Source organism: Rhinolophus hipposideros, assembly GCF_964194185.1.
Source record: "Rhinolophus hipposideros genome assembly, chromosome: 19".
NCBI classification, from domain to species: domain Eukaryota; kingdom Metazoa; phylum Chordata; class Mammalia; order Chiroptera; family Rhinolophidae; genus Rhinolophus; species Rhinolophus hipposideros.
The window spans coordinates 13,012,794-13,084,882 of NC_138065.1; the positions used below are offsets into that span (position 1 = coordinate 13,012,794).

Here is a 72,089-nt window from a genome sequence, read left to right on the forward strand (position 1 = left end):
AAAGTGAAAGTAAAATCTTAGTGACTGATAAGAAATACCTTCAAGAAACACACATTTTGGAGAAAGTATGCTTAGCAACAACCATCTCCCTTCATTGCCGATGAAAGTCTCTGTATCATGAGGTACTAGATTTCATGTTCATCAAATAACATATATTTAATGTGTTTATATCATAGTGCCAGCTTACACTAGGGAAATGATACAAAGGAGATACAAGGACATTTAAGATTTAATTCTTACCTTCTAGAAGCTTTTAATCTCACCGTGAAAAGAAAGCATACCCATTCAGATGTACAATTATAGAGAGTTTGATTCAGGCTGTAAATGGTCAAGAAAGCCAAGGAGGGACTTGTCATACCTGCTTGGGCTGCTCAGGCAAAGCTTCTCAGAGGAAATGGCAGAGCATTTGGGCCTTGAATGACACATGGGAATTAAACAAGGAGAGAGGAAGAGGGAGACTGCCAAGCTGCGAAAACACGGGGGTGTTTATGGGATGATGACAGGATGGCCTGACCAGAGTAAAAAGTGGGTTGTTAGGAGCCAGAACTGTGCCCCTTCAAAATTCATATGTTGAAGCCCTAACCCCCAAGAGCTGTTTATTTAAAGTTAAAAGGAAGCTATTAGTGTGGGCCCTAATCCAATGTGACTGGAGTCCTTCTAAGAAAAGGAAATTTGAACATACGGAGGCATCAGGAGTGTGCGGCACAGAGGAAAGGCCAGGGGAGGACACGGGGAGAAGGCGTCTGTCTGCAAGCCAAGGAAAAAGGCCTCAGGAGAATCCAGACCTGCTGACATCCTGATTTTGGTCTTCCAGCCTCCAGAGCTGACAAAATACTCTTCTGCTGTGGAAGCCACCCAGTCTGTGGTGTTTTGTTATGACAGCTGGAACAAACTAATACTTGCACGTAAGGAGGCAGAGGGGGAAGAAGCTGCCCATGTGAGCGAGGCTGAGGGCCATCCTCACCCCCACTAGATAGAGGTCCCACCCATGCATGCTGCTGGTCACCAGAGGGCAAACGGAGAGGTGAGAGTGGATCAGCTGAACAATAAAATGGCAATTATTCAACTGACTGCCCAAACTCCAACAGGTGGGAGTTGCTCTAGAAATGTTTATTGAAATAATGAATAAATCCATGAAGTAGACTCTAGTCCAAAGTTTAGATGGCAAGTGATATTTCACAGGGGCAGCCAGGGGACACGTTAACTCCCTATTTCTCTAGATTCACTCTCTTATCCCCTGACCCTCCTTTAATTTCCTTCATTCCCTCTATTATCTTAACTGTAGTGAATGTGTTTTTTCAGGGTTTATTTTCCACAGCTAGAATAAAAGCTTCATGAGAGTGGACCTGGACTGTTTTGTTGTTGTTGTTGTTTTTCCACTCAACACTTATAACAGCAAATATTGGTTGATGGAATGAGTGAAGGTACCATTTAAATGGATCATCTCATTCATCCCTCACAACAATGTTGCCAGGTAGACAGAGAAGGACATTGTATAGAACCCATCTTATAGAGGTTGAAACTAACATTGGAAAAGGTTAAGTGTGCTGAAGTTCAGACAGTACAGGGGGACTCAGGCTCTGCTCCTTTAAGAACTTATCTAATCCCCTTTTCACTACACCATGCTGTCTCCCTAATGGCTTCACTGAGTTATCACTTAATAATTCTATCGTGAGTCAATAAAGAAACAGCCCAACAAACAATGTCTCTGCATTACCTACTGAATTGCTGTTGAGGACATTATATACTAATAATCAGAGTCCTTTATATTAAGAATCCATGGGAATTGCATGCCAAGAACAATTCTAGATCTCCCGAAAATTGCTGTTTCCTTTTATCAGACAGAACCTTATAAAATACGGGATTTCATTTCTCGTCTTGGCGGTCAGGACGCAGCAAACTTGAATTAGTGCTTAATTACAGTAATAATCTGATTTCTGGCCCAATTACAATCCTTTTCCTCTTATGCATGAGTTCTGATTTATTTTCATTTTAGCCAATTACGTATGTGGATGCACAGTTTTGGTTATTAGCTGTAGCAAATGCTTTTAGAAATAGCTATATAGCAAATATAAAAATAAGCAATAACCGGCACTCATCAAACTCTTGCCATATGCCAGGGGCTATTTTCACACTTCAGTTGCATCAACTTATTTCATCATCAAAACACCGAACTTTTACGTTGTCAGAGAAGCCAAATGTTATACTATGGTCTAATGAAAATACTATTGGGAATTACGACAGAATATGACATGTGCCTTCTCACCTCTTTCTCTGCTAGCCTCTATCACCTCCCACCTCAATTATTTCAACACTCCTCTAATTAGACTCCCTGCTTCTACCCTTGCCCTCTGCAGTCTATTCTCCAACGAACAGCGAAAATTATCCTGTTAAAACAAGTCATATCATGGCAATCTCTGCTCAAAACCTGCAATGCCTTCCCCTCTCACTCCGAGTAAATGCCAGTGTCCTTTGTGGAATCCACAAGGCCCTGTAAGGTTTGGCGCCCTGTGTGCGTCTGGCCTTAGCTCCCAGTGCTCTCCCTCTCTCTGCTCTCCATGGCCACGCTGACTTCTTGGGTTTTCATGAATATTCCAGACCCCTTGTCACCTTGGGGTCTTCGCATTGGCTGTTCTGGAAGCCTGGAATTTTCTCTTTCAGATATTGGCGTGGCTTGCCTCTTGTTATTTTCTGGGATCAAATGTCACCTTCTCGGGGACCTTCCCTGATCACCTGCCAGTTTCCCACCCTCAACATTCCCTACGCCTCTTCTCATTCTCTTTTCCTCCTGAGCACGTTTAACTAGCATAGGTACTACCTATTTTCATTTCTTTATAGTTTATATTAACTGTGATGTAGATGATCTGAAGGCAGGCGTTTTTGTCCATCTCATGCTTTGCTACATCCCAATCGACTAGACCTATTTTCTGAATGGTGCCCAGGAAATATTTTCTGAATTAATGAGTCAGCGTGGGAGAAGGAGGCATATTTTGCTACAAGCCTACCATATTTTGCAAATATACAGAAATGTACAAAACTAGAATATTCACTGTAATTATTAAACTGAAACACCTTCCTTCCGACCACATACTGACACTATTAGGTAAGTTGAGTTAACATTGACCAGTTCCATAGAATGTGATCGTCTATGAGGTCGGACAATTAATTTCGCGAACCTTCCACTGTGCGCTTAACAGGGTGTGTGGATTTTTCGGATGGACAGCGCATCTTGGCTGGCCACTCTGAAGATCCAACACTACTACGATGGCAGCTCCTTTGTCCTCCACGCCTCCTTCTTCTTCTACTATTTATCAATATCCATGGGAATGTGTGTTTTGCAGCTAAAAAAGGTAAGGTAATTGGTGTCGGAGAGATGGAGCGAGGGGCAGAGGAGGGGAAAGAGGACAATCATAAAGGCAGGGACCAAGTCTCTACATTCATTACTGTATGCCCAGTTTGTGCAAAAGTGCCAGGCACATTACAGACAATAAAGATTGGTTCATTGCATTGGTCACGTGGCCCCTTGGTCTGAGTCTGAATATGTAGAACTGGAAAGATAAAGATCTCACGTCAGCATTTTTCCTTGGAAGCCTTTTAAGATTCTGAGCAACAAATTCTCCTAACTTTTGCCTAAAGGCCTGGCAGCTGCAGAAGCTTAGAGAGGTGGCACCTGGATGGACGCCGACATCTAAGAATGAGCAGCACAGCAGTGGTGCTTTTTCAAGGGGCTCTTGAGCAAGTAGGAGGCACCGCACAGTGGCTGTAGCTGACAGACTGGCTTGGGGGCACAGGTCAGACAACCGTTGGGGAATGCCCAGAAATAACGGGGACACTTTGAGGGAGATGCAGTGCATAGCTCCATCCGCATCATGGGGCGGTGAGGCTAGGTTTGAGTTTCATGTGACATCATGGAATTTAGATTCAAGGCACTTCAGAATCATCTCAATTAACTCGTCATTCCATCCAGAAGTTTCTCTCATCTTTATGGAAGAACAAAAACACATGAATACAGCATAATTGACTCTCTCCTTTCTCTCATATATGTGTCTTGGAGATGATCTAGACGGTTGTAAATCCCACCCCACACCTATCAAAGTTGAGAATTGCCTTTCTCAAACTTTCTGGCGCTTTGTGGAGGTGAGAGCTTTTGTTCCTCTCCACTTGGTGTGCGCCTCGCTGTTGACACTCCTGCCGAGTAGCTTCCTGCAATTTTAATTGCTAGTCTTGGTATGGGGCGGCTTTCCTTCCCCTTTAGAAAGAAAAAGCATTCATTTAATTTCTAACCCAATTAAACTGTGAGCTCATGCTCTATGGGCCAGAGCGATGGGCTCCGGAGACTTGAACAGAATAGAAATTGACCGAATTAACATGATTCTCTCTTCCCCACCCAGGAATGACTAACGTGGGGTGAGATTGTTTGTGCTCCAGTAGCTTTTCTCAATGAATTAATCAGCAGGTACAAATCTAAAACACCAAGCTTCTGAAAAATGGTGAGGACTTGTTGGTGTTCTCCAAACGGCAGCGCAATAACGCAAGAGGTTCAAAGGGACGCTCTAAGCAATGCCTAGTGATTCTGATGTGGACCCTTCCAATACTCTACCTTTGGGGGGATTTTCATTCATTATCAAAGAGTTACACTGATGATAAACTGGCCTCAAAGTCAGGAGATCAGAGTAGAAAGTTAGGTCTGCTCTACTCCTGGTGGAAATAGGAGAACCCTCATTAAGTCTCAGGTTTGGGCAGCAAAATGGCAAATGGCTAGAAAGGCAGCTCTGGTTGGCAGGAGTCAAGAGATGGGGGCTGCTTAGCTGTTTGCTAGCTGTAAGGACTTGAGTCCATCTTTCAATTCCGTGGACTTCTGTTATCTTTTCTGTGAAATAAAATGGCTATGCCAGAGAATCATAAAGATACCAGTGACCTTGATTCTCTCTGGATGTGAAGATCAGAGAATGATACTTAGACACTGTCGTGCAGGGTCTCAGCTCCCACTCCCCGCCCAAGAACGCAGGACACGGTAAGGCCAAACAGGAACACCCACGGAGCCATAGATAGGGGAGTCAAATCAATATATTCTCGCTGGCGGCTGGGCTGGAGACACAGGAAGCAGGATCTACATAATCTGCCTAACAGCAGTCCACGCTTGCCAGCCACCATCTTCTTGCTAGCCCCCATTCCTCCTCTGCTAGCGTAGCCCCAGCCATTATATTAGTGGCCAATGGCTTACGGGTTACAGCTGATGGCCAACTAGCCACAGCTGCTGGCATCTGATCACAGTTGATGGCCATTTACTACCCGAGCCAGCACCTTTCTATGTGAGGCCGAGAGCCTGGAAACTGTTTTTTGGGGTTTTGTCCCCACACTATGCTCCTCATTTCCATGTAGAGACCCAAAAAAGGAAGAAACTAAGAAAACTCAATAATCCAACCTTCACTAGGAGGGACGGGGTGCCAAAATTTCCCCAGCTATAGGAATCAAGGCCCAGAAGATGGGCCAATGGTCTAAAGAAAGGGAATGGCCCCTGAGAGGAACTGCCTAATGCTATAAGCATGTGACCTATTGTTGGGTGATATAAAGGCTCCTTTGCAACTTCCCATAACTGATTGTAGGAGTTTCTTGAAAACCTTTCTTTCTCCCACCCTGTCCTTCTCTCTCACATGCACACATCCACACACTCACACAGCAGGAATTAGCTATGTCCTTGAACCCACTGCATGCACAGTTTTACATGTATGGGTAGTATGAGGAGGGTATACAGACAGGAGTATATAGTGTTTAATAGTGAAATCTCCCCACTTTTTCCTGTAGGACATTAGGAATAAAAAGCAAAGCAGTGGCAGAACAACACATTATAGAAATTCAATATCTACTTGAATAATGAAGGAGGGAATTCATGAGCTAATTAATTAAATTAATAAGGGAATTAAAAACTCATCTATTTATGGGGATTGGTTCCATCCTGTGGTGGGGCAGGTGCCCTGTTCTCTCACAACATATTTCACTATTTTTCTTCCTGGGACATCTCTGTGAATTCATTTCTCTGTGAATAAATCAAATAAGAGCATCTGAAACATTGATACCTTCCACCGAGGGCCTCATAAGGAAGAGGAAAGCTTGGGAAAGTACTCTCTAAAAGCCATTTCACTCTGTATCGCCACCAGCCAGCCTGAAATGCTGAGAAATAAATGTTCTCAATCATTTTGTATAGTTTAGTAGGCTCATTTTCTCACAGCTGTGTGAGATAAAAGCAAGTAGCTGATTTTTTCCTGAGTAAACCAATTTCCAATTGCAGAGCCTATACCGGAAAAGAATCCACTTAAATGCATATATTCTTGTTGAGGATTCTTTGACACACACAAATGAAAGACAATATTCTGTTATCTTGTCTTGCCTTCTCTCCCAGGAACCAAAACAGAAAGCCCCCCCACCCTCTCAATGACTCCCATATAAAAGTACGACAATGTATTGCTGAGTAGGGTTCAAGAAATGCAAAAGTCAAGAAATGCAAAAATCAAAGTTCTCCTAGCTACATTAACTTCTCTTTTTGCATAACCATTTCCTACTCTGAGCCTCATCACTGCAGGTTGCTGTATTTCATTTCCCAGATATTTAGGAATGACTGACTGAGAACAGAGTGTCTTGAAGCATTACAGAAATGGCAGTTGTGCCCTCTTGAGCATGCAGAGATTACAAGGTCAGGAGGAAATAGATCAAGGCCAAAGCTGACTCTCTCTGTAGATCATACACACCAGGGTAGAGGGATTGGACGTAGATGTCCCACTGGAAGAAGGCAATGGGTGCTCACTCCCAGATCATTACGTGTACACTAAAGCTTCTGGCCATGCTAAGCTAGTCTCTAGAGAGAGCATGCTTAGAGCAGCAAACAATAATGGATTCCAAAGCATCCTTAGGAAGACAGCAAGATGGAGAAACTTCTGTTTCCAGAATTATAATGCTGTGTAAAGTTCCTTGGGGTTGAGAGAGTGAGTCTTGACGGTTGTGCTCAAGTTTGCTAACTGCTTTCTAAGGGGCGGATCCATTTAACTGTAAGGTGTTTGTTCTGCAAGACCAAAGAGTCCATTTGGGCCTGAGATGAATTGTTTGGGACATTTGAGAATGTGGGCTGTCTGTCACCAGCTGCCCTTTTTCTACGCCTTTGTCCATGGAGCATTCATCCTCACTTCTAAATAAATGATGAGCAAATATTTAACAAACGTAGGTTTGAGGAATAACCAAATCATTAGCCTGCAGTCTGGTTAACCCTGGCCGTCCTTCAAGGCAGGGAGTTTTCTACGTTGATTCTCCCTCCTCGCTTCCCACTTAGCACCTTCCTTCTCAATCTGTGAAGGATCCTGTGTCTCTGGGTGTTCATGATTGCTCACATACGTCCCCTCTTCTCAGTCTGGTAACCTTGATCCAGTCAGTCTACAACAAGACACATTTGAAAACTCCAGAAGGTGCCACAGCACGGCCCGCCCCTAGGCTCTGTGCTCAAACCTTTGGCTCCAAGGTCCCCAGCCCCCAATACTCTGGGTTGATGCCTAAACACCATATTCTCAACTAAAAAGATTATATCATTTTTAAAGGTGCCATACTACAAACTACAGGCGTGTTGAGTCAGCGGGAGAATATGGTTGAATATTTTGGGTCTGACATTTTCTTAAAAACCAACACTGGGAACTGTGTTTTCATCTCCTCCCCGCATCTTCAGGGACCACAGAAACACATGTGAGTTGGGGGTGGTTTTGTTTTGTACATTGCAGCCGTTACTCATTATGGGGGAAACACTCAATGCAAACTGGATTTGGATCCACGGGGCTTTGTCAAGCACAGGTGCTTATACACCGATTCAAGTTTGGGTTGGCAGAGTAATGTTCAATATGGAGGTTTACATCTCGAAATGCATGGAAAATACACAATGGGGAACAGAGTAATTTTCTCCCTCCTGACTAGAGGCCTCTCCAATCAAGCCTTTCGCCTGCATTCCCAGGGCCACTGACTGATCCGGGACCCTCATCATCCCTCGTCTTGAATACTGCAATAACTTCTCAACTATCCCCTGTCACCAGCTGCCCTTTTTCTACCCTTTTCCCTCTCCCCCAGCTTTGTCCATTTCCCACATACTCACCAGAGTCTTGTCCTTAAAAATTGATCTATGATGTCACTTTCCTGTTTACAAACCTCTGTCAATTTCCAGTTCCCATAAGATCAAAGTAAAATTCTGTACCAGGGCACACGAGACTCTGCTATCGAGTATTAATTTGTTGCTCCCGTCCCATTTCCCTTTCTTTCTCTCTAAAACCCTGAGCACTGAATCTGTCAATGTTCCCCATTGTGCCTTTTCATAACCCTGTGCTTCTGTAAAAGCTGCTTGCTCTTCCCTTCCTTCCTCACCTGGAAAACTCATACTTATCCTTTCAGAGTTAGCATAAAGGTTGCCTTTTCTATTAAACCTTTCCTAACTTTCCCCATCAAAATTAGATTTTCCCTCCTTTGGGCTCTCATAGTCTCAGCTCTATTAAGACACTTGTAATTTCTTTCTTTAGGGCAGTGACTATATATTATTCAAGTAAATATTCTCAAAGTCTGGCACAGAGAAAGTCCTCAATAACTGTTTATTCAATGGCTGTTTCCACCACAGTGGCTAAACTGTATACACAATACCAGCAGCTGACAGTTAGGAAGACCAAAACTGAAATTAGGATTACCTCCTGTGAATGGAGTGAGCGCAGCTCAACAGTAATGAGTGAGAGCCCCCGTTAATACAAATAATACAAACCCCCAAAACTATATTTGAAAACCACCCAAAATATAGTGGTGGTGTCTCAGCTATAAACTCAGAGGCACTCACCTGCATTGTGACTTTCATAATATGCTTATTTGATTTTTTTCCTAATAAAACTAATATATGTTCTCATGATAAAATTTATATATATATATATTTAAATTTTGGGGGGAATATTGGGGAACAGTGTGTTTCTCCAGGGCCCATCACCTCCAAGTCGTTGTCCTTCAATCTAGTTGTGGAGGGCACAGCTCAGCTCCCAGACTAGTCGCTGTTTCCAATCTTTAGTTGCAGGGGATGCAGTCCACCATCCCATATGGGAATTGAACCCGCAACCTTGTTGTTGAGAGCTCACACTCTAACCAACTGAGCCATCCGGCTGCCCCTTTATGATAAGAATGTTTTAAAATATGTAGCTAGATAAGTAAAAAAGAAGCAAATCAAATCACGCATAATCCAATTATCCAGAGACAATTACATTGACATTTTTGGTGTATCTTCTTTCATACACATAAGTATCTGTACATGTTTTTTGAGGCATGTTTTCTCACTTAACAATATATTTTAAATATTTTTTGTGTCATTAAATTTTATTCTAAACCATGACTACATATCACCGCATTATTCTGACTTACAGTAATGAATTGACTTCCTTCTATTGGACATCAAGGTTGCTTCCAGTTTTTCAGTATCATTATTAGTGTCAAGTAACATCTTTGCAGCTATTGACACTTTGTGCTAAAACGTCCTTTAGAAAGATTGTGCCAATTTCCCAGTAATAAACCAAATACAAGAATGTCTGTTTCTCTAAAAGTTTTGTTAACTATGTACATCTGTATTGAACTTTAAGTAGAAACGGGCTTTGCTAATCAACTATATTGTACTTTTGTGTAAAAAAAAATGTGGTTTTTTTTTAAGGAATGGGGTAGAGTTAAGGCACCAGTAAAGGGGTGTCAGAGATCAAATCTGGCTGTGCCTCTGGGCTCATGGACAGGAGTGTTCTGTGTGTACAGCAGGTACCTTCTTGGGATGGATATGAATGACTCAGGTTCATGACGTTTAATGGTCCGGACTCTCGGGATCATCCAATTGCCTCCCTTGCCTCTGGGTCCCTGCTCCGCTGGCCATATTCAGCCTGCAGGGAAAGCATGGTCTTTGATGAACAAGAATCCGACACTCAGTTATAGTTCTCACGGTCAATTGTCACTGTGATCCGTACATCAGTCACTTGTGAGAAATGTGTTCAATGTGAGATCACCTCAGGAAACTCACCACCCCTAAAACATTTCTAATACCCCAAAATAGAGGTCAGCCCCCAGACTGTGGTCCCCAAACTTGCTGGCCAACAGTATCATCTGACTCGGCAGTTTTGTTTTGTTTTATTTTAATGTGAGTTTCGAAGACCCATCTTTGGAGACTTTGGTTCAGGGAGGCTAGGATAGGTCCTCGTAATCTCTAGTTCTTAAGGCCCTGTAGCTGATTCTGACGGAAGCCAGAGGTTGAGAACCATGGGTCTAGACTGTGATGACCCAACCAGAGTCCTTCCCCTTCCAGAACTGGCTGAGAGACCAGCTGGCCCTTTCCAAATGATGGCTTTTGTTTCCCTCGGTGTCATTCTCAAATATCAATAGGTAACGCCAAGAATAATAACAACAATACCTCACATATCAAGTTCTTGCTGTGCCCCAAGCACTTTTCAGACATTATCTCATCCTATCCTCACATTTCCATGAGTCCTAAGGCTGTTTCCTCATCTCTAAAATGGGGAGAACAACATACATGCCAAACACAAAAATAACTGTTATGAGTAATAATATTATCAGAGCTTTAATCTTTGTCACAGCTCTAGGCCTCGCTGTTATAGGAAACATAATAAACAGAATGCAGGGGTAAATGACTCTGGCAGACATTTTTCCAAGTGGGCCAGAATCTGATGTGGCGCCTTAAAGCGGCTGCATGAGGTGCAGCAACATTGGGAAAATACGGGCTCAATGATGAAACCCCTTGTTTCCAAAGAAGAAAGTTCCACTTCTTTAGGACCTTTTTGTTCTCTCTGTTTTGCCCCCTCAGTCTCATGTGGAGAGACCTTATGAGAAATCTGCTATTACTGTAGCTCCCGACTGCTTCTCGAATGGCTGAAGCCATGGTCCCATCTCTGAAGGTAAAATTGGTTGAAGAATCTTGAAGCCCAGCTAAGCCAGCTGCACTCTTCTGAGAATGGGAAGAGCCCAGCCAAACCCCAAGGGCAAGCACAACTCCAACTCCAAACCAAGATGCTCAGAGCAACTACATAAAGAGAGAAAATTCAGAATAAATCCCTAGATTGTGTCCTGCTCAGGAAAGAGGTCCCTGACCCTTCCAAAGATGAAGATTTGAGAGAGAAAAAGAGATGTTAGGCAGCAGTTCAGTGAGTGGAGAGAAGCCATGTGCATCACTTTAGGTCCAGCGAGCAGACCTATTTTTAATCTGTTTTGTTACTGTAACTCATAGAGCGATCAAACAGTCTGGGAAAATGCCATCTCAGAAACTCCATCGGCCATCAGTAGGCCAGATGATGGGTCTTGCCCATGAGAGCAAATGTTCCTCGGCGCTAAGACGGATCCTAGGACCACTTTGGACATTCCAATGTGGGCAGGAACCTAACCCAGCTCACACCCATAGGCTGAAGGAACCAAAGGCTTGGGGTGGGGGGAATCAACCTACCATCCTGCACAACCTGCTCATCGTGAGGGCCAGATCAGGACTGGAACTGACCTGGAGTCCCTCAGGCTTACCCTTGCCCTGAGGGTCTCAGGAATCGTAGCAGCAGAGGAGGTTCTGAAAATAAGAGATGAGCACGTGGAAGGTCCAGCACAAGCTCCTACGGGATACTGGCCAAGCTCGCCAAGCTCAAGGGGAGAAGTCATGTCTGCAGGGAACAGAGTTTGCTGGCAACAGAGTTGTGTGGCCCCTCCCTGTCACCCCCCAGCCACCCACCCACCCATTGCCATCCTTCCCACAGATTCACATCAGTGGCTATCAGAAGGCTGCCTCTTGTCAGACTCCTGGATCCTTCCTTTCTCCTTACATTAACCCCCAGGAAGCCTGGGAAGGCAGGGGGATTAGAGCAGAGTTTGAGGAGGGAGAACGGTGGAAAACCAGTGCTGAGCTGCAGAGAGATGAACTTTTGCAAGTGAGCAGAAAAAAGTCCGTGAAATATCTGCTCTCAGCAGACTGAGATGCACAGTGTGGTGAGTTCCGGCGGCGGTGACTAGGACAGCTGTAAACATAAAATCCAGATGATTTTGAGTTTGTTTCTCTGTTTCAAAAAGAAAACAATATATTTGGACTTTTTCTCTCTGTTTCTGGCTGTAGCATTGGCTAGCTTCCTCCTCAATAAGCCCCCAAATAGAATGGCTGCGTGAGAGGTGGTAACGTGGAGGGCAGCCCAAAACCAAAATTAGAACCAAGTCCTGGGAGGCAGCAGAATCCTAGATTTTTCACAAAATCTGCTCTCCAAATCTGTCTTCGAAAGCACTGCTCTTTTGCTAAACTGGCAACAGTTGCCATTAAAAACCTCAACAGTATCTCGCACTTATTAATTATGGGTTCTTTGGCTGTGATTCAGCCTGGTTTGAAACTGGTGTTTGCTGCACTCTTTGATTTCTTATTCACCTCCTCTCTCCTCCAGTTTGTCACCTTTTTAGGAGTCCACAAGCCTTGACTGCAAAGGGAAAGGCAGGCAAGGCAAACATTGCTTTTATTTCCCAGATGTGGATTATGCAAGACACACCATCCTTGGGACAGGTAGGACTAACTAGCTGAAAAGGTGAGGCAATTTGTAGGGAAAAACCCTGGGCCGGCAGGGATGGATCTGAGCCCAGTGAGCTCAGATCTTATTTCTGTGCTCAGTGATTTTCTTCATCTGGTTTGCTGATGAATTTGTGAATCTCATCTCTCAAGATAGGCCCTCAATGTCAAATCATTGTTCTTGTTCTTTTCCTGATGGGGTACTTCCTAGCAGCCAGCATCATTTGAGTGAAGGTGACCTCAGATGGGATGTGAAGTTCTCCCAATCCGTTTCTGCCCTGTAGGTGGCTCTTCATCCAGGTGGAACTGGCTGTGGATGAGACTGCCTAGCTCAGCAAACCCAGGAGACTCAGGCATAAGGGCTGCTGCTAAAGAAGTTGATCCAGGCCATATAAAGTTCTGAGTAATGGACAAAGTGCTGTGTATGCACTTATTATTTAATGACTCAAATTGAATTAAACTGACCCAGGGCCAACGGTTGGTACACAGCTGTCTCTGCCCATGGCCACTTCATCCATTCAAGTTAGAGGTGATGCTGAGCACCAATATTTTACTTCCAGCAAATATGGGCAGAGGCTTTTAGAGCATGTCAGATTAAATACATAACAGACATTGTGCTAGGTACTCCGTGTATCTCATTTCATTTAATCCTCACAATCACCCTGTAAACTGCTTCTCATCCTGTAATATGAGGAAACTGGAGTCTTGGGAAGATTTAGGAACCCAGGGAACTGGGATTTAAGCCTTCGTCTTTGCACTGAAGAGTCCTGATTGTTCCTATAACCCTAGAACTCCTCCAGACGTCTACCTGCACAAACACTAGGCAGGCTTCAGACTGTAAAAAAGCCTGGAATTAGAGGGCAACCTAATGAAATAATCTGCAAATAAGCCAATAGCAACAACATAAGCATTAACTGAGAGATGCATATAGTAGTATCTTATTCAACCCTATTAGGCAAAGTTGTGAATATAAAATTTTGTCTATTTTTTTTGTTGTTTGAAGCAATTTATGTTATTTAGTTAAAATTAGAGTATGTAATGGAAATTAGTGATGAAGGTTTTAGATACTTCTGCTTACACTTTTCAGTATTTTTTTAAAAAAAAAAACCTTTATAAAAGAAGAAGACTGTTTTTAAATTGCCTAGGTAATTTGGAATTACAAAAAAAAATCCAGCACACAATATATAATTGGTAGTGATGATGTTCATATAATTCCCTGTCCCATAATCCCCAGTGCATATTTGAGGATGAACTAATAATGCTATAGCATAAAGATGGGCCTGAGCACACTCTCGAACTTAGCGATAAGGAAACGTGCTGGAACAGATGCAAATATGTCCACCAGTCCAGACTCTCTGCCACTTCATAAAAAATAATGAAATGGAGTTTCCATCCCCAGAGTAGAAATGTCACAAACATATGCAGAAACAGAAGTGTGGTGCTCTGTCAGGGGGTGTTGAGCAAACGTGAAAACTGAGGAACAACAGAGGGAAGCCCTTTGTGTCTGAACCTGAGGTGACATGAGATGCCCTGTTTAATGTCTGGGGACTGAGGCTCTGCACCGCTTTGAGATCAGTTTGGAAGATCAGACACTCATCCTGTCATTAGGAAAGGTTCATGCCAAAAATAGAATACTATAAATAGACTTGGCCAACGGGGGCCTTGGATAAAAATGATTTAAGAGCTCCAGAAAAGAATAATTATTGATACGATTAATGCAATTATTAGTAATCATCTTTTTATGAGTATATATTTAAATATAGTATATATAGGCATGCATAAATATTATATATAAGTACAAATGTATATATAAGTACAAATATATATTTATATACTTATATATATATTTATATATTTATGTACTTATATATATAAATACATACATATATATACATATATACATACATACATATATATACTATAGGTAGGTAGGTAAATAGATGAATGTAAGCCAGTATTGTGTGAGGTGCTTTGATGCTTTAGGTATATTATCTCCACTCTTTTACATTTTAAAAAGCTAGTTTAAGAATTTGATTAAAGAACCTTCTTCCAAAGGTGGCTGCAATGTCCAGGTGACTGTCCCTATTCATAGGCTAGAGCCTCAACCTTGTCTCAAAAAGCAAGTATCCACATAAGCCATCATCACAGTTTCTAAATGGGGAAAAAAATGTAAATGCTGAAATGCAGTATTAGTACTTTTTGCTGGCTGACTAATTTCCAGGAGACGTAACAAACATTACATGTGAAACAACCATGAATGTAACTGTTGTCTTGATTTTTTCTTTTGTAACAATATACCTTTTTTTTCCTTTTTTCTTTTTTTTAGTTTCAGGTGTACAAAACAATGTAATAGTTAGACATTTACACCCCTCACAAAGTGATAACCGTCCCCCCAAATCTACTACCCCTCTGTCATCGAATATAGCTTGTAGCAATATACCTTTTATCACATTCTATTTTATGCTGATTTGTTATGCTAAATACTTGGCAGATGTGTAATAGACAGATAAATTGGTCCTCATGTAGCTAGCCAGAATTATTTCTGACATCCTTTTATTCCAGACAGAACTATCCAATAGTCTGTTTGGAGCCAGAGGCAACATTCAGGAAAATAAATCAGATAAATATAGCAATTCACAATGATCCAACATATTCATTGTGGACGTAGCTATTCTTAGCATTTATCATATTAATATTTTTAAGCTAGATGGGTTTATATTAGTAAGAACTGGAAATATTTAATCGGGATTTTTAATCTCTTGAGCATCTTTTAAAACATCATGCAGAAATTTGATGGCCATGAGCTTAAAAACCACTATCAACAATGAGGATTATTATAATATTAATTGAAGTTCCATTCCTTTAGTTGAATGCATTTCTAAGGGGGGGGGGGAATGACTAAAGTCAAACCACAAAAAGAAAAGTAATCACTATTTGGTAATATTATTTCATAAGCCGGATAAAGACAGGCTAAAGGACACATTTGTCTCCTGCCAGAGCCAGCTTCTTTAGACAGCTCACATCCTAATCTAAATTCTGTTCTTAACCGGATATGAAGGTTCCCATTAAGAGCCGGGCGATTTCACATGTGCTGTTTGATGGTGTAGCTGGAAATGAAATTGGCCTCATACTAATGTTTTTGTGCTAGTACTAGTCTCTGTTTGATAAGGTGCAACAGCCAGCTGGAGTTACTGGTCATGCATCACTGTCCTCCGTGCTTTTTCTGTCTTCTTGTCTCGAAAGCAGGAGTGGCAGCTGATGTTGTTTTAGCCGGTGTCAGAGGTCCAGAAACGCCTGAGTAGCACGTCCTCAATGGGCAGTACACCAGGGACAGTATTGCAAATCAATTAGACATATTTCATATTTGAAATTAAGTTACCTGATTTCCAATATGTCTTCTGTCCTCGCAGAATGATGCATTTATCTTCCTGGTGATTTGGCAGAAATCGGGCTGACGGAAATTAGAGGCTGTTTTCTGACTCTAAAGAATTAATCTGTCTTAGCAACTGAAACTGCTTTATATTCTAGCCCCAGAGCAGAAAGGGCCCTGCTTTTCCCTGCCCTCTATTATACAGGAGTGTTACGGATTTTGTTGCATTTATGCAAATTCTATACTCTGTGTAAGGGACATTTAAATTAGTAAATATCTTACTAAAATTGCTGTGAGGCCTCGAAGAAGGGTGGGTGGGGATAAAGCCATAGGGAAAATCATTAAAAACACATATGAATCTGTCTTTATGTTATTGTCATATTGAAATATGCAGCTTGAAATCCATTACTTTATTCTCCCGAGGGTTAAATTTGGGCACAAAAGAAGCATTAATCTTGCACTTCACACTCTGCCTTAGAGATTTTATAGATGGGGGACATAATGCAAAGTATAAATATGTTCAAATGGTAAGTAATTACATAAGTGTTTGCAGACTATGACCAAGGCTGCATTCAGGCATCAAAAAATTATGCCAAAAATTATCAGTGAGCTGGCTTCTTTGGTCAATATAGGAAATGAAAATTCATTAAACATTCTTTTAGTGTCTGTGGAAGCCTACTACACAGAAAGGTACCATGCCAGGCGCCGAGGAAGATGACAAGGATAATGTGGCCCTTGATTCTGTAATCTAAATGGAGAGATTATAAAACCAACCTATTTTGGAGTTTGCTAAACACGTTCCTTTATTGAACCAAGAGGTCATTCACCAGGTGAATTAAGAAAACCCGGCAAACTGAGTGTCCCATGTTTCTTGGTCTTGCCATCAATTTTCTGTTACCATCTTATCTTAGGAGAATAAACTCAGGAGATCCCATTTACAATATATTTTATGTGGCATAGAGTTAAGGTTTTTTGTGGGGTTTTTTGACCCCTCCAAAGTCAATCTGGATTCTGTAACAAATGCCAAAAAAGGAATATTCCAGTATTCTAATCATCCTCAGCTTTTCCTCTGACTTAGGCACACAGCATTCATTATAAAAAGTAAGAGCTGTTCGCTCAATATACAGGATAATGTAGCTGGGCCACTCACGAAGCACTAAAGTTCTCAGATGCACTTAAAACACTCTCCAGTCACATATTTGAATGTGAGCATCCGGAATATTCTCTTTAGTTGGCACCTTTGATTCCATTCTTCTTGCTGAGGTGGGCTCAGATCCTTTGTGCTTCATAATTAGGAGTAATCAAGTTTCATCTCATTTGTTTAGAAATCAACCGTGCAGTAGGGTGTCACGAGTACTTAGCAATGCATTATCTCCCAAAGTGATGCAGCCCGGTTTCCACACAAAAGGGGCACTTATTCCCATTAATAATATATATTAGCACAGCACATTCAGTTCCTACATCTTAGATGTTGACATTTGGGGATTGAATCTCTCCTTGCAGATTTTGCTGTTTTATTCTCTTGGGTGCATAAAAGTGATACACTCTGTGCTCCTCTCTAAAATCTGTCATCCTGCTAGGATCTGACCTAAAGGGGCATCTCTTCAACATGGTAGCAGAAGAAGGGGGATCAGCTACATCCATAGTATGAAGAACCACGCCCAGTCACGTGCACACTGGAGCTGGTGTAACAGTGGAAATCCAGACAGTTTGACATTGGCTAGGCAATGGGGCTGTGGTTTCAGGAGGGGGGCCCTTGGAGAGCAGGATTCAGGTAGTCTTGGTGACACGGGGAGCAGGGCCAGTCTCCCTAGAAGGAACTTGGCAGGTACTGGTAAGGAGGTAGTCCAGTTTTAACAAGAAGAAACTTCGGCAGCACTCAAGTCGTCAGAACTGGGTGAGTAGGACAGGAGATGGGCTGACACCAACTTGGTAGACATGCAGACCCCTCAGGGCTCACATCAGCATATCAGAATTAGGGTTTATGACCTACTCCAGGTCCCATGAAGCTGGTGCGGTTGAGGGTGCTGCCCCAGTTGGAAGGGGCTCAACAATCACGTAGCATTGATCTTGTCAAGTATAGACGGTCCAATGCAGGTTTGAAGGCAGAGGTTGGCATGCTCTCCCCAGCAGGGGGCACCAGTAGAGTCACCAAAAGGGCAGAATCTTAGGCTCTGCCCCAGAATTTAGGGGCCAAAGAAGAGGAGTTCCAGGTAAGACCCCCTGCTTTATAAGGGGCGGGGGGTCTGGTAAGTCAGGAAGCTGCGGAAAGTTTGTAGGACTGAAAAAGGCTGAAAGGAAAGGGAAAGTAACCAGAGATACAAACAGAGATGTCAGCAAATGAAAAAAAGAGTGTGGCAGACGTAGACACAGGCAGGACTGAGGGTGGGTCCAGAGAAGTCAGGTTAGGCAGGATGTCTCAGGCACTGATAAGAGCAGGCAGGGCACACATCTTGTCTTGTATCACAAGTATGGGTATTGTGGAAAGAAAAGAAAGGAGGAACGGAGGGAAGGGGGTCACTAAATAAATGAGAGAATGAAAAAAAGAAGAAAAGGAGGGATGAAAGTTAATTGAATTTGGATGGAAATTAGTAATGTTAAATTCTATTCTGACTCCATCACTAACTAAATGCTGGACTTTTACATAGAAGTTACTTATGACCATAGTTATTCTGTCTATAAAAGGAATGTGTCAGACTAGATAATCTTTTTCTTAAAAAAGTTTACTTCAACAAATATGTTTTGAGTGCCTACTAAGCTGCCAAGCACTGAGTGTTGAAGAGACTGACATGATCGTATTAGTAACCAGGAAATACCAGAGTTCTGATTCTAAAGGATGCCCTTTGTTGTCTGACTAGTTTGGTAAGCCCTGCTAAGAGTGGGTGCTCTTGGACCATAAGTTAATTAAAACCAGAAGTGAGAGGCCTGTTGAGATACAATATATAAAGGACTCAAATTGCATGTGGCCTTTTGCAATGAAGTATGAAAGTCCTTGTGCATCTTACCCACTCCTTTCTTTCTGCATTTATGTTGCGTGGAAAGTGAACAAACAACAACTGAGCATCTTCTGTATGCAAGGTGAGGAACTGAGTATTTTCACATACATAATCTAACTCTTATAGTACGTGGCTTAGCTATTATTTTCTTCATTTCACAGGGGAGAAACTGAGACAGAGAGGTCAAATGGATTTGTCAAGGTCGCCTTAACTTCAGAGAGTTAGAGTCCAAGCCCAGAACCTTTTCTGCTACACGGCAGCACATCTTAACATTCGCTTGTTTTAAATAACAATGGATAAGCATGCTCAAATAGTAGGCTTTTTCTGAAAGCTAATCTTTGACATAAAAGCATTTGGCATAATGTTCTGTTCACATGCCTGTTGAGACTGGCATCCTACAGGTGGGTTCCTAAATTCAAAGGGAGTCCATTGCACAGGTATGATGAAGTCCCCAAACAATAGCATTCATATTCTTTTGTCATTATAATACTCAGTATTAATTGGATCATTTGGGGCCTTTATACACTTTCATTAACATTATTAATATTGCAATGAAAATTGAATAAAATTGTAATGCTGTTCTACAGACATGTTCTTGAATTGCTTTGTCAACATCATTGCAGAACCTAATGACAAAGTAATAATCCTGTAACACTACATCTGTAGATTAATAAACTATGTTTTGATTTTCACCAGAATAGCAATGCAAAAAACCTCAATCAAATTTTTACCTTTGACCTCATAGTATCTCAATAGATTCCCATAAATGCCTGCTAAAGCTTTACAATTTTATGTCAATTTATGTTCAACACTTCATCATGTGACTAAAATAATCCCTGTTAGCTCTTGATATTAATTTTATTGTGGCACACCCACAGCCTCACAACAAAGCACCTCACAAATGGAACACGAGGAAACAAATAAAAGGAATTGTCTAGATATTTTCCAACATTCTTGGTCAAATCCACTTCGAGGAAAACCATGGTGAGAAGTATTATTTGTAATGCACATCTGGCTAAAAGAAATTGAACATGTTTGGCAGTGTTCTAAAACCATTCAGGTTGTATCTACAAAGGTTAAAGATTCCCATCTGCAAACAAATAATTGGTACATACTAGGGAGCCTTACTGCCTGTCTCATCACTAATTGCATATCCCATCTATGATTAGATGTGTGACGATGCCTGATTTTTCAATAAATTAACCAGAACCAGAAAAAGCCACTCAGGTGTTTCAGGGTCTGATCGCACTCTCTTATACACAGAGACTGAAGAAGAAACATCAGGCTTAGTTAAATGCTTGCCCTCACATAATACTTCTAGCTCTTTGGTTGGCATGCTTGCTGACAGAATTCCAGTCTTCTCTTCCCTGAATAGGTCCCCCCCTCACCACCGAAAATCATCCTGCCATGTGGGATTTAGATGGCTGGGTCATTCTGGGGGACACAGCAATACCAGGGAGCCACCCTCACCCCAGTCAGGACCTGTGTTTGTGTCTAGTTCTGGAATAGCTTCCTCCCTGTAACTAGCATCTTCCTTACTTCTTAAAAAATGGTACAAGTACAGGAGAGCCCATTTATAACCGTTGTATTAAGGAACGGGATTAAAACCTTCATTATGGGCTCTCTATCAGTTTTTTAGTGAATAAGTATTCATGCTTCATAATCATTTCTCTTCTGTTATACTGTTCAGAAAGCATCTCCTATGTCAGCACAATATTGGAGACTGGAAATACAAAGATGAATGAGACAATCCCTCTGATCCTCCAAACAGAGGATCCGTCCAAACAGAGTTGGACGAAGGTTGGGCTTGAGAATGTGGACTTTTGGGTTTGAATCCTGCTTCTCCCATTTCCTAGCTCTATGATCTCACACGAGTGACTTTCCCCCTCCTGCACTCACTTTCTCCGTGTGTGAAATAGCACAGGAGTAATATTGCCTACCTAGCAGGCTGTTGGGGGTTACTGCATGTAAAGTGCTTAGCCTCGTCGACTCCCTGCTCAGTATGTTAGGTATTGGTATTACGGAGTTCACATTCTTGTAGGACTAGAGATCAGGTTATACACACCAAATATAGGTCAGTAAAGCCCTCTAATGGGGCTCTGAACAGAATGCTATAAGAGCGCTGATGAAAAAGTGAATTCACGAATTCATTTGTAATTAGTTGTATTGAATTTCCTTTGAAGTGGTCATCGTTACCAACAGGGAGGATGAAGACAAAAGAGATAAGCTCGAAGCTGGACCCTGAGGATTGAATTCACTAGTGGGGGAGAAACGGTAGAAGGAGCTGGACCATGAGCAGCTAGCATGAACAAAGGCTTGGCAGTGGCAATTGGGTGGCATGTCCAGGGTCCAGCAAGTGGTGTGGAAAGAACACAGAAGATGCTGCCAGAAGGACAGGGCAGGGCTGGGGTTCAACTATCACTAGAGAGCAATGTGATGAAATCTATGTTTTGCAAAAATAACTCGGGTACATCCTAGAGGATAAAATACATAAAAGCGAGACTGAAGGCAGAGAGCCTGTTATGAAATGATCCTGAACTGGGGCAGTGGCAGTGAGAATGGAGGTGAGGATAGAAATGAAAGGGACTTGGAGACTAGAAAGCCCTTTGTGACCAACGAGATATGATGGGCAGAGGAGCCATTCAGGAATGACTTCATATTCTAACACGAAATAAGAAAAACAGGAAGAGAAGCATGTTTGGAGAGAAAGATAATGAGTTCCGTGCTATAAATATTAAGTTCGGGTGTCTGCAGAAAGGCTATCCAAGTTGGCAGTTTAGAATATAATTCTGGAGTCCAGGGTAGACTCATCCAGGATGGTGGGAAGAAGAGAAAGGAGAGAAAAAGGGAGGAAGTGATACTTTAAAAAACGATCCTTGCATATCTACACAGCCCAACTGGTTCTATGAAACAGAACCAGAACTGGACAGACACCTCTCCAAAATACCAGTAAAACGGGTTCACTCATTGTACCTTCATAAGCCTGTGCGTTCACTCTGCAGCTTCTCCTCCCTCTACTGATTACGCATCTATTATGTGCCAGGTACTGTTCTGGATTTTGGTGACACAGAACTGAAAGAGTCAAAACCCTGCCATCGGGGAGTTTATCTTTTAGTGCAGGAGACAGTCAATAAACAAATAAGTGAATAAATATAAAATATAACTTCAAGTAAATAAACCCAATAAGGAAAAATAAAGCAGGGAGGAGGTTAGAAAGTTACCAAGGGAGAAGAGGGAGGGGAACTCTTTGAAATCAGATGGTGATGGTCAGGGAAGTCATCTCTGACGAAGTGGCATTTTAAACGGAGATGTAAAGTGATGGAGAAAACCATGTGAAAATCTGGAGGAAGATTGTTTCAGGCAGGGGGAACAGCAAGTACAAAGATCCTGAGGTAGGAACTAGCTTGGTATGATTGAGACACAGTAAGGCAGCCAACTTGGCTAGAATAGACCAAATAAATCACAGGGTGTCTTGTGACATTTCTGGTACTATTGTCTGGTCTTATTAATACTGGTGTGAAGATTTTCGTGGATTTGTATCCTATCTTCCCAATTCCTTGTAAGCCTATTGAAGGTAAAGTCTATGTTCAAACTTCATATTCCCACAGTACCTAGAACAATGCGTTGCACATGGTAGGTGGTCTTTCTCCATTCATTCATCTGTAATTAATCAGTGGTGATCTCTAGGCCTGCCTTATCCCACTCTCAAACACTTCTGGGTAAATTTCAGAGCTGTTGACCACCTGGGAAACCATTGGTGAGCTATTTCTAGTACTAACTACTGTGGTAAGAAACTCAAGCTATATCCAGAGCAACAGAGAAAGCTCATACACCCAGATTTACCCTTGCTGTTTGCAAACCTGATGGTTCTGCTTAGGCTCTAATACTGAAGAGTGCAAAGGGAGGCAATTCTGCACATGCTTGGAGAAGCTGCTGGCTTTGCCACAGTTCTATGCTTAAACATTACAATAATATTATTATTATCCCACAGGGGTGTCGTGGGGATTAATGAGACGTTTTCAAGTCACTTCGAGATACTCCATTGGGGGTACTAAATAAATGGTATGTGTTCACCCTGACGTGCCAATTTTGACATTGATTTGTTGTGATGGGTTCTGCTGTCCAACAGGGCTGGAATTCTCCCACCAACTCATTTCCTAGAAACAATAGACTAGCCGTCGGAAGGCGGTGATTTTCAGTTAAAATAAATATGAAGTGAAGTGAACTAGTCAGCAATCAGAAGCAAATAGGCTGCTGTTAGAAATCTAGTATTTATTAAGCACTCACAGTGATCAACATTAAAAGCTTCACAGTGTGATACAGTAGAGAGAACACTGGCCTTGGAAATGGTCCAAGATTTCAGGCCCAGCTCTGCCACTAACTAGCTGTGTGAACTTGAAGAAATTGCTAAACTTCTCTGGCCCCTCAAATTTAAAGTAAGGGCTGTCCTAAGGAGCTCATAATCAGTCTTCCAGATAAGGCAAATACATGAAAGGAACGGGAATAGTCATTTCTGAAGGAGAGATACTTCACAGCGGGGGAAAGCTTGTGACCATCCATCACAGGGCCGTCGTCTGTTCTGGCCTTCCTTGCCATTGATTAATATTAATTTCAGTACTAATTCCTGCAAATGGGGAAATAAATCACATTCTAAGTCAGACATAGAAGTGCATGAAACATTGGGTCTTTTAAAAATAGGGTCTTTGCCTTTCTATGGGCCATCCTTGCAGCAAGCCATCTTATTCTTAGATTTAAATATATGAATAATTGATTATACTGCTACCTTAAGCACCAGCTCAAAAACAGTGTCCTGGTTTTGTGAGAACGTTTTACATGGTTCCCTACTTTTACCATCTTACAATATATGTTACTGCCTGCAGAACCCAGCGCTGACCTGGAGGTGAAGTGGAAGATAGAAGGAGAGTAAAGAACACAGGTGCTTGTTGTATCCAGAAGTGGCAAAGGTGGAAACCCTGTGGCATAACCGAGTAATGTCTGTACTGTAAGCCCAGCTTCCCCTCACTCCTCATTCCAGCAACCCCAGTGGTTCTGGGCTCAGAAAGAAATGTTGACATCCCACAGGCAGAGAGACATTCGAAGAATCACTTGTGGAGATCAATTCAACAAACGTACTGAGTTGCTACTGCTCATCAGGCACTTCGGTAGTTGTTAGGAACATAAACCAAGTAAGACCTAGACTCTGCCCTAGTGAATCCGAGGGTTGGGAATGGTGGTGGCAAGCCATGACCACAAATCACTCTTACTTCAAGTCCAATTGCCAGCTAAGGTATAATGGCTGAGGGAGTTGTCTAGACAATAGTTCCTCTTTTGGAAATGATTTCAACCATACAACAGAAAACACATTTTTAAACCTGGGGTTAACTAAATTAGAGTTGCTGAAATGTCTGGAAACAGAAATTGGGCTCAAAGTGACCACAACAATTTGGAGAAATAGTTTAAGTTCAAGGGGAATAAATGTAAGTTATCATCTTCAGGCCCAAATCAAGCAACAGAGATACAAGTTGTGAAATGAATGTTCTCCCAGTTTAACCACTAGAGCATGGCAAATCTACCAGAAGGCTAGTAGTGGAACATTAAGCAGAGGGTCTAGGTACAGTTCTCTCTCTCTCCCTCTTTCTCTCCCTCCATCTCTCCCTTCCCTCTCTCCCTCTCTCTCTCCTCCCAGGAAAGAGATGTGACTTTGCGTTTCCATTTTCCTCTTATTTCCCCACTGACAGGAATTTGCACTGAAAAGACCAGGTTGCCCTTGCCAATCCCAACCAGCAACGCGGTCCTTGGTTCTTCCCAATGGATGGAATCTCAGCTATGGAAGTTAATGTGAACTATTCACTATGGCAGCAAAGTCCCTGAGTGTCTTTAATGACCCATTTTCTTCATTCTTCGGGTGCGAAACTCATCAGCACCCATACTGCCTGCGGCTTCTCATTTAGAGCCCTCCCGGCCTGGCGGTCTTCCACCCTCACGTGGGCTCAAGATGCTGGCCGCAGACTTGCCTCTCCTCCAGGGCGCCCACCTGGACTGCCGCCCTCTCCCTGGACATGGCTGCCGGCCCGGGGCACGTCCCCATCCTCCCTCCTCGCCTGCCTCCACCTGCTGGCCCCTCAGCTGCGCCCAGGCCCGCCCAGGGCGAGAAGGCCCGGCGGTCGCCGGGCTGCGGTGCGGATCCGGGACGGATGGAGAAGCCCCGCGACTGGGACGTGGCCTCGCGGGGAGTGGGGCACTGACACGAAGCTGGCCGAGCCCAGGGACGGGGACTCAGGGCCCGATTCCCGGAGGGCCGGCTGCGCGGGGCGAAGGTTCCCGGGGGGCAGCGAGGTGCACAATGAGGGTGCGCGGGAGGCCTGAGCGGGGCCAGGAGGGGGGCGGGGAAGGGCGTGGCCGGGCGCGCGCCCGCGCGGGGGGCGGGGACCCCGAGGGACCGCGGCGGGCGGGCGGGCGCGCGCGCGGGAGGGAGCGGCGGGAGCGCAGACGCGGGCGGAGGCGGCGCCTCTGCCGAGGAGCCCGCGGGCCGCGCCGCAGACAGACCGAGCCCGCCGGCGGCGGCCGTGGCGGCAGCGGCAGCAACAGGCGGCGGGCCGGGCCCCGGGGCGGAGGCGCGCAGGGGCGGGGAGCGGGCAGCGGGAGGAGGAGCGCCGCGGCCCCGCGCCGCCGCCGGGACCCCCGCATGGACGAGCACCGCAGCCTCCTGAGCTCGCCGCCGCCACCCTCCGCCCGCCACCGCGCCCACCCTGCCCCGCGCCCCGCCGGCGGCGCCCACACCCTGGTGAACCCGGGTTACGCCGAGCCCGCCGCAGGCCCCGAGCCGCCGCCCGACATGACGGTGGTGTCCGGGGACCACCTGCTGGAGCCGGAGGCGGCGGCCGGCGGCGGGGACCCGCCTCAGGGCGGCGGGGAGCGCTACGAGCCGCTGCCGCCCGCGCTGCCGGACGCCGGCGGGCAGGACTGCTGCGGGGAGCGCGTGGTGATCAACATCTCGGGGCTGCGCTTCGAGACGCAGCTCAAGACGCTCTGCCAGTTCCCGGAGACGCTGCTGGGCGACCCCAAGCGGCGCATGCGGTACTTCGACCCGCTCCGCAACGAGTACTTCTTCGACCGCAACCGGCCCAGCTTCGACGCCATCCTCTACTACTACCAGTCCGGGGGGCGCATCCGCCGGCCCGTGAACGTGCCCATCGACATCTTCTCCGAGGAGATCCGCTTCTACCAGCTGGGCGAGGAGGCCATGGAGAAGTTCCGCGAGGACGAGGGCTTCCTGCGGGAGGAGGAGCGGCCGCTGCCCCGCCGCGACTTCCAGCGCCAGGTGTGGCTGCTCTTCGAGTACCCGGAGAGCTCCGGGCCGGCCCGCGGCATCGCCATCGTGTCCGTGCTCGTCATCCTCGTCTCCATCGTCATCTTCTGCCTGGAGACGCTGCCCGAGTTCCGCGACGAGAAGGACTACCCTGCGTCGCCGTCGCAGGAGCTGCCGGAGGCGGCCGGCAACGGCACGTCGGGCGCCCCCGCCGGGGCCTCCAGCTTCTCCGATCCCTTCTTCGTGGTGGAGACGCTGTGCATCATTTGGTTCTCCTTTGAGCTGCTGGTGCGGTTCTTCGCCTGCCCCAGCAAAGCCACCTTCTCGCGAAATATCATGAACCTGATAGACATCGTGGCCATCATCCCTTATTTCATCACCCTGGGCACCGAGCTGGCCGAGCGGCAGGGCAATGGACAGCAAGCCATGTCCCTGGCCATCCTGAGGGTCATCCGGCTGGTGCGGGTCTTCCGCATCTTCAAGCTCTCCCGCCATTCCAAGGGGCTGCAGATCCTGGGGCAGACGCTGAAGGCGTCCATGCGGGAACTGGGGCTGCTCATCTTCTTCCTCTTTATCGGGGTGATCCTTTTCTCCAGCGCCGTCTACTTTGCCGAGGCAGACGACCCCACTTCAGGTTTCAGCAGTATCCCGGATGCCTTCTGGTGGGCAGTGGTAACCATGACGACAGTAGGTTACGGGGATATGCACCCAGTGACCATAGGGGGCAAGATTGTGGGGTCCCTCTGTGCCATCGCTGGTGTCTTGACCATTGCTTTGCCAGTCCCTGTGATTGTCTCCAACTTCAATTACTTCTACCACCGGGAGACAGAGGGGGAAGAGCAAGCCCAGTACATGCACGTGGGAAGCTGCCAGCACCTCTCCTCGTCAGCCGAGGAGCTCCGAAAAGCAAGGAGTAACTCGACTCTGAGTAAGTCGGAGTATATGGTGATCGAAGAGGGGGGTATGAACCATAGCGCGTTCCCCCAGACCCCTTTCAAAACGGGCAATTCCACTGCCACCTGCACCATGAACAATAACCCCAACTCCTGTGTCAACATCAAAAAGATATTTACCGATGTTTAATATATGATACAAGTGACATTCTGTGCTCTGTATTGTGTGACCCGTGCCCCCTTGGTCTGTGTATGCTCTTGTTTTATACTTTTCCAGACCATTCATCAAGGAAAGGACATGAAGAAGTGGAAAGCACACTTCATTCTCCCTCTCCCTACTGCTTCATACTGAAACAGCTGTCTGTTTTGCAAGTGGGCTGCATTCTCTCAGCTCTCCGTTTTCTCCCTCTCAATTTTGCAAACAACAAACTTACTTTAAACTTGATTTCTAGTACACGCCCTATTTAAAAAAACAAAAAAACCTGTACATCCTGGGAGGAAATGAAACTAAAGAACAGTTACAGTAACTGTTTAATTTCAGAATTAAAAGCTAGCTGTTTCTTTACTAAGTAAAGCAGGCACACACTTAAAACGATGCTTCAATTTGATGGACCTTCAACAGTATTGGATATTTACTTGCCTACCTAATGGATATGTGGATGGAAAGTCTAGTCGAGACGATTTATAAATCCACCGTGAGTTTACTTGGTTTTTTACTGGAATTTCTATTTGGAACCCTCCCTTCCAGAAGTTTAAGGATCTCTACAACTTTGAACAAAGGGAAATGCCCTAGATGTCCTGATCTGACTAATTCAGTTAACTCTGGGGCTTGTTAGGCATTTCGAAAGTATTAGACTAACAGATTCCTGTGAAGTTCTGTGTGTGTGTGTGTTCCAGCCAACATCTATCAAAGTCTGGAAACAGATGTTTTCAGTGCTGCTGAGAGAAAAAAAATTTTCCTTAATGCATATGAGAGATAAGCTGCAGTATCACAAGAAGATTAAAGTGGCAGACACTCATTCCAGCGGAAGTTACTAATTCGGACCTGACTGATGCAGTTCCCATAGCAACCCATGTTTCCTGGGAAACCCGTAAAAGGTTGTCATGGCATCTCCTGCGCTAGCCCCACCCCCTAGCCCCTGCCGTTTCCACAGTAACCTTTCCAGATGGTTCCTACTTACACGATTTCATAAGGAAAACCACTGTTTGAATAAACCGCACAAATAAAGTTAATTCTGAGAGTCCAAGATGGTGAAATGAATCACCAAATGCATATATTTACCACACACACAAAAAATCATTGCTATCATCCCATAATGACTGAATCGAGAAGGAAAGTGTCTTCTTTGGAATGTTAGATTATACACCACAATCAGGCATGATTTGAATTAAATGCCAGTAATTGGGCAATAATTTCAAAAGATGCTTCTTCACTGTTTTCTTTTCACCAAAGAGTTTCAAGCCAACAAATGAAATTAAAAAGCAAATATAAAACTGTTCTGTACATAAGCAAATGAGAGATTCAATGTACCTGAAACCTTCTTACAGGGGAGCCTTCAGACTTCCTCTAGATAAAAAAAAAAACAATCCAGATGCCACAACAGCACTGTCATCATTACAGCATTTGAAAAGCTAAATAAACTTGAAAAATATGAAGGACGCATGTTTTTAACTGAGGGGATTGCAGACAATCAATAAAAAGGAGGGACAGGAAGTAACCAAATCTTGGGGAAATACCTGCAAGTTTCAGCCATATGCCAGGGGTTGCCAGAAGACAGAATCAGGTGAGCACGGAGTTACTGAGCACTTCCTTTTTGTACAGGGAAGCAAGGAAATGCCATTTATGTCTAGGTTGGTGATACTTGCAAAACCACTAGTTTTATATGAATTGCCTGCTACTGGTAGGTGCCTTTTGAAGATCATTTAGAACACTTTCTCCGTTTCATGTCCATGTTGCTAACTGTCTTGGTTTCCATTGTTTATTGCAAAAGGATGAAAACAAGTCCTTGCTCTTCAGCATATTTTTTCACCCAAACTGAGCTGAAAATGATTCCATTCCTTTTACTAACCCACTTGGCTTCTGAAAAACCTGTTTCCCCTTAAATAGAAAGGGTAAAATACAGAAGCTACTGCTGTTAGATTATTCCAATTTTAATTTACATTATTATTTGGAAGTATGCAATAGTACAATTCTTTGACACAGAAAATGGTTACAACTGCAATGAGGGTAACGTTTTATTTTAACAATCATTTTGTTTTATGTACATTATATACATTATACATTATACATTTTCCACAATTGCTTTTTGGTCTTGATAGGTTATAACTGTTCTATCCTAGAGTAAATGAGAGTAAACCTGTCTTAAAGCTCAAAAAATATTTTCAGGTAGTCAGAAGTCTTACTTTATTTTTTGTGCATTTGACAGTGAAAAAATGATTAATAATATAAGAGGAAAAAGAGGAAGGGAAAGACAGAGACAGGATATCTATATACCTGGTAATAAGGCCATGTGTCTTCATCTATGTGTATTGAAATAGGACCCCTTTACCTAGTTTTATTTGCTACTTATTTGGTTTGCTTTTAACATTGGTTTACCTTCTGACCAAATTTTGGTATTCTTAATGAGCAGAAATTCTTTTTATAACCCATTTTGGTAGTCATATGTTAGACACACTGTAGTAAGAACATAAGAATAATTTTTGTATCTGTTCTTAAAAGATCTTAACGATGAACAAAGTGCAGTGACAGTTTTATTCACACTTATTCAGAAGATGTAGAGACCCTGATGAGTTCCATAAGTAATATATGGCTGTGCCATACTTTTTGGAATTGTATGGTCATTAAATAAGAGTAATATGAAGGAGACCATTTTTTTTAGTCCATTGACATATGGCTTTGAGTCCTGAGTTTGAGGCAGTACAACTGCTTCTAGTTGCCGTTATTTTAAGCTCCTAAAGGATATCGGTTCTGTGTCTTGACAGAGTTTTGGATATTAGTACCTAGCATAGAACGTAGCGTCTGATATGTATTTAATGCATATCTGATGCGTGAACGGCTATGATCTTACATTAATGTTATTTTCACGCTTTTAGTGAAGTGGTTTAAAGAAGAAGCTAGCTCTTCAGTCATATTGCCAGGTGTATGTATGACCTTGAGCAAATTAACCTCTCTGTGCCTCAGTTTCCTTATTTGTAAAATGAGGATAGTAAATAATACCTTATAGGGTTGTTGTGACTATTAAACGTTAATACAGGTATAACACTTAGGAAAGGTAATTGCATGATATGCAGCAGAGATTTTGCTAAGAGGTTACATTATTGTGATCATTACTCATAAGCATTGATGACTAATACTGAGCTTTGTGAATGATTCGAAATGTACAAATAATCAGTGTCTTCCTATTTATTTTTTAAATAACAATAACAATTACCATTTATTAAGAGTCAATCATGTCCCTGACACGTCTCCACTTTGCAAGGTAAGTGGTATTAACCCCACATTAGGAGGGTAAAAATAGATGGTTAAGGTTAAGTGATTTTCCTAAGACTTCATAGCCAGCCAGAGACCCAGCTATAATTAAAAGCCAAGGCATTCTGGCCTCAAATCCCATGTTCCTTTTATTGGGTGACTTGGAAGAGATCGAGAAAATGAATTTCTTATGCTTTTAGGTGTGACTTTTCAGCCCGTGTTACTAATGAATGAATTCCTGTACAGAACATATCTCCAGAAACCTATTTCATTCTGTATACTGAAGATTAACCCTTTTCTAGTCATCAGATATTTTTAAGCCATAGGGATCAAATACAAGTTATTTAAATCTGATGAAGAGATTCACTTTTCCAGTAATAAAAGATTATTTTCTTATATGATTGATTTATTTGGATTTAATGTTATACTCAGAAACTATAATCAGTCACAATAGTGATACCTGCTAGGATAATGGGTATTTTTCAGTTTTAAGATTAATTTCCTATTTTCATATGTTTTCATCTACAATAGGTGATAACATTATGCACATTGTTATTTTTCCATCTCCTTATACTTTGCTTAGGTTACCAGAAAGCCATGTTAGAAAGTGGTGTAAACATTTTGACTCTCCCTCATCAAGAAGGGGAAAATTACTTAGAACAAAAGGATTGAAAGCAGGAGATTGCCAGTTCATTGAAATTTGTGACATTATTGCCTTATAAAAGCATCTGTCTTCAAAACAACATTAGAATATAATTTTGTCCCCATGTAATAGCTGTAGCTCCTTCTCTAAGGTCCAAAATCATTTAGAAAAATGAAAATGGATAATGATTTGGGCTTAGAGCAAAATGCTAATGAGTCTAAGTTAACATAGGCCAGTTAGCTTTGCCAAACCACAGACTTACTACTACTGAGCTCAATTGCAGGTCTTGGATGTTGAAAGGTATCCTCATACATACATAGCTCTGTGTGTACAAGAGATTCGTGGGAGGAAGTGTGACTGGATCAGTGCACATCCGTCTGCAGCCTGGGGAAAATCTATATACCCTACAGCTGGTAAATCCAGAGATAAAAATAATAACACTGTTATTATTTTATTTATTTTATGGTGCTTTACACTGATATACCAAATTTAGATACCCACTAAACTGTGGTGCCATAATGACAAACAGTTATATATAAGAGGAAGTGTTGTATTATTTATTTCTAAACTTTAAAATTTCGGGATTGAAATTTTAAATGCACAGTATGAAGAAATTGAAAGTTATGGTTTGTTGACATAAAACTTGTTATTTACTCCTTTGGCATGTAACATACTCAAGTAATTGCTTTGCTGATTGTATATTAATTCAATATATATGATATATACCAACAGTCTATTCCTTGGAGAACCATAACTATAATTTACTGACTTCTATACATTTAAAATTTCAACGTTTTCTACAGCATCTTCCAAGCCCTTCTCACCTCTCAGCTGTGAGTAGAAGTTATAAGCCCTCCCACTCAGAAAGGCAAAGAAGCATATGTGCCCCCCAGTCTGAAGACTTATGGAAACTATGAGATAGAGGTGAGGAGCATACAAATGGGTCAGAGGAGATTTAGGGCTTGCATTTTAGGGTGGGGTTTTGTTCTTTCTGTTTTGTATTTGACCTTTTAAACTAAGGAGGGTAAAACCATTGCTTCTGTACTGCTAATGTCCTCTATTTTGTTTGGGCAATTTTAGGTATTTTAATGAAATCACTTGTTTTGTTGTAACTTGCAGGGAGTGGTTGATAACCTTTGAGAGAGGGCAAATCAGAGGAGGCAGGAAGAAGGGAGGGAAAGCCATGCAGAGCCCAAACCTTACAATTATGACTCAGCTCCCTAACCTCCTGCCAGCAAATGGCCACTGTTATAGCATATATGATAATTGTATTATTTCGATGCTCATACTCACCCTGAAACATAATTTATATGATTCAGACAGGTTCACAAGTTTTCAAATATTTGTTTTTGTTTTCGATGGTGCTGTAAACTACTTTTGTCTTTGACAAAAAGAAAAAACATTTTACAAAGAAACATTTTCATGGTTTTTCTCTTTTCTTTTTTGTACTGGATGTGTTTTTCCTTACATTTCAAATTTTGCACCATTAACCATCAAATGCATTAAAGAAGAGATCGGGGCTAAAAGGCTCCACCGTTTTCTTGGGAGTCATTTTATTATTGTTGCAAGCTGAACGGTGCAGAATAGGGAACTCTGGCCTGAAAAGTAAATTTGGGATTCTGGTTGTTAGTAAGATAGCACTTAAATGAACAACAACAAATGTTTCATCATATCTGAAGAATATCGTGCATGCAGGGCCGTTACTTTGCAGACACAGGGTTCATCCCCCCAGTATGATGGTAGGGAGTGGAAGTTAAATAAAACTCGTCCATCTTTCTCATCAATCCAGGGAGCCCCAACCTCACCTTCACCCCCCCCCCCATCAGAGCACAAAGGCTCTTGGGAATCTCTATTGAGATTCGAATGAAAGTTAGCAGTGTACCTATGGGTTTTATGACTGTCAGCCCTGCTATTTCACTTGTTTTTCAATAAGTTTATTTTCAACTCCCGTTCTTTATGGAAATTCTCTCTGACTCCTAAGGTTCTGATTTGTATGCATTTAAACATGTTCCTTAAAAGAAAAAAAATATGATTTAATTTGGAAGAAAAGCCCTGCTTGAGTCTAGTCTTTACACAGCAGGCAGAGTGATCTTTGTAAAACACTTGTCAGATCATGTCACTTCCTTGTGGCAAAACCCCCACTGCGCTCCCCATTTCACACAGAATACAAACTGGAGGACTTACAGTGGCCTGCGAAGCCCTACGGAATATAGCCCCTGTTTACCCTTCTGACCTCACTCCTGACTCCTCCCACGCTGGCCGCCTTGCTTTTTCTCACGTCCACCAGGTGTGTACTTGCTGTCCCCTGTCTGCATGATCTCACTCCATCACTTCTTTAGGTGTCACTATCTCAGGGAAGCTTTCCCCAGACACTCTATTTAAAATTGCAACCCCCACAGAACTCCCTGTATTCTTTCTCGGCTTTATTTTCTCCTCTAACATATTAACTAGTTTACTTACTTTGTTTATTGTTGGTCTTCCTTTCCCTTCCATGAGGATAAGGATTTTTGTCTGTTCGTTGGTTCTGTATCCAAGACCTGGGATATTGCCTGGAATAAGTTGGTGCTTAGTAAGTGTTTATTTGAAAGGGTGAGAGGAAGGAAATAGCATTCCAACTTGAGTGTTTGAAAACTAGACAAAATTGTCATGTTGTGTATCTATGCTTCATTGTACCACTGTGAGGCTCATACTCCTCACCCAGCTCTTTTGGATAAAATTACTTGCAGTAAGTGATTCACCGGAGGAGACTTCCATTGGGTAAAACATGCTTCAGAAGGTTTTCCCCACAAACTACTATCCAAGCTTAGGGGTGGAATTCCTTAATATAAATCATTTAAATATAACATTATATGAGATATCACTCCTAATCTCCGTGGGTCCCCGGAAGTTAGAATACTTCTCAGAGACCATGTTTCCTACCTGATACAGGTAGCTAACAGAATGCTATTTGTTAATGCATTTTGTACGTTTGTTAACATACGTATTGACTGGCTCGTGTAGCCAAGCAAAAATGTACTGTGATATCTCCAGACTTGCCTGTCTAGCAGACATACTAAGAAGCTTCCAAATAAGTTCAGTCTTGGTTTCGGTTAATGGTGAGTCCTTAAATATCCATGGGGTCTTCATTACTACAGAAGCTGATGGAACAAGGCTTTGGAGAGTTCCCCAGTGAATCACCGTGAACAATTACATTACCGTAGATATGGCCTACTGGATAAAAACAATGATTTCTTTTACAAAATACCTAATTTTTAATGTAATTGTCCACTTACAGGATTTCAAAAAATCGGCTATTTTTTGAAGTGCTTTTTTCATATGTGAAAGCAGATGGGGATATTGAATCCATGAAAAATAAGAGCAGATTCTTGGAGTGACTTGTGTAATGGCAAAACTTAGGCCACTTCTACATAAAATAGGTGGGAGGCACCAGGAGCATAAGTAGTTATTGGGAAATTCCACATGGCTTTGAAACACTAGCATGTGTAAGCTGGAATTACTGAGACTAATTAAAGCATTGATATAAATGTGTACTGCAGCTATCGCCATGATTTTCGGCAATATTGTAACAGATGCGCCTTCTTCTACAGTAGGAAATGGGGATTGTCCTGCTACGAAGAGAAATTCCCCTTGTGAATTTTCTCCTTTCCCTGGATTTTCAACCAGCCCAGAGATTGATCTGGCTGTTGCCTCTAAACATCCAAGTGGCACAATTTCCTTACCATATTAAAGAAAATGAATATATGTGCTTGAGATTACATACATAGACCAGTAGAAGTTAGGAACTCTTGCCTTCCATCATTTTATATAATGAAGCCCACGTAGGACAGAGATCATTTCTGTCTTCTGAGGACACATCGTTAGGACACAAAATAGAGAATTGAAATGAATAATGTTTGTTTATTATTTTTCTTCTGGGTTTAGTTGAGGAATTATACCTTTTTCTGATATTTAACTCAATATGGGTTTCACTGTATTTTCTATTATCATCTGGTGTAGAAGATATTAGATATTTAAAAGGGAGCCTCACACTCCATTACATTTTCTATTTGCCTCACGTATGACTATAGGACAAACATATCAGATATTCACTAATACATTACTTCTATAAGAAATTATAATAAAATCATGTTACACCAGGGTGTGACTTTATGTCAGATTTCAGAATGCAACTAAAACCACAGACAGAAATAATTTGTCCAGGTAAGCACTGGGCTTGGCTTGCTTTACACCTAGATTCTGTAAATCTTTTACCTTCAAATATTTGAACTGTTTTCAGAAGATCAATTTATTTTATGAGGTAACTGTGAATTGAGGATATTTATTAGTAATAGATCTAAATACTGCTTAAGGTAGTATTGATTACAGCTCACAGCTCATTTTCCTATGACTGTCCAGGTTTTTTACAAAGCCCACGTCTTAACACATGACCCATTTCAATTACTGAGTGAGTTTAAACTTTTTTTGCTTGCCAAGAGTACATAATTTCCAAGAAGCCAATCAGAACTATACATAATTGAGTAAGAAATCTATCTAGTCCATGGGGCTAATTCATTATGATTTAGTTGGCAGAATTTATAGAACTTATTGGTATGCAGCCAACTCTAAGTTATTTAATAGATGTCAAAATATAAACACATGAAAACGAAGTTCCCATAAAACTACATTATAGAATGATTCCAGCCCTTATCATCAAATACAAGTTAGTGAGGCTAACAGTTAAATAAGATGGGTTTCTGTACCTCTTTCATTTAGGCCTTGGTGGAGGTATTAATTACTTCTTCGCAAACTAAATAATTACAGAAATTTGGCTGTTCTTTTTTTCTTGTTTTATATTTTAGAACATTTATGTGGCCAAATGTCTTCAATTATAGATCACGCTTTTTTATTATACTTCCTTTCTGTCTTCCTGTAGAGTTGATTTTAATACTTAAGGCAATGTCCATCCTTCTAAGCCCGTCAACCCATTTCTTAGCCACTGATAGAAGCATTATGATTACTGTCCAAGCATCACTTTTATTTTTTATTTATATTAAATTGCAACTACACCTACAGCCAAACTATACCGTGTTTATTTAATAATCCCAAGAGCCTTGAGACATGTACTGACACGAGGTTAAAAAAAAAAGGCCAAACCCTTAATATAAAAAGGATGTGACAATAACATGACGAGAATAGCGTAACAGAACCATCTCAAGACACCAAGGCTGCAGTAGCATTGAGCAGAAGCGAGGCACTTCGGAAATAAAATGGATGCTAGGCCCTTCACGTTCCTTGTAATTTCTTGTAATTAGTAGTCGTGAATAGCTATTAGACCATTATAATTTTCAAACTCTCATAATGCAAATTAAACATAGTGTGATGCAAGAATATACTTTTGCTTTTTGATCAAAGATGAGTGTTAAGAAGTTTTATTTTCCATGAAGGCTGATCAAGTGTAATCCTGGTCAATAAGGAAAACTTCAGTCGCTGAATGCCCAGCACACACTAGACATACAACATTTACACAAGTGAGTGAGTGATTCTTCCTTAAAAACCATACTCCAATTTCAGGTCACTGGATTTGAGACATCTGCTAAAACCAGGAGTATATATGGGAACCAGTCTTCTCTAGGTATTTTGATGGATAATATTCGCATATTGAAACCTGGAGCTGGGTTCGAAATAAAAATAGCATTTTCTATTGTTGTCTTTTTAATAGTAAATCTCTAGAGGACATCAATCTAATTCTTACATATCCATTTATTCATTCAACATGTACTTACTGAGTAGCTCTTATGTGATAGGGATTTATTTATTCACTTTAACATATAAAGTGTCTACTATGTGCCAGACATCATTCTAGTTTCTGGCTGTAGCAGTGAACAAGACAGCCATGCTGCTTTATGCTATTCTTAAGAAATACGTCAATGTCAGGTGTGTGTGTGGGGGGGGGGGTCTTTTTTGTTTTTTGTTTTTGTTTTTTTGTAGTCGAGAGAGGAGAGCATTAAACCATGCAATTTTATTTCCTGGTTTTCTACAGACCTTAGTCAAGTGGTATCGTTGTCTTAATTTGTGATTTCTTAAAGTGGTACATAACTTTGCAGAGTTCATGTTTTAAAGGATCAACAGATTTAAAGTTATTTGTAATGACAAGATAAAGTATAGCTTCTCCCCCTCCCTCACCCTCTCCCTTTCTCTCTCCCCCTCTATCTCCCTCTCCCCGTCCCTCTCCCTCTCCCTTTCCCTGTATCTCCCTCTCCCCATCCATCTCCCTTTCCCTCTCCCTCCTCCTTGCTATCCCTCAAGCCCTCTCCATCCCCACTCCCCCATAACACTTATCTGAACATGGGATTTCTATTCACTTCAAAAGAGTTCTCATCTTAGATTACCACAGTAGGATATACAGCCAGAAAAGAAAGAAACCCTTGGAAACGCATTGAGAAAATTAATATTTTTTTCTAAAAAACAGTAGACACTCAGAATCTTTCAGATGATTCTAAAGATGAAGATAGATTTTCCTGTTCAAAAAGCAAACAATCACATTGGTTTAGACTACATTTGGAGGTCGTTATTAGTAAGGGAAAAAAAGTTCATAATTTCAGCATACTCGGACACTTTTCCTAACTTAGAAATGAAAATCAGTTAATGTGTAGTTAATACATTTAGAAAACTAAATGGCTTGACCTTTTCAGGGTAACAGTAAGAAAAATATGCAACGTTTTGAAAAGTATACTGGATTGCCTATTTTATGTTACTGTAAGGTCTATGATTTTTTAAAAAAGTAAATGTACAGTAAATTATTGTGTTTACTCTGTCCAACAGATATCTGAAGAGCCCCACAGAAAGCACTGTCCAACTGCACTAACTGTAAGATGCTCATTCTTTAATTGCCCAGCTCAAGAATGCAGTGTTGGTCCTTTTGCCGATAGGTGTGATCTGTCTGCCAGCACATATTTTTGTTTCAGTTGACATTAAATAACATGTCTCTAACAAATGCTTTATATCAAGAAAACAGCTCTGAAGCTGGAGGAGTCTCTTCAAATTGTATACAGTATAAAAGATGCCAATCAAGAGATATAGAAGAACGTTAAAAAATGTTAGGCTGTTTCGACCTTTTGACATTGTGATGAAATCTAATGATCCAAAAATTAATCAGTATGGCTGATAAAGAAAACCTAAATGTTTGTTTCCAACAAGCCAACTATTACTGTTTTCTCCTTTCAGTTAACTACTGGACTCTATTTATCATGAGATAATGTCATCTTCTGTGTTCTGGGTTATGTGCAACTTTGTGAAGGTGTGTTTTGTACCAAAGGCTCCCATACGTAACATAGATTAGCCCATTTGCACGTGAATAAGTGAAGTCTACACTGTACCCCATGAGTGGTGTTAAAGACAGACTTGCCTAAAAGAAATGTGCCTTGCTTGATTAGCCATTCTTTTATTTTTTGATTCAAAATGATAGATTTGCAACTTAGTCTTGTAGGCAGGTTAGAGCTGAGCTTAACTTTAAAAAGATGTATTAGTACTAACTATATATTTAAGTTGTCTAGTTTAACTAAAATTTAACATTCAGTTATAGTTTTCCACAGTTCATATATGATGTACTCTTTCAATTTAGTTTTCATGCAGTGTTTGGTATGGCGAGACAAAGCATATTCTTAAAGATATATACAGTATTTCATCTAATGTTTCTAGAATGTCCTTCAAAATTGTATGTGTAATTGACTCATTTTATATTTTTATATTATTTTAGAAATGAAACTTTTTTCAATAAAAAAGCAAAGTTTTTGTTGGAAAAGAGATTTAGGAGGTCATGAAGATGATTTCCCATTTGGGGACATTTCACTTCTGTGCCATTATTGATGTATTTACTGTGACATTTCAGCAGAATGGTAGCTATTTGTATATTATTTAATAAGCCTTATGGAAAGTCAAACTGTGAACTTCTAGTATAAAGAAGACTTTTCTCATTTCCGTATTTTATTTTCAAAAATACCTGAGCAAATGCCTAAATCACCAGTCTCCTGTTTTTCAAATGCATAAAAAAGCTAAGTTATAACAAGAGCACTTATTAATTACTATCAAAATATTTTGGTAGCAAAGCCAAGATTGTAATACTGTTTGAGGCCCTATGGAAGGAAATAAGGTGATGAATTTCATTGTTAATATGTAAGAATCAGTAACTGCCACAACCTTATATTTGCTAGCAGCAAAACAGGTGAATAGGAGACGAAATCCATGTAACTTTCTTTGAGGCAGTGTCTTCAGTGAATTTCTGCTGGTAGTTTCTCTGTGGTCAAAACTTTGAGACCGGGGCACTCAAGGAAAAAGTGGAGTTAAAGAGTGACAGTGATCTCAGATTTGAGCTATGTGAACCTCCAATCTGGATGATTTGTAATTAAAGTAAAAATATAGCCACCACTGCGTTTTCCTTCTGTGTTAGCCTGTGTAGTAGAGACAGTGGCCCAGAGAATAGTGCGTCCATCCCAGCCACCTTCATACTCATAACTGATAGTCGCAGCCTGGTCAGCAATAAAGGCATTCACTTGAGCTATTGGGATGATTGACACAAACCAACCAGCTGTCCTGTGGGAGGTCTTAGACAGACAGATGTTCCGGGAAGGATCTGTAGGTGTTACAAAAATAGACAGGAACTACCTTCGTGAAACACCAGGGACACAGCTTAAAGCATTATCATGTATTTAATATTGTATCTGTGTTATTATGACAGGCTACACTTTCAAATAAAGACAAAACCTGGACTTTTGCTATGAAAACACAGCGTGGTAACAGATGAGTAAGCCGTCATATCCCATATAGTGCACTTGAGTGGGTAGTAAAAATAGTATTGTTGTAAATATCAGGCGACCAGAATTCTTACCGACTTTCTACCTGTCGGAGCCTAGATCAGTCACTTACCATTGCTACCGTAGGCTTCAGTTTCCTGAATTGCAAAATTGTTGTGCTGGGTTAAATAACCCCCAAAGCCCTTTTCCAACCCCAATCCTCATTGCACACACGTGAAAAGGCTTTGAAGAATACTGACGTACTCAGATTTTCTTATGTATTTCTGAAGGAAAGAATAAATTAAAATAAGACTGAAGCCTTGAAAGCATTGTAAATAGGTCGTTCTTCAAATTCATTGTGAGAAGAGGAAATACGATTTTTTTTTCTCCTGTAAGAACTGACACTGGTCTATAATGGGATCGTGAAAAGGTAGAAAAATCACTCTGTGGAATGGAAACCGATGAATGAAATAGCTGGAAAAGAGGGAGGTGATTTGCTAAATTTAATTAGAGTTAAGGTGATTTGAAATGGGATACGAAATGCTAAAACAGTCCTAGAGTTTTACTGCACACTCTACAGTATGATCCTGGGAGTAGGGGAAGGTGGGGAAAGGTTGGAGGGATAGGAGTGTTTGCCTCACGATCTTTTGATTCCTTTTGCACAAGAAGCAGTTTGGTAGAGCTAAGCTCGTGTGCATTCGTGCTGGCTCTGCCAACAATTCTCATGGGCCCTAGGAAGGTCCCTTCAACCTCTCTGAGCCCCAGTTTCTTCATCCATACAGTGAAGACTTTGAATTTAGTAATCTGTATATTTCTTTACATCTTTCAAAATTCTCTAACGTTTTCAGATTTGTCGAACTAGATGCGCACAGGTATACATTGCTCTCCTCCAGTCACTGAGATACCACGTATCTCTACTGTGACTGAACAGACTGCAAATTCAAATGTTCCTATTTCTAATATTGCTAATTGACCTCAGCAAGATGTAAAAATGTAAACCTTACTTTTAGTGTTGACCATGTTGCATTTATTATGATTTTGCATTTCATCTTTGAATGTTGACTTAGTTCTCCAAACAACACGTCCATTCAACTGAACTTTCTATTTAAATTTTTGTAGTTTAATAAACACTTACAAAATCAGAATTAAATATATTATGCTTATCAATGAACTGTAACTGATTGTAAGGTGCATTTTTGTCACATTAAAAGATTAATGCCCTTTTTGTCCCAGAAGCAACAATGGCTATAATTTAAAATGACATTCACAAAATTTTGCCAATTTCTGTGAATACAAAACAGGCCTGATAGAGCCATATTGTAATTAATTTCGCTCAGGAGTGAGAAATAAAATTCAGGGATAACCCAAACGCTTCTGTTTGACTTTAGTGGACAGTTGGAAAAAGAAGGGTTATAGGTTTTGCACAACATAGATAAGAGATAATTGTATCCACTGAAAAATAAGAATATATTCTGGTTGCTGGTTTTATGGTAGAAGAAGATTATAATAGAAAGATGTTAAAATACGGACACTAAGGAAATTGTTAAAATGATAGCAGTCCATTTAAATAATACAGAACTATTTTGTCATACTGAGATTATTTGTCCAGTTTAGTCTTATATCCTTCCATTCAGAAAAGGGGACCGTTTTTGAAGGCCTCTATCATAATAGGAAATAGGTATTTTGACTAATGGAGCAATTCATTAAAACATTTAATCTGATCATTTTGGTTTTGTGAATCTGAATTTTCACTTTAGATGTAATTGAATCTCTTGTGTATTAGTGTTAGTGATCTTTGTGAGAAGTAATTTTATCCATTTTTTTAAAGTTGGTCAAATTTGCTAAATGGTGATTCTAGCATATTGTGTTAATAACGTATCTTGCAACTATTTGTGAACTGACCATACTAAGACAAACCATAGTAGGATCTTTTCTGGTAAATTGTTTCCATGATACTATCTCTTAATGCTGGGTTTAGGGGTGGGGGGATTAAGTATTTAGTTTGCTTAAAGCTGTCAAAGTGTTTTTCCTAAATGCCATAAAATTGTATGATTATAAACCAAATAGGAATATCCTCTTTTGTTTTTCAATTTTAAGGGCACTATATAGACCATTTTTGGAACTACCCCATAAAATGGTGTAATTTTTGTTTAAAAGTCCCTACGTATCTATACAAGGGAAAGCAAACAGTGTGTGTAGTATTTCTATGTAATATGCTCAATGTAGTAAGAATCCATATTTGAAATCTTATACAGATAGATAGTAATTATGCAGATGCCAGAATAACAAATACAACACTTCAATTTCTTCATAGAGATGTCTAATATTTGTTTTATTATCTCATACTTTGCAAAGATCATTCACATTTTATTTGATCTTTAAAATACCCATATGAAGTACTAATACCATGTGAAGTTTAGAGATTGAACAAACAAGGTTTAAAAAGATGAAGAGACTTGTCCAAGATCGTATGGCCAGTAAATGGGTCTAAATCTTGTGTTCTTTGCACTATTCACCTTCTGTTGTGTTATTTTCTTTCTTATCACTGCCATTATCTTTAAACACTTTGGCTAAAATTTCATTCTAAATGATACACTGGGACATTTTAGGGTTTGTCTACAAAGCATTGTTGCTGTTATTGTCAGAGCTTTTTAGATATTTCCTAAGTGTAATCCTCCCACAGCGTGACCGACAACCATGTTCCATCGAAAAGATATTAAGTCCACACACCCTGACCCCAGACACTCAATCCATATGTCAAAGTGCTAGACTGAACAAAATGATCTTCACTCATTTTCTTTCTAATTTCGATTTTTTAAAATCCATCTTAATGACTGATTTCGGAACAGTTGAAGGAAGCAATAATCAACCCCAAAAACTGCGGCCATTTTGATTCAGAGAAAACAGATGGTCAAACCCACCAGAAGTAATAATTTTTCAGCCGATGGAAAAATTTTTCAGCCTAGTCACATGGATTCTATGACTAGGGAGGACAGGGAAGAGGGTTGGGTAGAAACACTGTCTTCATTTTAAGATAACTCATTCTTTCCTGTAACTATTCAGAAAGAATTGGTTACAGAGTATTAGGTAACAGTATTATTAACAGTAGTCATCGTTCAAATAATGGTAAAGTTTACCCACATATTTTAAAATCCACTTAAGTAGTTTCCCACATAAAATTAAAATGTGATGACTGCCCAATGTGGGTATGGAGAACATTTGGTTTTAATCCATGACGTAATGCTATATTTTCATTCTTTTTTCAAACAACATATAGACACTGTTACTGCTTTCCCTTGTAAATCAAGTCTGTGATACATTCTGTACTTTTAATGACTAGCAACGCAATGTTACTGTGAATAAGTAAATGGAACATATGCTATATTATATTAAAATTTAAAATTTTCTAACCTTAAATTTAGTTCTCCTCATCAAACAGAGAAGTCGAACAACTATTATTTTGTATGAAATAATCATTCGTAAACAATGACATAATAACAAATACTGGAATTATGAATTAAATGTAACATCAAACATATTTTATATTTGTTTCTATATTGTTTTCTTTTGACATTGAATTATGTTCATGTATCACATATTAATGTAAAGTTAAAATAAACTCGTATGCCACGTTTTCTGATGTTCTTGTCATAATAATTTCAGGTCTTCTGTTAAGCAAATATCAAGTAAATACCTGTGAGTTGATTATGTGATATTTTCATCTGATCCTTTTTTTAAATTTGTCATTGGATTTACAGTGTTTTCATTGCAAATGTTATGCACAGAATTCAATAAAATGCCAAAAAAATTCTGTTACTCATATTAATAATTAGTTCCAAATTCTCTCTCTCTCTCTCTCTCTCTCTCTCTCTCTCTCTCGCTCTCTCGCTCTCTCTCTCGCTCTCACTCTCTCTGTTTTTGCAAAAGAGGAAACATCAAAAGGTGGGCTATTGCCAACATGTCAAGCATCACCTACCGTGAGATCAGCTCCACAGACTGTCACGTGTTATCTCGCATCACTAAGGTGAACACTCCTGTCCATTACACTTAGCAAATCTTTTGGATGCCAACGTTGCCTAGATTTCTTCCATTGCTTCTTATCATACACTGTTGAGGGCCCAGAAATGTCTCAAGGACGAAAAAATCTGATTTGTAATAAGTCTCTGCCTTTATACTTTGTGTCAGTTATACAAGCAAATTATGGCAAAGCAAATATGTTATTTCATCCACAAGTATGTACTGAGCATCACCTGTGTGCTGCCTTGTTCCAAGCACCGTGGGAGTGGGGGGAGGGGGAGGGAGAGGGGACGAAGGTGACTAGGAAGGTGACCCCGCTCTCAGAGAACTTTAAGTCTAATGGGTGATGTACAGATATTCCTGAGCTTGTAGGGTAGGAGGCTCATTATTTAGATTCAGAGCAGTCAAATGTTAACTAAGGACATTTTGTTTTCCTATGTATTCTTTATAGAGCTCCGATATTTTTTTGCTCCATGAGAGACTATAATTTCTTACAATCAGCCTTTACATACCCATGGGTTTTTTTTAGTCTTTAACAAATATTTATTGTCAAGATACTGGGAATACTGGGAATCAGAAGCACAACTGCCTTGCACACAGAATGCATGTATGACCTAGCAGAGGAAACAGACATTCATCAAATAATAGATAAATATAAAATCACCGCAGTGTAATTGTTCTTCATGAAAAGGGCTTCAATAGTGCTGGGAAAGCACATACTATACTAGGAGGGATGTGACTGAAGGAAGGAATGCGTTTTTATCAGTTTCAGGTGTACAAAAACAACGTAGTGATTGGACATTTATTTACACCTGTCTTGCGGGGCGGCCTGCGGGGCCTCTGCTCCCGCTCCCCACATCAGAACACAGGACGTGGTGAGGCCAAAAAGGAACACCCACGGAGCCATAGGTAGGGGAGTCATATCACTATACTCTAGCTGGCAGCTGGGTTGGAGACACAGGAAGCAGTAGACTGCAACCTGCTGTCTACTTCTCTGCAATCCGCAACCCACACTCCACCGTGCTAACCGCAATCTGTGCTTGCTAGCTCAGCCACCATCTTCTTGCTAGCCCCCATTCTCTGCTAGCGTAGTCACACAGTTACATTAGTGGCCAATGGCTCACTGGTTACAGCTGACGGCCAACTGGCCACAGCTGCTGGCCATCTGATCACAGTTGATGGCCATCTACTACCTGAGCCAGCACCTTTCCACGTGAGGCCGAGAGCCTGGAAACTGCACTCCTGGCTCTGTCCCCACAACACCCCTCACAGGCGATAACCCCAAGTCTACACAGTCTGACACTGTACATAGATATTACAACACCATTGAATATATTCCCTATGCTGTACTTTATATCCTGTGACTATATATTTTTTATTATAATTGACATTCAATATTATTTTAGATCAGTTTCAGGTGGACAGCATAGTGGTTAGGCATTTATAGAATTTATAATGTGATCCCCCCAAGAAGTCTAGTATCCATCTGACACTATACGTAGTTTTTACGATATTATTGACTATGTTTCCCATACTGTATTTCACTTCCCTGTGACTATTTTGTAGCTACCAATTTCTGCTTCCTAATCTCTTCATCTTTCTCACCCATTCCCGTAACCACCTTCCCATCAAGCAATCATCAGTTTGTTCTCTGACACACCCATTATTCTTATTTTGTGTTTAGCAATGTTGATCTTAAATTTCTTTTCCTGATAGCAGCTAGTTACTCAAATGTGTCTGTGCTTTTGGAATGTCAACAAATGCGACATCAACAAAACACAGGCCCTGGCGTTTCCATCTGGAATTTTACTCTGTGTGTGTGTGTGTGTGTGTGTGTGTGTGTGTGTGTGTGTATGTGTGTGTTAAGTGCAGAGTTAGGCTGCCTTACACATGTAGTAATTAGCTATTAGAGAAAAGAACAAAACATTTCTCTAAGCCTCCCCTTGATATAAGAAATAACTGTTTTTAAGCTTTCTGGTCGTGCAGCTTTGGTGGTGGACTCCATGGGACATAATTTGTATTTCATTTTAAGGAACCAAATCTGTAAGTCTCTTGTGAACATCTACAGAGTGAATTAAGCAATGCAATTTGTTTCCCAGAGATTACAGACATCATCTTTGAACCACGCCTCCATCAGAGAGAATTCTCACGTTTCTGCTGGACTTCAGCAGAAACAAAAAAGTACATAATGCCGTGTTTCCCTGAAAGTAAGACCTAGCCAGACCATCACCTCTAATGCGTCTTTTGGAGCAAAAATTAATTTAAGACCAGGTCTTATTTTCGGGGAAACACAGTGTTTGCTGCACACCTCTGATGGGTGAGAGCCCAGTCAATCCTCAGTTTACTTTTCTGTACTTTCTTTTGTATTATGTATTACAATCAATAGTGTGCTTTTTTCTGTCTTGGATCCATTTGTCACGTATTTATAACTTCCATTCATCACAGCCAACATAGTTTACATTATTATCTTATGTTAGTCCTTCTTGTTCTCTCTAAAAGATACCGGATAACTTGAGTCATGGTAGAGCCAAAGGAAGAACTAAATCCTCGGGGGACAACACTGTCTTTTAAAATTTAAGGTCAGTGAAGTCATTGTTTAGGAAATGAAGCCACAAGAGGAGGAACAAAGAAAATCACCCAGAAATCTGATTTCAAAATGCACAATTGACAAGAAAACGAGTCAATGTGACACAGTCTCTCACCCGTGTCTGGTCCAATTTGGCATAATGGATGCTTCTGGATGAAGACGAAGGGCGTAAATTGACTCACAGGGACGATCTCATTAACCTTCACAATGTCAGTGAGAAGCAGATGCCAGGTAGTATCAGTTTAATTTATACCCATTATGCCAGCCATGAAAACAGACAGTTATTTCCACATCATCTGAATCTAAACACAATCAAGTATTGCATGATGGAAGTTTGTCAGAGGGCCTGGTAGGAATCGGAAGCTGGGCTAGAAGACGGTAAATATACCTTATGTCTTCGGTTTTCACTTATCTCTATAGAGAAGCTGAGGAACTCTGCAGAAGCAAACACTTGTGTTGTCTTTTGATTTGTGGCAATGGAGATGGAAACAATTAGGAGAGAGGGGGGAAGCAGCGTCGGTCATGTGGATGCGAATTCTTGAGGCAGAGTTAATTGTTGCCTTCTAATTTCTGGAGGCAATTTATAAAGCTGTTTGAACTTTCTATGTCCTAGTCTTAAGAAAGTAATGAGGTTTTTTTTTATTATTTTACTATGCTTCTCCCTCCAGGCACTTTCTGTGCCGGCGGGAATGCCCTATATCAGTCAGGCCAAGCTCTCAACATGTGTAGTAGCCAAGAAGGAACCTGGCAGATACTACTCCAGGGCCTTGCCATACATGCACATAGAGTGAGACAGGATTACACAGCTCCACGGGGCACACTGTACAGGCAACCCACATTCTCAGGGTGCCTCTGATATACATTAATAAGGCCTTGCAGTGATACTGTGCTTTACAACATTTATAATACTTTAAGTACACACACACACACACACACACACACACACGGTGCCAAAAAAAATGTATACACGTTTTAAGAAAGGAAAAAACTATTCAAATTGTAACACTCAATATGTGCCAATAAAAAAAGATGACTACAAGTCACGTTTGACTTCTGCAATGACAAGAGGTGCTCGAAGTGGTTCCCATCAGTGTCCAGACACTTCTGATTACGGTGAACTACTGCTTGAGTAACGCTGACCAAAGTGTTCATTTGCATACATTTTCTTGGCACCCCAGTGAAAAAGTGAAAAGGCAATGCTATAAAATCTGTAATCTGTAAAATAGACAGAGAAGCTAATATCACACAGTTTTTACAAATGAAGAAACTGGATGTATAATCATGCAATTTGGCTAAGGTCAGTGTGGTCAGGCAATTTCAGAAGGTGACTAGAAGGCAAGGTTTTCAGACTCTTGATCGGAAGTTCTTTTTGCACTGCCACATCCCACACCCCTCATCACCCCTGCTGTCTCCAATTCTGGCTTCCCTATTCTGGCAAGTGAGGCAATTACCATCAAGGTATCTTAGGGAAGAATAGAAGATAGGCCTTTCCATTGCACTTGTCCTACACGTTCAAGTTGGCAAGCCCTGTCCTGCCTCAGCATGCCCTCAAGGCCCAAGAGAAATGGACACCTCAGCTCCACAAACTGGCTCAACCACCTCTCCACGAGTCTATTCACTTATTTTTCAGAACTATTTGCGGAGTGCCTCTTCTATGCCACTTCTCCCTCTCACTTCAGTGGGAAAGTTGCCCCAGTCTCTGGAGCTCCATCCTCCTCCCAAACTTGACTTCATCCAATATTGTCTGTCTTGGCCTTTATACTCAATATCTTCGCACCCCAGAATCTTTGGTGGTAAACATATAAATGTTCCCTCAACCACATATCCATCTTCAGCTCTATTGTCCCCTTTCATTCAAAGTCAACCGTTTAAAAAAGAAGTTGTTTCAACTTCCTCAGCCCTCATTTAGTTGATGTTCTACTGCTTTGGCATCCTTCCCCCCCCCCCCCCCCCCGTAATCTGGCTTCTGTCTCCACCTTTTCGCTGAGTGTTTCCTCACTACTAGTTTGCTTGTCATCCTTCAGACTCATTCTCCCCAGTCTCTGTAGAATTTACCACTGTCCTTCCTCTTTCCTGGTTTTGGTGACACTATCCTTCTTCCTCTTTCTATCTCTTCTTAGTCACTTCCACTGACTTGTTTTCCTCTTGTCTCTCCTTAAATACTGCTCTCCCCAAGGTCCTTTTCTCAGCCCTGACCTTTTCTCAGAGTGAAAATTCTCCCCAGGTCATCTCAACCAATACCTCAGTTTTACCTATTTGCCGAAATCTTTGTCTCTGGCCCAGATTTCTATCCTGAATCCCATTCATACAGTATCCAGGTGCCAGTTTTTTTTTTTTCCCCAGCCAGTCATTTCCTCTCTGTTCACATCCCATCCTTAGAGAACCTGCCAACACACAAGCGAGAAGGGACCAGCCTAGGACCCATGTAAGCCCCTTCTCTGTCCACAAGTGGTCACCTGACCCAAACCTGAGCCAATTAGATTCTCTCTCCCTTGAATTTGTAATTGAGACTTAGAGATCTCCATTAAATGGAATTGAGCCAAGGTCAGCCTCTTGATAACTCTATATCCATGTAGTCCGTGTTTTGGTGAAGCCTAATAGGGAAGCTTAGAGAAAGAAACAGACAGAAAACAGAACAGTCATCCTGCTGCAGTGAAAGATGGGAAGTAGCTACAGACAAATTTCCAATGTGTGGGAGGCCCAACTTTACCTCCTACCATTGGGGTCTGTGATATTCTTCTACAACCTAACAATACACCAGATTGCGTTAGCCAACCCTGTGGAGTTTCCTGTCCCGCATGCACAGTTTACCTTTTGTTGACCAATCTCCTTGCCAAAAATATCTTACTGGGTAGTCTCTAGACTATCCATGGTACCTCACATTCAACATGTCTGACCCAGAGAGACTCACTGCCTCTTTTCAGCACCACATGCCAGCCTACCTATGCACCTTATCTTGGGGAATGAACCACTTCTCCTCATGCTCCTGTCTGGAAACCTGGGATCATCTAATCTCAGACTCCTCTCTCACCCTTCGCAGCGAATGAATTCTTCTTTCAGCTTCCTGCACGCCTCCACCCCGGAACTGTTTCTGTAGCTCGCCATTTCCTGCCTATTTTGCTGCAGTCGCTTCATACATTTTTATACTACAACCAACGTGATCTCTGTAAACTACAAATATGCTAATGAATCTTCTGGCTAAAATACTTCAATGACTCCTCCTTTAACCTTTTAGAATAAAGGCCAAACTGTTTAGCATGACACCGAAGGCCCTTTTATAATCCGTGTCCTCACCCCTTATCATTAATTCTTCAACAGGTACTCTCTGCTTCAATCACCTGAAATATTGTGAATTCCTTACATGAAATGTGCTCTCTCTTCTATATATCTTCACATTTGATGCTCCCTCTGTTCATTTCTTTTTCTGCCCTACTCCACCCATCCATGCTGTTCTCCTTATCTGAGTGATAGCTAATTCTCTTTCAAGACTTACTTTACATGACATCTCCTCTAGGAAGACCTCAGTTAAGTATCTCTCTGATGCTCTCTCAGTAGCCCTCTGTCAAAGAACTCAATGCAAAATGTGACTGTCTATTCTTTTTTCTCCTCAAAATTGTGAGCAACTTGAGGGCTGACTCTGTGTCCTAGCCATCTTTGTATTCGCAGTGTCTGGTATATAGTGGATGTACAGTAAATATTTGTTGGATAAATAGGACCCTATGAAGATATAACTTCTGCCCTCAAAGACCTATGGAAGTAGTGGAAAACGAGGAAACCCATGATTATGGCATGGTGACAATTTCTATACCAGGTAGGTTCAGGATACAATGAGAAAGGAGGAAAGGACAGTTAGCTCAGCCCAAGGGCCTTCAGAAAATAAGACAGGAGTTCAGGGTGAGCAAGTAAGGACTGAGTGAGGCAAGTGAGGAGGGGAAAGGTTTTCAGCTGCTTGCAGCCAGTGTTAGTCTAGTTATCTGTCACAAGTTGTAATAGCTGCTGGTCATTCGTGGATGTGTCACGATTTAGAGGCTCTCAACACTAGATTCATAAAACAAATGCACACGGAAGAAAGTAGACAGTTGCCTTAGCAGTGGAAAACCTTAAAAAAAATCATCTCAAACTATTGCAGTGCTTGAAAATATTTTGGATTCACTAAAACCCCAAATATGGCGCTCTCTTGGAAATTTTCCCTCTTAATTTTGAAACCCAGGAGCAGTGTTGAAGACATGATGCCGTACTTTCAAGTCAACCACACTTACCTCATCCAGTTGCTGTTTTAGGAGATCTGTTTATTATTCCAAAAGCCTTCAGGGTCCTAATTGTAAGCTTTTGGACTTAGAAACAGGAAATCAAATTTTATCACCAGTGTAATTTTAACCTCAGTATTTAAACATTTCCAGTAGTTTCTAGACTTCACCAAAGGACTACTTCAATCTCCAATCCTTTGAAGTATTTCAAGTTGGACAGGAGCATTCGTGTTTAAACTGCACAGGATTTGCCTGTTAATATGTCTATAAACCCTCTGTCAAAATCATCCTCAGTTCAAAAATAGACACATATTCTCTTATTCTTATGGAATCTACTGGAAATTAGCCTACAGGAAGCACCAAACTTTAGATCATTGTAATCAACTTATAGTAAGATTTCAGTTACTGATAATTCTAAGCAAACTTCTAACTAACTAACTAACTTAGAGTAAGATTTCAATTACTGATAATTCTAAGCAAACTTCTTAACAAAACTGAAAATATGGATCTTCCTACTTGCGACAACAGAAGAATATAGATTTAGTGGAAAGTAAAAAACTAACTCTAAAGGTTGCAAATGGGCCTCAATCCACATTATTCATTGTAACTTCTTCAGGTCTATTAAAGAGGAATTTAGGGAGCCGAAGACTAAGATATAATTAATGTAATGTGGTGTTGGTGATTTATTCAGAGACAAATTATAAGGCTGCGACTGTTTAACAGGTTCCCACTAGCTTAGAAGGAACAAAGCTCCTGTGTTCTAAGGATGGGTTATGATAGCCATTCTCAGATAAATCTCATTTCATTGTTTCCTGGTGATGATCTGCCAACCAGGGGGATTTTAATCTGAAATCCTATTATGTGGTTTCCATTTGAAAACAAAAAGCTTTGCATTTTTAATCTATATTCTTGTCCATCTCGGACATATTTTCCCGTCTCCCACCTGAGTTGTTACTTCTTGATCGAGCAGGCATCCGTGAAGATGAAAGGTGCCACTAAATGGCAATTCGGCCTTAACTAGTAGCACCATATCTCAATCTGTGCGCCTTTCTGAGAGACTAAGCAGATCTTGCTTAATAACCTAGTAGAAATGACCATATTTTTGCACTAGGATAGATACAATAATGCCTTATAATAAAAGGGGTGGATTACATGGCTAGAAACCTAAATCCAACTGAGATAACCTTTCTAATGAAATGCACCTACACCCTCCTACCAAGCTCTTTTGAATCATGGTCAATCTAGAATTTAAAGAAGTATACTTCACATTTCTCTCTCTAATATCACATATCCCTTCAAAGGTTGTTTATTCTCCAAAGAGAAGCCCATAGCTACTGGGATTTTTAAATCACATGATGTATAATGGTGAGTCACACACTGATTCATCTTGTAAAGTAGCTAAAGCTCTCCTCTTATGACATGGACCTTTACTTCTTCCATTGGTAATCCAGAAGTGAGCTCGCAGCTGTTATAGACTACCGTTATTATTAATTGTTAAAAACACGTCAAGATTTTGTTTTGAGGGGTTTTTTTTTAATAGAGCTTAGACTGAAATAAGAGATTGCAGGAAACTTATAGTAGGAGAGCAATGCTTTTCAACAGGAGTCAAAATTTCAAGTTAATGTTTCAATAATTATATCTTTATTTAGCTCAGTTTCACTTGGGTTTTGGTCCAACAACCATCTCTTCAAAATATTCTGAATAAATCAATGCCAAAAAAAAAATCCTAAAAATTATGAGTGTTAGTGGTTCTGAAAACACTTCAAGAAAAAAACAAAGTGACTAAAGCAAGAGGAAAGCGCTTATATAATGTAATCAGATGCCTCTGAACTTTCTGGCAAAAAGCCAACCAATTGCATATGGCTTTATTTGGCTTCTTTTGTCAAACAGGAAAAAGAAGAGGTGTCTAGCTTCTACTGGCCATACTTCTACTGGCCATAATCTCATTCCCTCATGAAAGCCAATTTACATTAATATTGGGTAATTCCAGCTTTGGATCTGAACAGGAAATGGGAGAAACCTCCTCATCTACACCCACACCTCTGTTTAAAGTTGTTTTGGGAAGAGCTGGCCTCAAAAAACCTTCCAATCTTGCTACTTAATGGTCCTCAGGGATCAGCATCACCTAAGAGCTTGTTAGCAACGCAGAATCTCAGACTCTACCGCAACCCTACTGAAGCATCTGAATTTTAATAAAATCCCCAAGTGATTCACATGCATGGGAAAGTTGAAGAAGCACTGCTATCAGAGGGCTACTACACAAGCGCACTCAGAGACTTCCCACCTGTGAGCCATCAGGATGGATAAGCAATATCTTACATTCAAATCACATTTAAGCTAACATAAGCCACCTTGTTCCTATGTAAATTTATTTTTTATAAAGTCCACAAACAACATGGCAAAGAATGAATATTTTCATTATTGAACTTAGTGTTGAATTGAAGAGCTCCTGCATTTTTCTATTTAAGATCGAATTCTACTTTTCAAGGTCGTCTAAATGTTTCATTCCGTAACACAATGACCCCTGCCAAACCCCTCCACCAAGCCTAACCCTCAACCGCTGTAAACCCTGGTGTGGGGACAGAGTCCCAGAGAGCAGTTTCCAGGCTCTTGGCCTCACATGGAAAGGCGCTGGCTCGGGTAGTAGATGGCCGTCAGCTGTGACTAGTTGACCACCAGCTGTTACCGGTTAGCCATTGGCCACTGATATAACTGCCGTGGCTAAGACAGCAAGCACAGATTGCAGTTAGCAAAGGGTTGGTTGGTTGGCAGAGGAGTGGACGGTGGGCTGCAGATCGTGTGGATCCTACTTCCGGTGTCTCCAACCCACCTGCCACCAAGACTATAGTGGTATGAACCCCCCATGCATGGTTACGTTGCTGTTCCTTTTTGGCCTCACCATATCCTGCATTCTTATGTGGGGAGGGGGACCCAAGACCCCGCATGACGCCTGGTAATGTCCCAGATTTGGACGCGTCTTCATGGATGTTGATAAACTGGCGAAAGAATAGTTCTCGTTTATCAAATGCTGCTAACCAATGACAGCAGATGTCTTACCAGGCACTGTTCTAAGTCTTTACCTAGGTTAACTTATTGACTCCTCAGGCGACCCTAAAAAATAGGTTCTGTTATTATCATCCCCATTTTAGATGAGGAAACTGATTCACGGAGAGGTTAAGTAACTTGTCTCAAAGTCATAAAACTAGACAGTGGCAGAGCTGGGGTCTGAAGCCTGTTCCAGAACGCAGATGCTTTGTTATGAGGCTGTATTACCACCAAACGCCTGGGGTACACTATCTCTGCCCCTCCCAATAGCCCTACCGGGTAGGTGGTGCATAGCTGAGAGCACAGAAGTCTCATCGACAGTAAATAATGGAGCCTCTGTGTTCCTCCAGGACTCCATGCCATCCACCTTTACTGCTGTCAATCCCAGCTGTTCCTAATACTCTGGCTATGACATCTCCACCTGGTACAATCAGAGCACAGGAGGCCATTTCTTTTTGTCAGTGTAACAAAGCTGAGAATCTGAAACCTCACTTCACACCTCCTCCCCTCCAGCCATATCCATCGTGTATATTTTGTATGTATCCAGCGTGTTTTAGAAGGCTGGGTTTTCAGCCCTGTCGATGGTGGATCTTTGCATATATAGCTCCCACCCTGGTCCTGAAGACCTGTATCTACCTAAGTGCTTGCTCTGGAGGGCTTCCTCGCCGCCTCACTTGGAAAGCCATGTTTTAGTCATTAGTATTCTGGTCAGACAGGAATCTCCCTTGCAGAGCTGCGGTGGAGATGACGAGGCTTTGTGCACTATAAATAGTGATGTTATTAAAATGTAGAAAAATTGTGGAGGAACAGAAAAGAGGTGGGGGGTAGGGGGTTGCCATGGCAACTCAGCCATCCCTCCGTTTTCAAAGAGTGGGGAAGACTGAGGAATAGTAAATAAAGAAAAGGAAACCGAGGAAATCTGGATCACACGTGATCACAAAGAGAATGAGACAGCTCAGAGAGAGAGAGGTTTCAAACTGAGTGATGAGCTGGGAAGCAGAGGGCGGGGCTCACCAGGGGATGCCCTTCCTCAAAGAGCAAGGAGCCTGGCAGAGGTAAATCTTGTCACCAGTTTTACTGCATGGCTCAGCCACAGAGGCCACCAAACGACGTGGCCCTTGACAAATGATTTAGCGATAAGTGAATATCTCACAAGAAAGAAGGAATTCTCCTGGCATCCTCCTGGGAACTCTCCTCCATGATCTCTGTGTGTATTTTTACATGTTGGTCTGGAATCACCATTCTTCATCCTCACACTCACTCACTGCCTGGATTATTGATTGACTCCAGGCAGATCAAGCCAGATCAGGAAGGTTCAGCACTCCACCCACTTGTAACACATTAGTTAGAACAGTGCCTGGTAAGACATCTGCTGTCATTGATTAGCAGCATTTGATAAACGAGAACTATTATTTCGCCAGTTTATCAACATCCATGAAGACGCGTCCAAACCTGGGGCGTTATCAGGGTTTACAGCGGTGAGGGGTTTGGGAGGGGTCATTGTGTTACGGAATGAAACGTTTAGACTACATTGAGAAGTAGAATTCAATTATAAATAGAAAAATGCAAGGGCTTTCCAATTCTTAGTGTTCAATAATGAATCGATTCATTCTTTGCCACATTGTTTGTGGACTTTATGAAAAACAACCCATATAACAATCCAAAATATATTATTAAGGGAAACCAGATAAAAGGATGAACTTTATTCAGCACTTCACAGGTTACCGAGTACTTACACAGTCTCTCATTTGATGCCTGGGCTCAGCTTCAGGAATCTGGGATTACTCCTCCCTACAGTAGCTGGTGAAACTTGGTGTGCAGCTCAGACTGAAACAAAGTAATTAAATTCTCCTGCATGCAAGAATTTTTCATCTCTCCTGGAAAATGGAATTCATGCTGATGGTTTGCATCATTTTTAGTCTGTCCTCATCACACATTGTAACAGCTTGAACAATGCATTTTTACCATTAGTTAACACCTCAGTTTTTGGGTGTGTGTGGTGGGGGTGGGGGAGAGAGAGACACACATAAGCAGCTCTACATTGTTTCTGCTGACACAGGGGAGCCATGCTAGAAAGAAACAAAAAATTGTCTAAAGTCATTTTTAAGAATTTGTAATGCATGGAATATATGGGAGTAGAGGCTACTAACAGATGTTTGAGATATAGTTTATAAATGAGACTGCATTCTCACCCCCAACCCCCGCCCCGCCTTCCCATGCACTCTGAAAGAGATAGCAAGGGAAAGCTAGTGAGGGGAAAAGCAGTCTGGGATTTAAAATGACCCCAGATAGTCCACAGATCACCTCACAGGGCAGCGAGCTGTGATGCATGCTTCTGGGGCATGGTATTCACTCTGGGGGCCACGCCCCCCCAGCCAGACCTCATGCACATGGGCCGGCGATCAAGGACAGTGACCTTGTGACTGAAGGTAGACCATGACTTTGAACCATGCCCCAAATCTTTTGGTCTGATACTCTCCGTATTCTTTGCATTTCTTGGGTCGGGGGTGGGGTGTGGAGGATAGATGGTGATTAAGTAGGGGGACATTGCTAAAAGTCAAAGTGAGAGAAATCTGTGGCTCTGGACAATGCGTGCAGGTTTCGCTGGAGAGTTCATGGGGCATTATTGTTCAAAACTGCAAATCACGAAGCCACAATTAATTGGTGACTGTCCTGTACATAAGTCAACCATGCAATGGGCAGTGAAATCCATTTCTACCAGTCATAAAATGCTGCCTTTCCCCTAGTTTTATTGTCCTTTACACACACACACACACACACACACACACAACAGTGCTTCTGTTATTTCCCGAACCTCCCTTTGCTCTTCCCCTTTGTCTTTTGTTTGATCACAAACAATCTTTCACTTCCACATCAGCGGCATTTATCTATCCTGGGCAAGTGTTTCTGCATGTGTCCAGCTACATCCTAGGGCCCCGACTGCCAAACTGCTCCGTCCAAGATGACACTAACAGACAGCCAAGAAAAGCTTATAGTAAATAATAAGCAATATTGACTGAGCACCCACTTGCTATGCGCAAAGCACTGGGGAAATAACCCTCGTGCATTCAGATTTCTAAGTATCTCACTCAATCCTTACTAGGCAGCAACCTTCGCAAGTGCCACTATCCCTATTAAACAGATGACAATCTGAGACAAAGAGAAGTCAGGAACTCAGAGAAAGTCATAGCGCTGGTAAAGGACAGGGTTGGAGAAACACGAAGTGCTTTTCCTTTGCCTGCCCAAGGTTATAAATATATTTGATTCTGTCTAAGTCTTTTTCCTTAAAAACAAAAGTTTTGTTCACAGAAAGAGAGCCAACAATCCTAAATGTGTTCGGAACCCCAAAGACCCCCCAAAACCAAAGCAGCCCTGTGAAAGCAGAACAAAGCTGGAGGCATCACACTCCCTGCTTTCAAACTCTGCGACAAAACTAGAGTGATCAAAACAGTATGGTATTGGCATAAAAACAGACACATTTGTCATTGGAACAGAATAGAGAGCCCAGAAATAAACCCACACATATGTGATCAATTAATTTATGATAAAGGAGCCAAGAATATACAATGGGGAGAGAACAGTCTCTCCAAGAAATGGCATTGGGAAAACTGGACAGTCACATGCAAAAGAACGAAACTGGACAAAAATTAATTCAAAACGCATTGAAGACTTGAATGTAAGACCTGAAACCATAAAACTCCTAGAAGAAAGCATAGGTGGTAAGCTCCTTGACATTGACCTTGGGGATGATTTTTTGGGGGGAGTTTGACACCAAAAGCAAAGGCAACAAAAACAAAAATAAACAAGTGGGACTACGCCAAACCAAAAGACACCTGCCCAGCAAAGGAAACCATCAACAAAATGAAACCCGCTGAATGGGAGAAGATATTTGCAAATCATGTATCAGCTGAGGGGTTACCCTTTGACTCATGCTCTTTCTCACACCTGCAACGCCCTCTCCTCCAGCACACCGGAGGTCTTTCCTGACCTGCCTGCCCACAACCTCAAGAATCTTCTTCAGTTTTTGTGGTATTTATCATGTTTTATTCTTTGCTTGTACATTCTGATTTGTTTCACCTCCTGAAGTGGACGATGGACTCCATGCCTCAAGCATCTGTTTCCCCACGAGCCTTACGTAACCCGCGCAAGGCAGATCCTCTAATGTTGGGGCTCAACAGCTGCATGGAAAGCACGAAGTTTCCAGGACCCTCTCCTCTCCTGCCGAGGAGCACATATCTCTTACAACTGACCCATCTTAAAAGTGGGCCTCTGTTTTCCATATGGCCGGAATGTCAACCATTTGCCTGTGCAAGCCGTGAGATTGCAGGACTAATGGTCATAGCTACCGAGCACTGCCCACGTGCCAGGCACCCTCCAGCACATACCTGTTTTAACTTCTTCAGACCTCTTAGGAACCCTGGAAAGTAGGCACTGTAATCCCTGTTGTACAGCCGAGGACACTGAAGCACAGAGAAGTTAAATGGCATGTCTAAGCTCAAATAGCTAGAATGGAGGGAGCCGGATTTTCACCCAGACCCTCTGGCTCCAGAACCCACAGCCCAACCGCTATGCTATAATGAACTGTGGATTCAAAGAGGGGAGATTTTACTTATAGGTTTTCATGGCCCAAATCTCAAAACCCACAGCCTGGGTTGGTCTTCACATGCAAGACCAGACATGTACAGATGTTTATATGGTTGTGACTGGATGTACAGCGGACCGGGGGTGGGTGTCTTTGCATTCTGCTACTTGACTGGGGTTCGTGTATTTCACTATGATTTCCCCAACGCAAACTTCCTAAGAGAAGACAGTACCTGCCATGACTGTTCTGCCACTGGAGACTAATCCAGGACTTGCCACATACTAGATAGCCCACCATTTTAGAGCTGAATTGTATTTTCATGGATGAGGTCAACGACCACGGCATGCGTCTCCTTGAAAGCTCCTGTTGTCTGCCCGCCCGACTGCCAGCCCCCTGACACACTCACCATCTCACAGAGCGGGTGCAGTTCAGTAGAATGTAAGCACATCAGCTCGGAATGTCAAAACAGGATTTTACTCAGTTGGTACTTTGGGGAAACCAGGAGAACAGCCAAGAAGTATCACAACGAGGTCATGCTCTGAAGCAAGTGAAATCTTCTCACATCTAATATTTCCTTTAGACTCTACTGTCTGAACAGCTTCCCAGATCCAAGTCAGAGGCCATCAGACACGGCTTGGGACGATAACTCAGCAGCCATAGAGGCCCAATGCAAAGGCCAAGGCTGATTGAAGGGCTGCTTCCCAGGGACAGGTGCCTCGAAGGCAAAGACAAAAAGCTTCCCCAAGACCAGTGAGCTCGAGCACAGGAACCAAAGCCTCAGCCCTTACATCATGGTAAATCGGGCTGCAAGTCAGGGTTTGGCCCAGTGGTTCTGCAGGGGGCCAGGCTCAGAGCCCTGCTCTCTGTTCTCGTCAGGCCGGTCAGAAGGAAGATACAAGCACGCAAAACACCCCCTAAGGCTGAGGCACATGGGCAGGTAACTGACACCTGCTCTCTGGCTGTGACAATATTTAGGTGTCAGGGCCACAGTGAATGCCAACAAGGAGAGGGGAGGAAGAAGGGAGACTGGAGAAGCAGTGAGAGAGGAGATTAAAGGCGTGAATGCCCCAGCTCATTCACTTCTCCCCACTTCTCCTGCCAGTCCTTGGCACCTGTCTCATGTTAGCCACCATCCTGATTCAGACAGGTTGCCTTCCTGTGGCCTCTAGACCTGGTGATCCCTCCCTCTCTCTCCCGATCTTCTGCCCAGGTATGTCTGGTACACGCAGGCCTTCTTCCCTTGCACTGCTGTGCTCACGGCCTGCAGCTCCTGTTTTCTCTCCTCTGATAGTTCCGTGAGTGAGCACGTGTCCCCTCTTGGCTCATCATCCTAAGAGCATAAAGCAGACTCAGCTCCCAGAGCCGGAAAATACACGGAGGCTGAGGATCTAGAACCAAATCTCTCAGCCACTCTGCATTGCTCCACCAGGGCGCGTCTCGGGGCCCAGTGATAGCCAGCCACCAAAGTCTCTCTCATCAGGCTGAGTCCAGGCCTCCTGACTGGCACCCATACCACCCAAGGCCCCACCCAGGGCTCAGGCCAATGCTGACATCCTAAATGCTCTATCACAGAGCCAAGGGGTGAGACGGGTTTGGCTACTCCAGGGGCTGCCCAGCCTGCAGGGCTGGCTGATGAGCCGATGCCAGCTACTAAGGGAGAAAATGCTGCCAGTGGACACAGAGCGACCGTGCAGAAAAGGAAGTGGCAGGGGCATGCTCTCAGCACTCAGGCAGCTCACTCTGAGCGTGCAACAGCCTCCCAAGTGGGTGCAAGTTGCCCTAGGGGATACCTTCTTTCCCCTTCCAATATTTCCACAAATCTGACTTTAATGAGCATCAAGGGCAGCCCTAAACCAACACTTTGACTTGGTCATTGGGAAGGGTTCAAGGAGAACTGGCGCAAGGCCCATGTATTTCAGAGATTCTCGGTGGCTGCCACCCCTCTGTAGCCCCTGCTTTCTGCCAGGACACACAGCCTCTGCAGATCCAGTGTTGGTGTTGGAGCCCCTCAGGCTTTGTGCGACTGTCCCCTCCACGGCTGGACAGCTCCCCACAGCTAAGTCGCCCCTCTGTGCTTCCCACTTTCCATGCGTTCTCTAATTCAACCAGGTAAGTGTTCTTATGAGTCCCATATTCAGATAAAGAAACTGTGGCTTGGAGAGGTAGACTCATTTGTCCAAGATCACCATAGCTTAGAAGTGGCAAAGCCAGGATTCAAACCATCAGCTCTTAACTGGAACAGGGTTGCAAACTACAATCCCCACCGGGGCCAGGCACCTGGGCACAGTGACACCGCACAAGTATAGGAAAGGGGGAGGGAAGCGGCACCTGTGATGAACTGGGGTGCAATGGCCTTATTGAGAGGAGGCAGCTGTCACCCAGGTCCCATTCGTTGTGAGAGTAGGAGAGTATGAGAGTATGAGAGAGTATGAACCTGGGTGATCGGACCTTCAGATGTTTCAAGACAGGTTGTAAATATAGATTTGTAAGCACAACCGCTCAATGTGTATTGATTACGAAGCAGTTGTTTAAAATCATGGTGCAGGCCGACACTGAGTGGGTCTCATAACCACAGGCTCATGGCCGTGCCCGTTGTAACTCTAGTATAGAGGACAGGGTCTTAACCAATGAGCTTCGCTGTCTCAAAAGAATCAGATAGGTCTAATGGCAAATTGCAATTTTTCTTCCTGTTATTTCCATCTACTGGCCTCCGTTCTGCCATCGGAAGCAACAGGGATTCCAAAACACTGTTCTGCCCTCTTCTCTAGACTAAACAACCCCTGCAGGTATTGTCCTTTGGCTTGGTTTGTAGGAGCTTTGCCACGTTGGCCCCGATACCCCAGGCACACACCCACTGGCTCATGTGACACTCAAACTCCATTCACTGCTTGGAACTGAGCCTTACCTTCCATGTCTGGTCTGTGTCATGCGGAGTATGGCTGGCTCTCTGCCCCACCCATCCAAAGTGGAACCCAAAGTCACTTGGCTTTCCTGGCAGTGGAGGATTTGGAGAGAGCCTGGCTCCTCTCCCCAGTGGGAGGCTTCTCATTTTCCACAGTGAGCGTCACTATCATGGGGAGTGACATCCACAGCCACCAAACCTTCCCTACCTTGGTCCTGGATAACTCCCCAGTCCTTGCAGGGTTGCTCCAGGCTCTGTCCTCCAGCACCCATGACTGTCAGGCCCACCCCTGGCTGACCTTCCCTTCAGAGAAGCCAGCCCGTGGCACCAAGACTCCCTCACTGATTATGAAACAAATCTCACTCTCCTTTTCAGTGTCTCTCTTCCAATATTTGGGGGATTTTTCCCATGATTTATCACATCCACTCTAAGGTTCACCCCACATTTCCTGAGGCTCACTGCCCAAAACATACCGTGTGCAGACTAAAAGTCTGGCTGTAGCCAGCCACCTGTGGGTCAGAAGCAAAGGTGGAGGGGTTCAAAGGCGAGACCCCAGATATACAGAGAAATAACTGATGGCTCAGATGAAACCTCCACACTCAACAGCTGTGGGCTTCACCATCTGCCATAAAGTGGGGGCCTCTTTTGATTCTAGTCCCACTGCCCAACTTCCCTTATGAAATGGGGAAATGCAAATCTAGTATGCTGCTCTGGAAACCGAGAAGAGCAGCGCGGCCTATCTTCTCCTCCCACTCTGCCTCCTGGCCCTTCCCGTGGCCACTAGTGTGGGGCTGAGCTGAGCAGCTGGGTCTTCCCCTGAGTGGTGACAGATGTAGCTTCTCTGGCACAGATTCTCAGAAAGGTCCCAGCTGAGAAGGTTTCCTGGTGGCCAAGTGACCCCTCGCAGCTGCCAGCCCAGTGACGAGGGATTCCAGCTGGTGCTAGCTGATGAAGAGCAGGTCTGGGCTTTGTCCCTTGGCTACAGGACCTTTCTGTCCCACTCACTAGACTCAGGATGTAATTCATCATCAGTGTCACTGTGGAGCGCCTGAGCCCTCAGCCCGAGAAAACCACGTTAGGAAAAGCAGATTTCTGGGACCATGGGCATCACGACCATGACTGAAGAGCATCAGCTTTTCACCGAGTGTGATGCATAGCAGACCCGGAGCTGCCCGTGTGCCCACCACGTGCGTAGGCCTTCAATGGACGGGGGTCTGTGACAGGGACACCCACCACGTTCATACCCACATCACTCTGCCTGGACCTGCCGCACCTTCCCATCTGCTCTCCCCACCTGCTGCACCCTCCCTCCGGTCCATCCCACACTCCTCGCACACCCCACGCCCACCCCTGCAGCCAGAGTGGTCTTCCTTAATGGGAAAACCTGATCATATCACCCCTCTACTTAAAATCCTTTCAGGCTCCCTATGTCCAAAGTCAAGTCCAAATAGCCTTAGCAGAGCTTTCCAGACAGACTACGAGATCTGGCCCCTGCTACCCACCAGCACCACTCTTGAATTTCCTGAACACTGTGCTCCAGTCATGATGAATGACTTAGTTCCTTGGCCTTCCCTGCTGTCTCCCTTCATGCTTTCTCCAGTGGTGATTCTTCTTCCTGACTCTCCACATGGCTAACGAACTCTTACTGGCCTTTCTGTGCTCCACTCCCGGTCACCGAGTCCAGAAGCTTTCCTACCCCTTCTTAGCTCTCTTAGCTCCCTCTCTCCTGGCATTTCTCCTGCTCTACGTAATTGGCTGTGCACTAACCTGTGTCCCCATGAGGCTTTGAGGGCTTTGAGAACTGGCACTGAGTCTTATCTGTGTGTTCCCCGTGCCTACAGGCCAGTCTGTGATCCACACGTGAATGAATGAGTTAATGAGAAGATTGCATCTTCTCAGCGAGCTTCAGAAGGCATTGGATTTTCAAGAAGAATATAAACCCAACGTCCCTCAGACTTTTGGACTTTATAATGTCCTCCTTCCTGATTTGTTCACCAAAGAGTCTCCGAGGCACTGGAAATCTGCATTATTTCACTTCAAGCTTCTCTCCATGGTATCCTCCCCCCTCATTCCCACACGTCACTCATATACCCACTATTAAGGGCCTGATGAATGTGGGGCACACACCAAGAGAGTGAAAAAGGACTCTTTTTTTTTTAAAAGAGAAAGAGCTGTTCTTGCCCTCCCTTGCTGGGTGACGGGAAATGCTCAGAGATTGCTGATAAAGCATAGTGCAAGCAGGTCAACCCAAACCTGAAACCCAGGCAGCACTTACCAAGAAAGGAAGTACTGATGGGGCACATGGTGCCGTGAGCCGCCATCCGGTGTCAATTCAGAAGACTTCCTCGAGGTGAGCTTTCAGTTGGGTTTCCAAGGGGGTGAGAGCAAATATGAGCATGGATGTGCGTGGGCTTTAACACACAAGGCATGACCTAAGCAAGGATAGAGAGAGCGGGAGATGAATTGAGGTTCACGCTGAGGTGTAACCAGGCATAAGGAGACGAGCTTTGATGGGGAGGCAGCTTCAGGGCCTGAAAGGGGATTCTGAGGCTCCCTAGAAGCAACATGGGATCTGTGAGGGAATGGAGGTGAAAGGAAGGTACCCTGGAAAGGATCTTGAACAAGGACCCTGCAGGTGAGGAGCTGGAATCTGGGGGTTGAGAATGGAAAGGAAGGGGTCAATCCCAAAGCATTAATTATAACTCCCAAACAGTACATCAGTTCCAGAGGGCAGAGGTTGGGGCCCTCCCGCTCCCCTTCTCCCGTGCTTCAGACAGAGACCGTGCACCATGGTTATTTGATATACCCCTGGCCAGCCTTAGGCTCAGCAGTCCTCGGGCTTTGTGCTGCCATCTGGTGGCAGAGGAGGGAGGACCATTCTTGGTTCCAAGACTCGCTGCCGGGGGTGTGGTCAGGGAGGGGTGCTGTGGGTGGAAGTTGGAGGCTCTTTGGTGGGTGAAGAGGGAGATGATGACACTAAGGTCCTCAAGTCCTTACTTTTTCTAAAAGATGCAATTTATTCGCACTTTCAGTTGTTCCTTTTTGCCCACCAGTTAGCACGGGGCCTGGCACAGAGTAGACACTCACTGTCTGTTGTTTTTCTTAATAATGGTAATGAATTAACCAGTGTGATTGCTTACCATGCACCCGGTGCTCATATACAGTGTCTGAATTTTTCCTCATCACAATCCTGAGATGAGTGTATCATGATTTTTTTTAATCAAAGAGGGAACTGATACTGAGCAATCCACTGAGTCACTTGGTAAGTATTTACCGAGCGCCAGTATGTGTCATATTGTGTTAGACACTGGGGGCGTGGAGGTGAATGCCACGGGTAGGATCTGCCTTTCTAGAGCTAAATGCCTTGAGAGAAAAGAGTCATTATGCAAGTAACGCCATGATAATTCATTGATTTTAATTGTGATTAATACCCTAAAAAGGAAAAAAAGTACAGAGTACTTGCAGATGTTAACTAACTTTGGAGCCCACTGCATTACACAAATGAATCGTCTTTTCTTTTCGTCTTCAGCTTTTACTCCCCGACTTTTGATTCTCTCTCCTCCGGGGATCTAGTCTCTGTCCTTTCTTCCTAAGTAATTCCTCTTCCCTGCCAATTCTATGCCTTCCTGTCAGTCATCATCTTCCTCTGCTGAATGCATGCACAAATGAATGAATGAATGAACACATTTATGTCACAAACACTTGTCACTCACCCACCATGGGTCAGATACTTAGTGTGCTTACGAAGACAAGGCTCCTGCTCCTGCGTTGCTCGCAATCTAGTGAGGAGAAAAACATGGCAACAAAACCATCAAATATTGAATAAACACACAGAGGAAAGACAGAACAATGGAGCCGAGGAGGAGGAACCTACGTGAGCCTACTTCTCAGGGTGATCTGCATGTGTTAGCAGCATCGACCCTCAGCCATCACACCAGATCCTCGGCTCTTTGACAAATGTTCTATTGTGGTCCCTCCATTTATGTTGTGTCAAGAGACGCGGACGTCCTTGTTCATTTAATTCTCCGGTTTCTTGAGACTTTTCGATGTTGACAGTGAAAAGTCGGTCCCCAAACAAGTGGTTCCAAAAGTTGGCTGCCTTTTGGGGATCTTTAAACATCAGCGATGCTAAGCTCTCATGCCAGACATTCTGATTTAATTGATCTGACACATAAACTGGTTACCAGGAATTTTCAAAACTCCCCCAAGAGAGTCTAATGTGCAGCCAAGTTTGGGAGCCACCCTTGGAGCTCCTCAGGCACCGGGCCTGGGAGAGCAACAGAAGCTAATGTGAGTTTGAGGAGAGCATGTGAGGTCTGACAGCCAAGGACTTGTTCCTGAGTTTGAAGGGCAAGGTCATGACTCCCAGGGGAATTGGCGCTGTTGAGCTCCAGCCGACCAACAGCATTGTGAAGTTGTGTCCACTCATTCAACAATCAGTTAGCACTGATCTGAGCACAAGCCAATCCATCTCAGCTCCCAAGGATGGGGGCGATCGGTCTAAATGTACACGTGAATCTTGTGTGATTGGTGACAAGGTGTGGGAGGTCCAGGGTGCCACAGGGACACTGCAATGGGACATTTGATCTGGCCTCCTGTATGCTTTTCAGTCATCTCTTCTTGTCTAGTCCTCTACAGAGAGAGCTCAACCAACAGAAATTTGGGGGGTACCATAACAGGTCAATGTCAATATAACAATGTCAGGTGCCAGGTGCGAGGCATTGGATGAGGCCCCCTAAGGCAGTGCAGAGATAAACAAGATGCTCTCAAGGAGCTCACAGATTGGGCTGAACACCGTCTTTCTTTCTCATCCCTCTCATACAAAACAGCTTGGGGTGAATCCTGTTACCAAGTAGAAACCAGTGCCGTAGGAATATGGAGGTTAGTCAGGTCAGCTCTCCCCACCAGGAGGATTCTTCACAGCAAACCTTAAAAGATGGGTGGGATTTCAGAGGGTGAACACGTATGAAGGGGAAAGCATTTTGTTACTCACCTATTTTCCTAGACTCTGTGCTATTTCTCTCTTTTTTTAAAAAAAAAGTCTATGGAACAAAACTGAGATGCTAACTCCCAATCAGGGCCGCCAGTGTGAAGACAAAGTTGGGGATTGCTTTTGGGTCTCTGCATGACCCAGGCCCACTAACGCTGCCAGCTGCTTTCCCCATCAGGGTATACACGTCAGCCTATAATCAGTGAAAAGCCCCTTCAACCACCAACATCACCCCCAAACAATAAGGCTTCATTGGTTACGGCACTTGGGAACTAACCCTGGCTTAAAAAAAAAATAAAAATCCCATCTCAATCCACATCTAACTGAATTCAAGAAAAGGGGAAACTCAACATTGCCCAAGAGCAGTGTCTCTAAATATAAATGTTTGCCTCAATGTCTGAGTACTTTCAATACTGTCTTTCCCATTCCTATCCTTGCTATTTCACTTCCTGTCCACCTCACAGGAGTTTCTCACTTCTGCCTCCACCCAACACTGGCACTACGAACCCTTTCTATAGTGAAATTCATCTTTAAACGTCTCTAATTTTATTTTAGTTTTTTTCTCCTACCTTTTTTCTTTCTTTTCCTTCCCTATGTTCTTTCTTCAGACTTCCTTAATCAGTACACATTTATTGAGCATCTACTAAGTGTTGGGTTCAATTGTGGAATATACAGAGAAGCCCAGAGCTAGTCCTGGTCCTGAAGCCCTTATGATCTAACTGATCCCATCAGTTAGAACAAATGGAGGTGGGTAAAGATAACCTGGCATTAGGGATGGTGTCGTTGCTATAAACAAGAGGCTTGAGTGGCGAGGGCTTAATATTTCAAAGGAGGGAGACTTCAACCTGGGTTAGTGGATAGAATCTGGAACTATAAGGACTTTGGGACTGGCTGTTAACTGAGCACTTATTATGTGCCAAGCATTTTGCTGAGTGTTTCCTTTCCAGTGTCTCCTTTAATCCTTACCAACTCCATGAAGTGGGCATTTTTATTATTCCCATTTTACGGATGATTAAATTAAAGCTTCTGTAGATGACGTAGATTTCCAAAATCACAGAGCCAGGAAGGAGCTGAGTTGGGAGTGCAGGCCAGGCCTGTGTGACCCCAAACACCAAGGTTTGGGTTACGGCACTGCACCGTCTCTGGCTTCAGTTTCCTTCCGTGTGAAACAGGGATGGCAGTCATTCCTCCTTCATATGGTTGCTGGGCAGATTCCAGGAGATGCATGAAAGCACCTGCTGTAGTGCCCAGCATGGTAGGTGCGCAGTAAACAGTGGGTATCACCACCATCATCATCCTGTTACATTCTTGTTATTAGGAAAGCTTCCCAGGGGAAGCAGGAAGAGGCCCTTGGGTGTTACTGATTAAGGGGGAGGGGTTGGCATTCCATGGAGGGAACGTGGAAAGCACAAAGACTCAGCTCCCAGAGCACAGGGTATTCTCAGGGACTCAGGACCAGCCTGGTGTTCGGGAGCCTGAGGCCTTGGAGGGCTGAGGGGTGAGATAAAGCTGGGAAACTGGGACCCCTGAGTGTAGGCCTAGGAGTCAGTTTGTACTTGATCCTGTGGACTCTGGGGTGATGTTTCAAAACGCTTGTGTGTGTGTATGTTTGAACAGCCCCTCATGGTGAATTTTAAAAATAGTTTTTTGCTGTTTGTTTTGGATAGTAATATTTCAATCAAAACAATAAATAAAAACAGATACATGTTGAGATGTCTCATTCTCACTCTGCCCTGACCACTTTATTCTATAACCCCTATAGGAAACCACTGAGATTACTTCTTGTGTATCCTTCCAGTATTTCTTTATGCACACATTCAAATGTGCATTTTTTATTCTCCTGACATTTGTGCTCAAAAGGTAGCATACTAAATATACTGTTTTCACCTTGCTTTTTTTTTTTCACTTTGCAATATATAAAGAGCTCCTGTTTCTCTCTCGAAACGTAGAGTTACGTAATCACTTTTTCCAGCAGCTGGAAATTCCAGTGTGGATATACCATAGTTTATTTTAGTTTATTTTCGTTTATTTGACCAATCCCCTTGTGATGGACATTTGGGCTCTCCACCTTTTGCTATTACAGATCATTCTGCAACGAATGACCTTGTGTGTGTCATTTTGATGTACTCAGGTGTATCCATAGGATGAATTCCTAGGAATGGGATGCTAGGTCAAAGGGTAAATGCATTTGTAATTTTTAAAACTATTGGCAAGTTGCTCTCCACGGGAGTCGAACCGATTAACATTGCCATGGACAATGTGTGAATGAGGGTGCCTGTCTTTCCAGAGGTTTGAAACACAGTGTGTGGTCAAACTTTTGAATTTTTGCCAATTTGATAGGTTGAAAACAATGATGTGTCAGTGTGGCCCTACTGAGCAGGTCTCTTTGTTATGAGTGAGGGAGTGTATTTTTCTTCACATGGTCAGGGACATCTGCATTTTTTCGTCTGTGCACTGATTTTTCGCGGTCCATTTTTCTGTTGTGTTGCTTCCCGTTTTCTTCCCATTTAATTTCTCAGTGAGATTAGCCCTTTGTCTGGATTATGAGTTGCAAATCTTTTCCCTAATTTATCATTTGTCCTTTGAATTTCCTTACTGTATTTATTTATTTATTTATTTATTTATTTATTTAATTATTTATTTATTTATTTATTTTTACCACGCAGAAGTGTTTACTTCACTTCTCCAGCGGTGAACTGCTGGTTTTCATAGCCGGCCACACTCTGGTAATGCTGCCTCTCCCAAGCTTGGAGGTGAAAAGAGCCCTGACAAAAAACCCACCAGAAGTTCATCGTTTTTTTTTGTTTGTTTGTTTGTTTAAGGCGGGTGCAGCTCTCCTGTGAACCATGCGGGAATCGAACCAGCAACTTTCGTGTTATTAGCACCATGCTCTAAACAACTGAGCTAACTAGCCACCCAACAGTTTTTCTTACGAATAAACATTTCTCAATGTGTTATTTGTACTTGGTGAATTTTCAGTGCCCTGAAATAGTTGTTTTGTCCAGTTTTAACATTATTTTTGGATGAGAGGATTTGCCAACCTCTTCACTCTGCCAAAGCTGGAAATCCTACCAGTTGTTGTTTTTAATGGAGTTATAACCATGCTACATCCACCTGAATTTAACTGGGTTAAAGCATTATGCTATCTGGGAATGCTATGGTTAAAATCAGCCCACGAATCCATTTCTTATGAAAACTTGTAAAAACGATTAGTTGACAAACCCTATTCACCCAGCAAAGAACACTGTGCTAAAGAGTGGGCCTTGGCAGGGCAAAATAAGTCAGGGTGCCAAAGCCAGTGTCCTCTGTCAGAAATTTCCAGAGACTGGTGTCCAAGGGGGTAATAGTAACGTGCTCTAGTTATTTTAGAATTTCAAAAAGCCCAAGGAAAAGTCACACCTTTACTTGTAACAAGGCTGCCCAAGCAACACAGAATGTCCACGAGCTTTCCTTGGGGCTGAATTCTCACACTTCAGTGAGGCGGTGCACAGCCTCTCCTGCAGCCAGAAGCTATGCGAGCCATTAGCAGTGTTCCCATGGTTAACAGTGGGTGGACACACTCGTGGTGACATAATAAAAGCAGTTTGTCTTGTAGGCACAATGACCCCACCCATGGGGCACCTGGGAGTGGTGAGGAGGATAACTTTAAAGGAATTGTCAGTGGGAATGACCAGGAGCAGGAGCTGTAGGGAAGACGGAAGACGGGACACCTGGGAGAGTGACTGCAACACTTCAGATGCTGCCATCACCTGATCCGCGTACTCACCCCCCACCGCGTCCTTACCTCAGGACATCTGTTGGCTAGACCAGCAGTTCCCCGTCTCACTCCCTGCCCTGCCCTGCCCTGCCCTGCTCAGTGTGCCCTCTGGCCCTCTGCCAAGTGACAGCCTGGTCTTAGTGGCACGGTGTTGAGCCCCTGAGAAGGGGCAGCAAGAAACACAGGCAAGACTGTGGGCAGCCAAGCCAGGGAGACAGAGCTTGCTTCCATCAGGAGGACGTAGCAGCAGTCATGCCAGTGGGCCAGACCACAACAGAAGGACTTGGGATGGGGCTGGGGTGAGGGGCAGGGACTTCTCAGCAGGCTGGATGGGCCCAGGGCCTCGAAAGCGATGTCCAGCCCCGCGGGCCTGCCGGGCTGAGCTGCCTGCACAGGACTCACCTGGAGGAGAAACAGAGATGTGTGAGGACAGCGGCTGAGTCTGGATGCTGGCGGGGTCACCCTTAGCCTAGGGGCTGAGAAGTCTGGGAGGAGCCTCCTGGCCCTGGGAACTCACCAATTCATGCCTAATCTCTCTCTCTCTCTCTCTCTCTCTCTCTCTCTCTCTCTCTCTCTCTCTCTCTCTGTCTCTCTCTCTCTCTCTCTCTCTCTCTCCTCCTCTGCTCTTGGGAAGCTCACACAAGCACAGCTCACAGCTGTATTTGTTGTAGGAGGTGTGTACATGGGACAATGGCCACCTAGATGGAGAGCAGGCCCAAGTCAGCCCTGAGAGGCTGGGAACGCTTTTCCTGGAGGGGGTGTTGCTTTAGAGGGGCTTGTGTTACTTAACCTCACTAAAGCTCCAGTTTCTGTATTCGGGTATTTGGAGAATGAGGTTGAGGGATTGTCAGGTGACTGGGGTTTACAGCTTGACAAACGGGGGTGAAAAAACATTTTTTACCTTCATTTTTTTTACTTGCCATTCCTTTAAAAGCCCCCAGGATCGGGGTTAGCGAACATGCTGGGAGCCAGGTGCTGGTTCAGAAACCTTGGCCTGCGGATATCCAGTTCCTACTACCATGTTTCCCTGAAAATAAGACCTAGCTGGACAATCAGCTCTAATGAGTCTTTTGGAGCAAAAATTAATATAAGACCTGGTCTTAATTTACTATAAGACAGGGTATACTATAATATAAGACTGGGTCTTTTATTAATTTTTGGTCCAAAAATCGCATTAGAGCTGATTGTCCGGCGAGGTCTTATTTCGGGGAAACATGGTATGTCTCGCGTGCTGCGTTGGGGGAGGATGGCTGGAGCCTCCCAGGTTGTACCCCAGTGTGCAGGAGCCAGTGCGTCTGGCGCCCTCTGGTGGCCAAGGGCAGCATATGCGTCTGACCTTCTCTGCAGAGCTATTTCCATCTTCTGTGCAGGGTCAGTGGGAAGGAAGTCTGGGGCTGGGAGCAGATTTTATAGCCAAGACACGAGAGCTTAGGCCAGGCTATTACTACATGCTGGTTATTACTGCTTCCTATGTGCCCGGCACAGGGTTAATAGAGCTATTATCATTCATTCATTCATTCCCCCAATATATGCCAACCATCTCGTAGGAAGTCATATTAAAGCAGGAACCCCATAAAGGGAGGGAGAGAACCTTTGGGGAAAGAGTCTTCCAGGGTGTGGGGACAGTGAACGCGCAGACTCTCCCACAGGGATGTGCATGCTTGGTTTGAGGACCGGCAAGAAAGCAGCTGGCCCGGCTGAGTGAAAGTGGGAGGATGATTGGAAATGAGGTCAGACAGGTATCAAGGCACAGATGGCGCAGAGCCTTCCAGGCCACAGCAGAACTGTGAGTTTAATTCTAAGGGCAGCAAACAACCATTGGATGGACGTTGCTAGCAAATCACTCCGGTTTCTGCATGGGGGCATGGGTAGGAATGGGAGACCCGCGGGACCCCCAGGTGAGACATAAGCATGTCTAGCACCTGGATTGCTTCTTGGGGGAG

General features: G+C 43.0%; 1 protein-coding gene across 2 annotated transcripts; it reads left to right on the plus strand.

Moving 5' to 3' along the window:
- The first annotated feature begins 25,514 nt into the window (after positions 1 to 25,514).
- On the plus strand, positions 25,515 to 43,815 carry KCNA3 (potassium voltage-gated channel subfamily A member 3). Of its 2 annotated transcripts, XM_081026766.1 has the most exons (3): positions 25,515 to 28,923; positions 32,055 to 32,175; positions 38,053 to 43,815. In XM_081026766.1, the coding sequence occupies exon 1, from the start codon at positions 25,623 to 25,625 to the stop codon at positions 27,327 to 27,329; it is 1,707 nt and encodes a 568-aa protein (XP_080882892.1). In that variant the 5' UTR covers positions 25,515 to 25,622; the 3' UTR covers positions 27,330 to 28,923; positions 32,055 to 32,175; positions 38,053 to 43,815. The 2 variants fall into 2 exon arrangements, with proteins under 2 accessions (XP_080882892.1, XP_080882891.1); XM_081026765.1 differs by lacking the exon at positions 32,055 to 32,175.
- Positions 43,816 to 72,089: the final 28,274 nt, after the last annotated feature.

Bases quoted from the DNA above. Each gene is read 5' to 3' on its own strand.
- KCNA3 (XM_081026766.1), top strand. From the start codon at position 25,623: ATGGACGAGCACCGCAGCCTCCTGAGCTCGCCGCCGCCACCCTCCGCC.